At 40.5% G+C, this 72,089-nt stretch overlaps 3 protein-coding genes across 3 annotated transcripts; 1 reads left to right on the plus strand and 2 right to left on the minus strand.

Annotated features, from left to right (window-relative positions):
• The first annotated feature begins 1,447 nt into the window (after positions 1-1,447).
• On the plus strand, positions 1,448-17,742 carry dbh (dopamine beta-hydroxylase (dopamine beta-monooxygenase)). The gene is made up of 12 exons (XM_029445033.1): positions 1,448-1,816; positions 5,600-5,746; positions 7,260-7,517; positions 7,923-8,099; positions 11,244-11,346; positions 11,901-12,067; positions 12,252-12,395; positions 13,644-13,682; positions 14,151-14,210; positions 14,400-14,527; positions 14,908-15,067; positions 17,214-17,742. The coding sequence occupies exons 1-12, from the start codon at positions 1,448-1,450 to the stop codon at positions 17,325-17,327; spliced, it is 1,866 nt and encodes a 621-aa protein (XP_029300893.1). The 3' UTR covers positions 17,328-17,742.
• A 105-nt stretch (positions 17,743-17,847) lies between these two features.
• Positions 17,848-59,950, minus strand: sardh (sarcosine dehydrogenase). Its single transcript, XM_029444469.1, has 22 exons — positions 59,795-59,950; positions 57,681-57,870; positions 56,644-56,780; positions 56,271-56,449; positions 55,042-55,221; positions 53,716-53,839; positions 53,319-53,419; positions 51,558-51,662; positions 47,113-47,242; positions 45,476-45,562; positions 41,207-41,297; positions 40,446-40,587; positions 36,605-36,688; positions 36,230-36,343; positions 34,058-34,196; positions 31,915-32,028; positions 30,636-30,783; positions 26,930-27,023; positions 24,192-24,354; positions 23,900-24,068; positions 22,939-23,074; positions 17,848-20,265 (listed from the first exon to the last, which is right to left on the minus strand). Exons 2-22 carry the CDS (start codon positions 57,863-57,865, stop codon positions 20,137-20,139), a joined length of 2,751 nt encoding a protein of 916 aa, XP_029300329.1. The 5' UTR covers positions 57,866-57,870; positions 59,795-59,950; the 3' UTR covers positions 17,848-20,136.
• Positions 59,951-61,349: 1,399 nt separating this feature from the next.
• cercam (cerebral endothelial cell adhesion molecule) lies at positions 61,350-71,268 on the minus strand. Its single transcript, XM_029444470.1, has 12 exons — positions 70,969-71,268; positions 69,757-69,867; positions 68,950-69,067; positions 68,627-68,761; positions 68,315-68,519; positions 68,084-68,203; positions 67,796-67,872; positions 66,768-66,874; positions 66,298-66,430; positions 65,834-65,961; positions 65,081-65,284; positions 61,350-63,432 (listed from the first exon to the last, which is right to left on the minus strand). Exons 1-12 carry the CDS (start codon positions 71,169-71,171, stop codon positions 63,204-63,206), a joined length of 1,770 nt encoding a protein of 589 aa, XP_029300330.1. The 5' UTR covers positions 71,172-71,268; the 3' UTR covers positions 61,350-63,203.
• Between the last annotated feature and the right edge of the window lie 821 nt (positions 71,269-72,089).

The raw sequence follows: 72,089 nt of genomic DNA on the forward strand, positions 1-72,089 counted from the left end.
CCTGTGCTAGCGGTGTAAACACCAACACTCCCCTAGTGCTCCGAGCTCCCAGTCCTTGAAACACAGCTAAGCTAACTAGCTATCTACAGTCTGACAGCAGCTACAGTTATTTAGCAACAAGTGAAGCTTTCTGTCCACCAGTAAACTCCGTAAATCACAGAGAGCCGAGGCAGAGCAGCCGGAGGACATCAGAGGGTTAACCAGGGAACATTTTCTCCATCATTTATGATCCAGTTTCACCAACAAATAAATTGGTGATTGTACGAACCGCTCACAGAAGCTACCAGAACAGGTGTTTGGGCTGCAGAGTGGCAATGGCAGAGACACCATACTCCCTATTACAAGTAAGCTGTTATTTTAAGGTAACGTGGTTACACAATGTTGCATTAAAGAGGAACACAAATCAATGCTGCATTGATTCTCAAATGTGTGTGGAAGGCGGGGACAGGCCAAAGAGCACACACGCACACACTTTTCTACAGGGGCTTTACTAACCTTTTAAACCAACCCTGAATGTGTCCATCTTCCATTTGAAACCCATAATTGACAGTTTGATTAGGTCTTCTGCCGCCCTAGGCAGTGGCTTTGGGAAAGCGCCTAATGCATCGATGCCTTGTTTACGCCTCCACAAGTGCTTTCTGCCCCCTAAATCCTCTTTGAATCAAATACCCAACAAACCAGGTGAGAGCTATAGTGTTCGGAATACTTTTTGTCAGGAAATGTACAAGATAATGTATGATTCATGATCACCAAAGCAAAAAAACAAAACAGAGATAGATTGAGCAATAAAGTTTATTTAGTCTAAGCAGACTGTCGTTGATAATGTCCATGGTTGAATTTGGATCAATTAGGGTCTGCCAGGGTCTGGCAGATGTGCAGAATCATGGTTGACCCCAGGGCTTAAAGGATAAAATCCAATTTCCCCCAACAAATGTAATTCCATTAGCGTGGATAAAAACAGACAACTCAACAAGGGAGGAGTCTCTTAAAAACCAAGGAGGGGGACATGAGACAGAGGGAGACAGAGCAGTTGCTCAGAGGAAAGAGACAATACCCACAAGGGCTGAGAATCAGAGGAATCTAAAGACTGTAAAGTTTGGTAAAACTCAAAAGAAAGTTTTCAGAAAATGAGGGCCTGAGAGGATAGGAAACATGGGAAGAAAAGACTAAACAACCTCAGCTGACTACCGCCGAGGAGATACTGAGTCTAATGTGGCCAGAAAGGAGAGCAGCCCTGACAAGGCAAACAAAACCAGCGAGTGTTTGAGTTTGGAAAAAAGGTAAAGCTCTTACAGAACTATAACATCGTAACTGGAGAAAAAACGTTCTGGATTGAACTCCACATCAACTCTGGCTGTAAAGACCGAGGAAGATAACAAGACAAAACAAGAGGTGAAGAGAAAAAGAAGAAGAAAATTTGCTGGAAAATAGAGCCATCATTTAGGCTATGAGAGTCTGCAATAAGAACCTTCGCCTTCAAGACATCACCATCATGTACTTTACTGCCCTGGCTGCTCTCATGGTCATCTTGGTGGCTTCATATCAGGGGCCCACCGACGCTATTGAAGTGTCCAGACTTAAATTAAACCCCTCCAGCCCTCTGCCACCTCTCCCCATGCCCTTCCATGTGCCCCTTGACCCACACGGTTATCTCCAGCTGGCCTGGAACATCAGCTACGCCAACCAGGAGGTTTACATGGAGCTGAGGGTCGCAGATATAAAACACGGCGTGGTCCTGGGGATGTCTGACCGCGGGGAGCTGACCAATGCTGACTTGGTGGTCCTGTGGGACTCTGGAGCTAATAGCTACTTTGGGGTAAGCAGGAATTTGTGTTATCTGTGTCATCCAAATGATTTAATTGAAAAAGAATTTGGAGTGTCAAATCTATAAAAAGTCAGTCTGACACAATGGTTTAAGAGGTAAGGATATCAAGCAGGTTTCTGAACACTAAGTGTAAAGTCAAATCATTTTACTGTCTTTCCCACTCTCTCTTTTCCTTTTTCTCTCTATGTAAAATTCATAAATGCATGTGGATTACAGGACGTTCCCCTCATCTGTCTGTGGTCCCCGGGGCGTGAGATTGGTGTTTTTGCACGAGGAGCCGGCGGACGGCTTGCTTCATGATCACATAGTCACAAAGGATGCTATCGGCCCCTGCTAATTGGAAATCACTCAAACTGCACTAATAGCTGAAGTTCACTGGGGAATCATTAGCAGATATTAGCATATCAAAATTGAATCCTGTGCTGATTAAGATGTGTAAAATGCCTCATTTTCATTTCGCCACACACAAGCCTCTTTAATGAACAAATCTAAGATTTATTTTCTAAAAATTACAAATTTACAGAAATACAATTTATCTTGCTATAAAATTGACCTTCCTTTTTATTAGCAAAAATAAAATAATAATATATAAAAATTGGAAAAAATAAGAAGTAAGCAGTAATCAGGGTGAATACTAATTGCGCTAAAATGATCCAGCATCAGTTCTTATTCTTCTTCCATTCCATTTTTAATTGACTTTATCTGTGTCACATTATTATCATAAGAGGTGAGACCAACATCTGATTGGTTGGTGAATGTACCTGTTTGTACAGAACCAGCTCCTGGTTTTCTCAAAGTACTTACAATATAATAATAATAATAATAATAATAATAATAATAATAATAATAATAATAATAATATTAATAATAATAATAATAATAATAATAATAATAAATTTTATTTAGAGGCGCCTTTCAGGACACCCAAGGTCGCCTTACAGTGCATTTAAAAGTTAAAACAGTTAAAACAAAGACGGAAAACAGGCAAGACAGAGTGTGGAGTGACGGAGTGAGAGGAGGATCTGTGATAACAAGTTGGTTGTGTTAGAGTGAGTAGGCCAGTTTAAACAGGTGGGTTTTGAGGTGGGATTTGAAAGTCGTAATGGAGTCAGACTGTTTGATGTGTGGAGGCAGAGAATTCCAGAGCCTGGGCACGGTGCAGCTAAAAGCCCTGGCTCCCATGGTGCTGAGGCGGGAGGTGGGGACAGGCAGCAGTCCGGCTGAGGATGAGCGCAGGGAGCGGGAGGGGGTGTATTCCTGGAGGAGGTTTGAGAGATAGGTGGGGGCGAGGTTGTTGAGGGCTTTGTATGTGAGCAGAAGGTTTTTGTAATCAATCTGGTGCTGAACAGGGAGCCAGTGAAGTTGGATGAGGATGGGGGTGATGTAGTCAGACGATTTGGTGCGGGTAATGTTCCGGGCAGCCGAGTTTTGAATGATTTGGAGTCTGTTGAGTAGTTTTGTGGGTAGGCTAGAGAGGATAGTAGTCAATCCGGGATGTGACAAATGCATTAACCAGCTGTATTGTTACAGGGATGGGCGGGGTGGTGAGCAAATAAGGAATTAAGCTGTTTGCTTTGTAGGGTTTTGGTTTTACCACAAAGAACAGACTCAGTGCAGAATGAAAGGCATTGTTCTTTTCAGTTCATAAGTTAAGTAAAGTGCAACTTGTTCTTCTTTACCGCTAAAATATTACACATCACTTACATGTTTTCCCTTAGGCATATCACTCCGCCACGCAGAACAATCACTCACAGCTACAGGCATTGTGCACAGTGTTAAATAGTTCCTCTCATCAATGCCTAGAAATAAGGACATTTCTACCAGTTCAATGTATGAAATTAACATTCTTTCAAATATTTCCCTGATTACAGTAAATATCAGTAAAGGACAATAATCTACAAAATAAATCTCATTTCACATTAACTGCAATATTAACTGAGAAATTATCAACAAAAAGAAAAGAAAATGTATTGGGTTAAAAAATGAAAAAGGAGTAACATCAAGTCCCAGTGTTGGAGCCGACAGATTTCTTCTTCTTCTACTATTATACTTTATTTGAACAAATTCCCCCTTTTTACATGTTTACCAATATTGATTACTAACCATGGGATATAAATAAGTTTCGTTTTTTTAAATGGAGATGGGGCACTCAACTCCCTTTTAGTGACTTATTCAGCAGAGATGAAATACAAAAAAAGCATCTCTGCTATGAATCTGTATTGAGATTAGATCTGAGGCCAGAGGGAGCATGCAGGACTCCACAGGCTGCTCTCTATTGGGTGGTGCACAGTTTCAGGAAGAATGGCAGTGACACATACTTTTGTCTCACAAATCCATGAGCAGTCTGTTATGGCAGCACGTTTGTTCCATATCTTGCTATTTCTAGAATAGTGATTAATGCAGACCTCCAGTAAAATTAGAGCGACTGAGTGTGACTGTGTGTACAGTAAGTGCCAAAAAACTGCAGTTGATCGAATTGCCACTTAAGGCTGGCTCCAAATTGGAGTCAATCTCCTTAGAAACCTGACAACTGCACAGGGGTTGAATTATTTATATAGTTATGCATTATTATGGGCGTGTCCGCTTTGAGTAAGGTGGGTGCCGTCTCAGGTCGCTGTCTGCTCTGCTGCAGATCCGCCCACTTGCTCCATGACGTCACAGAGACTACGTCCATTTTATTTTAGTCTATTATTTTAGAGTGACCAAAAACTGTTTCAGTTTACAAATGAGAGAATCCCAATTTACATTTAGGCAGACATGAAGGTCCATCAGAGATGCCTAAACTACACAAAAGCAGACCTAACTGCCCTCTCTAAACTTAACCTAAACATTACTATAACCAAAACATAAACCTTATACATACACTTAACCATTTCAAGGCTTAGGACATCAGAATTTAAAAAATAAATAGTCAAGATGTTACTTTCTCTCAGGCAGAGGTCCTGGCTAGTGCATTCTGTACACAGACATGTAACACACATAACATACTGTATACCGCCCACTTTCTTTCTTTTTGATTTATATATACTGCATTTATTTTCAAAATCTTTTGCCGTTTGTGAAGAACAGTTACATAAGAGGGACAGATAGGGAGACAGAAATACCGAGATCTTAGGTGTTATTCTGGACAGATATGAATGTGAGAAACATAACAGGAGCAGATAGACGGAGCTGTTGCAAAGCCTCCTGGCAGAGCGGTGGATTCTTGAACACCGGGTTGGGAAGGTTTCACAACACGAACCGCAGCAGAAAAAAAAATCGTGTAGGTTTGTGTCAATCTTAAAATGAACAAACAACAGCAGCATTATTATTTTCCCTCTAGTTGAGGACATTTGTTTGACAAGTGACATCTTAGCACAAAGCTTTCTATTGTGTCTCAATAAACGTTCCCCTTCAAGAAATGTACAGCAACATGTAACCACGGGTTACTTTTAACTGCAGGATCATTTGAAACATTTATATTTTGCTTTATCTTGCACCTGGTTTGCGTGGATACACAGCTCCCCTGAAATTTCTTCGGTAATCGGTGAATAATGAGTTTCAAATGGCGAAACTAGCTCTGCTACGTCCAACTACGCCCTCCCTTCCTCTTTAAAAATGAGATGTTGACTTTACTTGTTATTCAAAACCTCAGATCAAAAAAGGCCATCCATAGTCGACTATATGTGATTTGCTCATGACACTGTGCTCTTGAATATGTTGTTGTTTCTATTTGGTGTTTATTACCATTAATAGGTTTCTCTTCAAAGTGACAGTGTGTGTTTTCTCCCCCAGGATGCGTGGAGTGACAGCGAGGGTCACGTTTCATTGGACAGCCAGCAAGACTACGAGTTGATGGAAGCCAAACACAAAGCTGACGGATTCTACCTGCTCTTCAAAAGACCGTTCAGTACCTGTGATCCCAGAGACTACCTCATCGAGGTGTGTTAAGACTTTCTTTCTACAGTGTGTGTGTGTGTGTGTGTGTGTGTGTGTGTGTGTGTGTGTGTGTGTGTGTGTGTGTCTGTGCACACGTTAAGGAAGCTGTGGTTCTAGTGTGCACTTATAAGAAACATTTAATTTGGACTCTCCTATATATATATATATATATATATATATATATATATATATATTCTTGTAGAATCTTGAGTTTGCAGAAATGTTAAAAATATTCTCCAGGAATGAATAGCAACAAGTTATTGTACTAAAAGAGGGTTCACATAGCATTGAGTTGCTCTGCAGTCCTCATGTTTGTTCACTTTCTATGAGCAAACACAGCATTGCATCTGTTATACCAAATACTAATCCTCATAAAGAATCCTGTGTATTAATGATGCTGTGCTGGACATCCTGGTGAAAGGAATGAACTCTTGTTTTTTAACCCTTACTGGCTTTCTTGCAGAGGTTGGACGAAGTACTCAGATATTTTACTTAAGTAAAAGGAGTAATACTACAGTGTATAAATACTCTGTTACAAGTTAAAGTCATGCATTCTAATTGTACTTCAAGTAACATATATAAAGTAAAAGTACTCATTCTGCACAAGGGCCCATTTCAGAATAATGTGTATTATATTATTGAAGCATTAATGTGTTCATCACTTTAATGTTAAGTCAAACGCGTGGACAGGCTGGTTAAATGGTAACAGCAGAACTGTCAGGAAAACCCTCCACAGAGGTAAACACTTTTAACTATATGTAGCTTACATATTTGATCTATATAGTGACTCTATATAGCTATATATAGCTTATAACAGTACTACTGCAGCGCTGTGCTGTCCGCAGTCTCCCATTGTTCCGCTGTCTTATTTGTCACCTGTTAAGATCTTTGACCTGCACTAACCTGTGTGAAAAGTGCTTTATAAATATTTAACTGATTTACAGGATTTTCTCCTCAACATTTATGTCACCCCTTCATCCTATCCGAGTGCATGTAAAGGGCGAGCACACACGTTGCTTTATATGTCGCATATGGCCTTGAGCCAAAACAAAGTCTGTCAATCCTGAACTGAGTGAATTTGACAGTTAGCAGGTGGCGAGAAGAGAACTTGTACGGATGACTGGAAAGATGGCGTTTGGGAGCACACGTGTGTAAAATAACAACACGGAGTACTAGCACTGTACGTGTTAGTTTATGAATGTGTACGTGTGTGTGTGTGTGTGTGTGTGTGTGTGTGTGTGTGTGTGTGTGGGAGGGTGTGTGTCTGCGTCTTTCTGATATTTTCAATGCTGTGTTTTTTCCACTGAAAAATGTATGAGGATGATTATGGTTACCATGGTGCAGCATCAGACCTCTAAGTTACATACACAAAACCAATGGTCATCACCATGACAACATAATGAAAAGTTTGCCTTAGTGTGGCATTTCAGCCAAATACTATACATAGACTATTCATTTAACTGCTGTTGGTTTTCTGCTTTGTGGCAAACAAAGATGCTTTCTTGTGACTGTGCAGGAGGGAACCGTGCACATCATCTATGGATTTTTGGATGAACCACTTGTCTCTCTGGAGCAGCTGAACCTGTCCCGGATCCACACGGGGCTACAGAGAGTGCTGATGCTGCGCCCCGACACGCCGTCTCCCACCCTGCCTCCAGATGTGCGGACGCTGGATGTCGTGTCGCCAAATGTCATCATCCCAAGTCAGGAGACCACCTACTGGTGCTTCATACAGAAGCTGCCTGAAAACATTCCCAAGAACCACATTGTTATGGTATAAATGCCTCTAAAAATGGAAACACTTAACATAGAGTTTGTCTCACAGTAGAGTGGGTGTTTTAGATGGCAGCCATTATTATTGCTCCTTGTTTACCAGCTGGGCCTTACAAAAAAAGGCCTTGTCATGTCATGAAAGAATAAACCAAGAAAAGGTGTTAACACAACAAACACATCACTTGTATTTCTCTCATCAATCTCTTTCATCAATTATAAAACATAGAGTATTATAAGATTTGGAAGCTATTGCACAATATGTTGCATATAATTATTTCAGAGGTGTTTTTATTGACATACCTGTCTGAGCTAGTGGTATGGAAAAAGCTTTTAGCAGTAGAAACACATAAAACAACAAGCTTTTTCACTTGTTTCTTTTCTCCACCTCTCTCTCTGTTCCCGTCAGTATGAGTCAGTGATAACTCCAGGTAACGAGGCCATCGTGCATCACATGGAAGTGTTCGAATGTTCTCCGGATGTACGCGACGTTCCAGAGTACAGCGGCTCCTGTGATGACAAGATGAAGCCGGGCAAGCTCAACTTCTGCCGCCATGTGCTCGCTGCATGGGCGATGGGTGCTGAGGTATGATGGGAAACAGACACCCTCTTACTTCTGTCCTTATGGGCACCTTACACTACAGCTTATACCTTATACCTTATACTTTACACTATATTCACTCCCTTTTCCCTAAAAAAACTTACTCAATGCTTACCTGAATATAACTTTTATGATGCAAATATACCCAAGTCCTGACCCTTGAAGATGTAACAATCAGCCCACGCAACAGCGACAGATAAAGCAGAATACACATTGACAATTTTTGTTAAACGTTACAGTATGTCTAATTAAAAAAAGGTTGGAATAAAGCTTGATTTTGGTCCTCTCCTCGTACCTATAATGAGAGAAACAAAAACTCCTACGCAAGTAATATCCAAGCCTAGCACTGCGAGCAGAAAACCTTGCTAAGATGATCCCACACGCAGCACAAGTCTATTAGGAGCTCGGAGTCTGTATGTGGGAAGCACACACATGCAAATATTCAAAAACTTGTTCACATGGAGACTCAACACAAACTCAGATTAAATATGTATGTACATTGGTAGCTTAGAAAGAGGCAGACATTTTTTTTTAAATAGCTAATTTTGAGGGAAAATTGCATTCAACAATTTCAGAAATTCCCATGGTGAGTCTACAGGCAGATTTCTGTAATCTTAGACTCAGAAATAAATATAAAAAGTTGTATCTCTTAATATATTTGTATAAACAATGGATACAATGACTACATGCAATGTGGAAAGGGTTATTCATAGTGTCTAAACCCACTTTTTGCCTCTTGGTTTATTGTTTTTAATTTTCCAGCCCACAACAAGTGGAGACCAAACTCAAGCAAACGACGAGTATTTCTAACATCCTGGTTACGGCCCTGACAATCAGATGCCAACTAGTCAGGTGGGGAAAAAAAGCTGAAAGAAAACTTGAATTCTATGTTTCACTATTGGAAACAACTGCAACCACTGGAGTTCAACTTTCTTCCTTCATTGTTTGGGGGGTAAACCAACACATTGCATTTCTTTTTTGATTCAGAGCTCCCAACTGAAATAGTCAGGAACAGAAACACACCTGTGTCCTCAGCTGGCTAGACGGTCATCTATCAGGCATTAAATCACACCACTTAGGTACCACGACTTCCAACCAGCCGGCTGACCAAGCAAGCAGCCTGCTGGTCACATAAAGCAAAGAGGACAGGGAACGGTGAGCATGTCACCATATTTCTCTGCTCCGCTCCCCCTGTATCACAGCCAGCCTGGCCTCTTTCTGATTGGATTATCTGCCCGCCAAACAGAAACAAGCAGGATGCCTTCTGTGAGCTGTGAGCTGTGAAGACAAGATTAGGTGGGAAATATTCAGGTCTCCTTCATCACCTCCTAATAGTGTTGTTTCATTCTCCCCGGCACCGCATCAGAAGGGAAACGTGGCCTTGCAAAAGTAAAACGAGAGAGAAAGCGTAAAAGAGAGTTTGAAAGTGGAGAGAAACAATAATGTACGACAGCAGCAGAGAAGAGATGTGTGTGTGTGTGTAGTGGAGAGAGCAAGTCTCTAAAGATGTTACTGTTACGACATTAAACAAGATTAAATAAAACAATTCTCTCTTCCATTACAAACTGTGTGTATCAGCAGAAAGAGGCTTAAGGTGGTCTGAAATAGGTGAAGAAATGGATTATGATTAATCAAGATTTAATCAAGTTTCCCTGATAAAAGCATGGAGGTATGATGCCCATGGGGCCAGAAGTGACTCAAAAATAATTTTTTGCAACGATAAGCAGAGCAGTTCAGAATCCAAGGAGAGAAAAAAAGAGGAAAAATATACCTCACAAGTTCAACCAGCATCTCAGAGGGAGCATCCATATACAATACAACCTTTCTCTGTGTAGAAATAATCAATACACATAGTTTAGATAGATCCCCAAAAGACCTGGAAGACATTTGAAGGTTTTCAACAAGGAACATAATTGATACAAAGACTGATTAAATGTGTTAATGATTATTATTTTCTTTATCATAATCCGTTTAAAATCACTTTTCCTGTCTTACAATCTGTTCCTGTTACAATTTTAGATTCAGTGGGTGGTTGGGAGTTTGTGAGTAGGCGTGCCTTATTTTTAGAGGCCATCAACAAACATCGTAGAGAACCATACTAGTCGAGCCAGAGAGGTAATCTATTATCTCTGCAGTGTGGGCAAGAAGATGAACAAGACTGATATAATTGGGATTCCTTAAACGGGATAACATTTTAAAGGAATACTTCAGCCCCAAAATGATAATTTGTATATCAATCACTCACCCTCACACCTTGAATTCCTTAAAGCAACTGGATAAATGAGACTCGGATTATATACTGCACAAGAGTTTGTAAACCCTGTTTACTTCAATTCATCAAGAGGTTTTCTTCAAGAATTCAAGGTACAACGAGGTGAGTAATTGATATACAAATGATCATTTTATGGGTGAAATATTCCTTGAAGAGGACTGGTTTGAGGTGGATTGGGGAAGCCTGTAATTACATTTAAAGACAACCTACGCTGGGTGACATGGAAGCTTCTCATTTGGTAGTTTGAGAAGCACATGTCGAGACTCCAGAGAGGCCAGATATACGGGTTTTGACACTTAATCGGCACGTGTTTGCACAGGAATATACATCTGGGGGATTTTCTTCTGTCATCCTCTAACATTGTCTGCCTTGAACAGAATGAGCAAAATTAATACATTTTTTAGATGGTAAAGTTGTTTTTCAGCTCCATCCTGAAAACAATGAGACATTTAAACGTGTTTTTCCATTGGGGACATGAGCACATTAAAGCCCCAGCATGTGGTAATAGTTTGGTTCCTTTCACTTAAACACTTTCAGTGTCTTCCTCCAACCTTCTCAAATACAACACAATAATAACAATACACAAGATATTGTGAAGATATGAAATGTACAATATTTGTAAAATACAGGTATAAAAATATTCTCTGGTATTTTTGACTTTTGCGCATAAAGAACACAAATCTTTTTACTCAACAGCTTTAAATCATCTGCACTCTACGTGAAGAAGATTCTTTGCTATGGCTTCAAAGCAACTGTGCATAAAAGAGATAACAAAATGTGTGTGTGTGTGTGTGTGTGTGTGTGTGTGTGTGTGTGTGTGTGTGTGTGTGTGTGTGTGTGTGTGTGTGTGTGTGTAGGCTTTTTACTATCCTCCTGATGCAGGGATGCCTATGGGTGGATCGAGTTCCTCAAGGTTCCTTCGTCTGGAGGTCCATTACCACAACCCTCTCCTTATATCCGGTACATGCAGTAATAATGTAAACACACACACTTGATCCCCACCACATGCTGTAACACATGCAATCTGTCTTTTTCTATCTCTCTTACACACACTCACACACAGCAGGACATTTCTCCCGATGAGTGCTGGGCTTATCTTCAACAGAGCGATTTATTAAACATTTTCCAGATATACCTTTTGATCTTTTCTGTGCGAGCTGCCACAGACTCTGCCTTCCTCATCCTGATCTGACCTCACAATACGCACATATCCTACAAAACTATCTTCTAATTCTCTCTTTCTTGCTTTAGAGTTGTTTTCCATTTCGACTGTGTGCATCATCGTGTCTCTTCCTTCAAGCTTTCCTGCAGTTCAACAGAGATAGAGCAAAGGCTTTGCATCAACCTGACAGTAATAATCAAGCCAGAATAATAGCAACACTGGTGTGATCTTGATTTGAATTCTTTGTATGCATTTAGTATTGTATGCCTTTATTAGAGGGCCGAATAGAATAATGATCTACGAGTTAACTGACTGTTACATATTTTAATATTGCACGATGTTCTTCACGCAGGCCGCCGTGACTCCTCAGGGATACGGCTGCATTACACCCCGAGTCTGAGGCGGTACGATGCAGGGATCATGGAGCTGGGTCTCGTTTACACTCCCATCATGGCTATCCCACCCAAACAACACACCTTCTACCTCAATGGATATTGCACCTCCAAGTGTACCCAGACTGTATGTATACATTTCCTCCCACATACTCAATGCATTATTTATAGATCAAATGCTCAAACATAAAAATTCCACATTTCAGCTGGCGCGCCACATACTTCAAGTTTCAGTCCCAGAAGCACAAAAATCTCAGTTGGAGCTTGACCTTGAACAGTCTGTTTCTCCGTCTGTCTGTTTGTCTATCTAGGCTTTGCCTTCAGGAGGAATGTATATATTTGCGTCCCAGCTGCACACCCACCTGGCGGGGCGTGGGGTGAGGACAGTTTTGGTAAGGGGAGGCAAAGAGATGAAGGTGGTACAGGAGGACAAGCACTTCAGTACACACTACCAGGTGAGCAACAGCCGGGCTCAGTTCACCCAGAGGAACTCAGTGCGGAGAGCTGCCTTTGTGCCGTGTATCTTATATTGTATTAGATTTGAATAAAATAGTTTTACTTCATATCACACTGAGCCGTGCGCTACATGGGACGGAGATTATCCTCTGCTTCTACTGCACCTTTTGAAATAAAGCGCTGCCACCTTATTACAATAAAGACTCTAATGTTGCAGTTGGTGATCCATACATAGATTTCAGTTACAGTAATTAGCTGAAAATTATAAGTGCTTAATGGTCCATTGTGTTCTTAAAATCCTTCCGTTTTAGGGAATTACTTAGCCTATTATATTATAGTAGAAGTTTTTAGTAGTTATTTAAAAAGGAGTAAATAGACACAACTGACCAATTAATGATGACTTGAGCTTTTATATGAGCTCTATGAGCAATTTTCTGACCTGCCCGTAATCTACAGAAAGTTATAACCCCTTCTATGATCAGTCACAATTATATCAGTCATGACTTGGATTTAGCCTCATAAGGCATAGCACACTATAATCTCCACCCACAGGACAGCAGAGTGAAAGACCTTTCTGAACGTCAACTCAACATCAAAACTGACAAACAACAATATTAACATTGTCGAGACACAGCAGACGACATCTGTTTTTTTTTTTTAAATGCGCAATATCCTGGGGCAGGTACACACACACACACACACACACACACACACACACACACACACACACACACACACACACACACACACACACACACACACACACACACACAGGGCAGAGAAAGACATCTGCTAGACTGTCTGATAAAATCTCCGGCTGCTGTTGATGTCAGACTAATCTGAGTTTACCTGTGTGGCGGTGTTGTTTCAAACCCTGCAGCCTAATTATAGGCATATGAAGACTTTATTAAATCATTCTCAGCAAAGCTAATAGAGCATGTCACACACACACACACACACACACTTGCAATAACTATGAAAGCTGCCTCCAAGGAAATCATCAAAAGCAAAGTTGTTTTTTTTTGCCCTGTTTGAAATAAAACGTAAGACTTAACTTAAGATGCTAGAGAAAATAAAAGTCCAGCGGTAACAAGTTATTATATTATGATTTTTGAGAAACAAAGCACTATTCAATTCACTTAGATGTGAAAACCTATTTCCAGGTTTAGTTTTTTACACTACATTTTTGGGTGAATTGTCCCTTTAATGTGCTGTGGTTGTGGTTGTTTTTGTCTTCTTTCTTATAGACCATTCGAGTTCTAAGGAAAATGCTGAACGTTTTACCCGTAAGTATAAAGGTTGATCACTAAGTCTGCAGCTGACAAAAGCAGTGCCTATTATATGTTTTAGTTTTCCACTGTGCAGATTTGACATCCAGACAAGAATGGGAATTTGTACTATTCTGCGAGCACAGCAACTTTCTTCTGAATGGTAGTGCCCCAGATGTATTTTTTTCTCCAATTCCATTTATAGTATTGAATTAGGGTACCTCGCTGCTGTGTAAGGTGCTGCTTAAATGGACTGAAAACACTGTAGGGACAGGCTGTGAAATCGGTGCTGTGTTTCTCTGGAGACAAAAAAGACACAACCGCAGCAGCTGAGCTCCACAAAACTAAAAAAACTAAAAAAAACAAATGGCCACTGGCTCTCTTAAATAACTACATTTATGTCATTAACCTTAAACTATCTGCAGTGCTCTTTGTCAAACATTAGAATATGGTGAACTGCTGGTGTGTTTTTGCTTGATCCTGCAGGGTGACGTCCTCATAACAAAGTGTACTTTTAACACAGAAGATAGGAGCAAGCCTACACTGGTGAGCAGCACACTATTTTTATATTGCTGAAGTTCACCATGAGCATCTTCAACAGCATCTCCAATTTCCTTCTACACACTTCCTTCATTCTCGTAACCCTTCCATCTCTCCCCTCCCCCAACACCTACATCTGCTGTTTGTATATCTACACGTTCCTCTGTATCCATCAAAACCTTTTTTTCTCCTCAGGGAGGTTTTGGCATCATGGATGAAATGTGTGTTAACTACATTCACTACTACCCTCGAACTCAGCTGGAGCTGTGCAAGAGCCACGTTGACCCAGGATACCTGCAGAAATACTTTAACTTCATTAACAGGTAGGACACGCATAAACTCATCTCTCTCTCTCTCTCTCTCTCCCTGAAATGCCTTGCTTGTTCCTCTTGTCCTTCACTCTCTCTTTTTCATTTTGCATCTTCCTCTCCATCTCCTGTGTGACTAAGCAGTTTTAGGCGTCAGCATTCGCTCCTTCCCCCCCTTATGTCCTTCGCTCCTGGGAACCAGAGTTGTGATTACTTCTTTTAATCTTGAAAAACCAGATGCTTTGTCGTTTAAAGTGAAACTGTGTTCTCCTGACGCCATTTCTATCTGCTTTTTTTTCAATCTCCTCCTCCTTTCTCAATCTCACTTTGCCTCCCTCTTTTATCGACTTTCTTTCAACCTCTCTCTCCTGCCTTCATCCTGCCCTCTCCTCCAGGTTCCACGGAAATGACCAGTGTGTGTGCGGTGAGGTCAGTGTGACGGAGCAGTATTCTCAACTACAGTGGGACGCGTTCAGTGGAGAAGTGCTCGACTCCCTTTATAATACAGCCCCCATCTCCATGCACTGCAACCAATCGAGTGCACGCCTCTTTCCTGTAAGTCCACAATCTCTCACACACACACACACACATACATACACGCACACACACATACATACACACACTACAGCCGACTGCCAAGCCACCAATTAAACCTGTTCAAAAGGCAGACATCAGTTGGACAGAACAGTCAGATCAGCTGAAAGGACGGCTTGTTAACTTGTAATATAAACACACACACACACACACACACACACACACACACACACACACACACACACACACACACACACACACACACACAGAGTATGTTTGGATCAGAGTGAATAAATCAATCAGAGTTAAAAAATGTGTAGAGGCCTTGATCAAGGTTTTTTTTTGTCAGAAAAAGAAAGCTTCCTCCTTGATGTGCAACATCAGTTGTGCAAGTGCAAAGCAGGACAGATTCCAGTGTTTGGGTGAAAACGTTGGGAGCACAACGTAAAGGGGTGCTCGGTATCACAAGCTGATCTAGGTTTGGGAAACTAGCACGTCATTTAAAAGGATCAGGATTAGGCTCATGAAAGGAAGCATACAGCTTGATCTCTTCATTATGCTGTCAAGAGTATTTAATTTCATTATTTATTTATTTACCACAAAACTGGCATGTGTTGCATTAATGGTGCCACCACTGCGAGGCAGTTGATATACTTTGATTACAACTGCTACCCAGATACTTTGGATGAGGTCAAAGTAATTCAGCAGACCCGGTTATAGGTCAGGCTCTCACAGTGTTTTAGTCTTTGTGGTGTCGATACTCGAAACTTAGGAAGGAATGATGCACCAACTGGAGGCAGGAGCTCTTGCAACAAAAGTTTTCATTAAACTTGTGAGATTAAACAAAGACAACTGAAATCCACAATTTCAAGCCACATCCTGACACTTTCCTACTGCTGCCGACAAGTAACCGGCATTTTACTCTCTCAATCGCTCCGCACTGCAACTCTGTGGCGGTACTTTCCCTCCAGATTTCAGCTGATCGCGAAGAAGCCTGAGAACGAGTTCCCAATTACATTAAAATATTAAATATTTACTTGGAGAAACAAATCTCACAAGTGCCTTCACAATGAAATAATGCCTCCTTATGATAATGAAAAATGTATTAAATTATAATAAACAAATGCCTGTGGGAGTTAGGTTATTGTTAGGCAGGCATAAACTCTTGCACGGAGAGCACTAAAATCTGCCATGATGCATATTGGAAAGATGTTCTTTAATATTCACTCAAAATCACCCTCAATCAGAATATTTAAGACTGCAAAGAAGTCTCAAAATTCAGACAATTGTACACATTTCTGCACAATACTACCACTTAAAGCTGCACAGCTCTTCCACTTTTAATTCAAATATACTGTATATTTATATTTTTTCACAGTAATTTGTTATATTTTCATTGTATTTTCTGTATTTTTGTATATTTATGTTTCTTGTACACATTTTTTCTTTTTCTTTTGTAATAATTATTTTCTTTTGTTGCAATATTTGCTCTTATTTTTCCATCTTAATTTCTCTGTACTGTTTTTAAGTGTGCACCACTATCCACCAAACACTTTCCTAATATGTGAAAACCTACTTGGCAATAAACCGAATTCTGATTCTGAAGACCAGCGTTTCTGGCTGTCAATATCTGCTGAAGTGACATTTGCATTAAGTCGATGAAGGATCAGAATGCACCCAGCTGATGTCAATTCTTAATCAGGATCCAGTCCCCACACTGTGCGCAACAGGTGATCTGAATAACCCTCCAATCTACTCAGGGAAATTGTGACATTCAGCTAAAATGAATTCCACCATTGCTTAGAGAACCTAATGATAATGATGCACAGCTGTTTTCACTTTCACTGAATGATGGGATGATCAGCAACGACGTCGCAAGCAGAAAGAAATTGACAAGTAGCAAAATGCTGAACTGATGTGAATAATTGAACACAAACACACTGCTTATGAACTGGACCTTGTGAAAAGAGTGGGAAGCAGCCTTTTCAGTCTTAAAGCTACGTGCCATAACAAAAAAAATAGCCTAGAGTGTATTTTTTGACAGGTTCGATTAATTGTACAGTAAAAACTGTGCAGTTACCTAATAAAACCTGCAGTCTAAATATAAAGGATACGACCCGTTTATTTGCCATCAAATGTCACCAACATCATAAATCTGTTTCTCCAGGGAGAGTGGGACAAACAGCCTGTACCGGTGGTTACCTCCATCCTTGAAAAGCCTCGCTACCCCTGTGAGGGAGGAGCACACCCCACCAGCAAACCCCTTACACCCCCAGTCTGAGCGAGGAGGGGCATCACGGCATGCTTCAGCCCAACGAGGGCGCACCTAACCCGGGGAGAGTTAAAGAAGCTCCTGTGACTTTGCAGAATCTATGATTTTATCTCTGTGTTTCGGAATAGATGACCCCTTCTACTGGGTTTTCTGACACCCGCTGTATTACATGCTTAAATCCACCGTCTGTGTCATTATTAGTACACACACAAATGATTGATAATCCTGTTCATATGTCATGTTTCAAAGCACTGGACATGATAATTGGCATGTAACAAAAAGAAGTTTGACTAACGAATTGGTGCCGAGGACGAAAGTTGTGAACTGCTGTTGCGGAATTTAAAAGTAAAAAGAAATATGATTTTACTAATCCAAATGACTATAATTTTCATGAATGAGTTATATTTTTCACTCTTTTGCTACATGCCCCTGTGTGTCCTTGCTTTATTTTTGTGTGTTCAAAAATAAATGTCACAAAAATGTTGGCGGATAAAAAGGAATTTATTAATACACAAATTGTTTTGGACAGATTTAATAAGTCTGGTTTAACATCACGTTTACAATTATGCTGGTCATTTTTGTTTTTATTTTAACTGGTCAAGACTTTTCGCATTTAGTTATAAACTTCACCCGCTTTCTATCATCAATACTAATATTTACATCACACTATGTAAGGAAGAGAATTTCTACAAACTGAATTAGCAAGAATTGAGATGTGGACGTTGTGTTCGAGGACCAGTAGTGATAGTTTTTTGTCTGGTTTACATTTCACATATAAATCTAGTTATTAACCTACTGAGAACAACCATTTCAATGATTAATGGCCTTCTGGGCTGAATCAATGAATCATTCCACATTAGTAAACATTTTGTGCTGAACACTGAACACACATCAGAGAGGCTTGTTGTAGCCATACATACAAATGCCTTCTTCTCACAGTGTGTGTGTGTGTGAGGAACTTTGGGTTTAGTTTGACTTGAACTGTTGGTGTAAGTGGATGTAAACACAGGCAGAGAATATGATTAATACTCAAATTCTATGTTAAGTGTCAAAAAGAAAAATTACACAAAAGACACAATTCTTACCACACGTTATTACCATTTTTAATTGCTGCACATACCTGCATTTAAGACATAAATCAGCTATTAAGGTGCTAAACTGGTGATTTCTCTTTTTCTGTCAGTTTTTCCTTAAAGACATTTTCATTCCAGCAAGCGAAACTTGGAAACGAAGAAACCAGGGGCTACCTAGCTAGCAAACTTGTTTGCTGTTTAGGTTTTTATGTATACACAGACACACAAACCCACAGACCCCCCCCCCCACACACACACACACACAACATGTAAAAGCACCATAAATTCTCAATATGTAGACTGTGTAGTGAGTTGATAGCATAATTGACATTTTAATTACACAAATATTCCAATACAGTCCGGTTAAACTCACAACTCGCCTGTACGAAGTTCATATTTTGTATTAAAAGGCCAAGCAGTTGTTTAATGTGCTGTTGCTCAACACTTCCTGCAGATGCGAACATTGTTGAGTTTGATTTAACAGCAAAACAACACAAAATGAGGCTTGATTAGTGGACAAGTCTTGTTAAATAACAATGCATTTGTTAAGAAACAAAACTAAGAGAATTGAGTTTGCAAACAGCAGCGACGGCAGTTTGGCGCCGCAGAGAACAGCAAAAGGGAAGGGGGGGGGGGGGGGTCAGAAAACAAGGGGGCTCTATCTGTAACGGCTGCTTTCTGATAACTCTTGGCTTTTCCCTTCATTCTTCTCCAGCAGTGTTTTGTCCCCGACTGGTGCTCTTGTGCCTCGGGGTGGTTTTTTTCCCCCCCTCCCTTTCTCTCCAACTCTGATAAACACTCTGTCGGCCTAAGATTTAGATACCGCACAAGAAAGTGAAACTCTGTTTTTAGTCATTATTATCAGTACAAACATCAGTCACTGCAATCTGCCTCAGACTGCCAGAAGGGCATGTGTGTCGTTTGAGAATACTTTCATTCCCCAATATGGTACTTTTCAGCCTCATAGGATGAATTAGAAATTAAATGCAGCACTACATCATAATGTATTATAGTGCACTATAAGGACAACATTAGAATGAACTTACAGCTTGACTCTAATATCCGCCTGAAGTAGTTTACTCTTTAGTGTAACTACACAAAGCCACCGGTCACTCACTGAGAATTTACGGTATTACTTCACACGCACATGCATCCGGGTTTTATAGGCGTAAAAAGATTCCCTGAGTTATCTAGTGTTAAGACTTAGACATACTGTTGATTGTTCTGTTTAGTTTCTATATCTAAAAACTAAAGATGGATTATGTGCTGTTATTGGAGCCCTTAAGATCACGAGTGGGTCTTTTTCTTATTTCATTTATTAAACTTTAAGTCATTATTGGAGGTAAAATAGGTTTACCTCTTGAATTTGTCTTCATAAGTAATACTGATTACATGAGAGCGTTCACAAGAGAACAAAGTGTTACTCTCAAACCCAGAGCGAGCGTAACATGTGGATCTTAACAACCTAAATTTCCCCCGGGATTAATAAAGTACCATTCATACCAGATTCAAATCAGCAGCTCTTTTGTATCTTGATACATATTTTAGATCATCTAGAAAAGTTCCTCTAGTTTCATCAAATTACAGATATAATCTTTTATAACATATATTTAGATGCATAGTATTTGACAGAGAGGTTAAGAGTAAAACAGCTGCAGCTGCATGTAAAACAAAATTACACTTGCTCTCAGCCTCATTCTCCAACCAGGGTGAGTTTTCTTCGGCGTTCACATGTGTGGTCCTTCTCAAGCATAGATGCCCTTGACGCGTTTATTCTCAGGGTCAAATGGAGATTTGAGGTGGGCTTTGGCCTTGTACGTCACTCCCATCCTCTCCAAGGTAAAGTCTCCGCTCTTTATGAAATCGGCACTCACCTGATAAGGAAAAGAAGAGAGGGATCAGAGCATGGAAAGGAGAGAGAGGGGAAGGAATTTACATTTGTTGGAGATGAGCAGGACGACGGAGATTAAAACAGGGAGTGAAAATGAGACGACCAATTAATCCACACTTTTTGTGAACATGGTGCTTCCCCAGCTGCCTGAGCGCTCCGGAGCGGACAATTTCACGGCGGTCGTATCTGACAGAAGAGAACGGCGCAGTAGTTATAAAACGCTGAAAGCAATCCATTCACTCATGAGTCAATGTCAGCTCCCTCGTAACCCAGAGAGCTAATTTTCACCGACTGACTCCCTTTTCCCTCCCTGCAGCTCTCCCACTGATCTGTCACTCTTTCTCACACACACACACACACACACACACACACACACACACACACACACACACACACAGCTCTCTCTCATCATCACTTAGGTTTTACTACTTCCATGTTGTACTGTGATCAAAGGCCAACCAACAACCTTATTCAGGGACAAAGCTGGCTTAAAACATCTATAGCCGTATGACATTACAGCAAAGGTGCAGCAGGAATGACACTGATGCCCTTGTCTCAGTTTGAATGGACATGTCTTACACAAACACACACACACACACACACACACACACACACACACACACACACACACACACACACACACACACACACACACACACACTTGCCAGTTACAACATCAGCCAATAAAAGGATTCACAATTTACCTGAACTTGGCTGTATTCAGTTTCCTAGAAACCCTCTCAGGCTCTCTGATTCTTAAAAGAAACCCTGCAGCACGTTTCCACTATCACTGTATTCTATTAAGATAGAAAATGCCAACGGGTTTCTAAAGTATTTCCACAGTTTATCTAAATCCCAAGCTTTAGTCAGGTGTTCTTATTACAACACAATGAAATGTCAGCGCGCTAGTTCCAATTCATTAGCAGCCCCTACTGCAGACATTCATGTCAAATGTGCTTTCCTGCAGGGAAACGTCTCATGATTTGCAAAGCACAGTCCAACTTGTTAAGGATAATGCAATTCCACTTAGCACTAGCATCTTCCTATGAGGTCAGATCAGTGTCATGATGAGTGAATGCACACAGATGGATTCTCAAATATATTTCAGGATTTATATATTAATGACAACAACTTTCAGTGCACACAAAAATAGTTGAATAAAAAAGAAAGAATATGGAGGCTAGTGACAAGCCACACCCACATTTGAGGGAGCCAATCAAATACAGGGAACCTGATTTTAATCTCTCTTGTAGTTATACCCTGCACACACTCGGAAACATGTCATATTAACAGAAGTTAAAGATGCTAGAACTGCTGTTTCGCTGTAACTTGAATGAATTTACTTAATTTATAATCTTGCCCAACAGTATTTTGCTGCACACAAGCTTACCAGTATAACCACTTATTTTTTAGTCAGTACATTCACTTGTCAAACCACTGATGCGTGTACAGTACTCGGCCTGACAGCCAGTGAAATTGGGGGAAACATTTTAAGGGTGTACCCACTTACTTGAAATTGCGGTGAAATGGTGAATAGAAAAGGAAGGAAAAGAAAGAAACTGAGAGTGATCAAGCATACCGAGCAGCGAAGAAACTTCTACTGCTCTCTATACGTCGGTCTGTTTAAGGGAAGAGACACTTACAAAACGTACTTCTGTTGAAGCCAGTGATGTGATTGTAGGCGATGTGCTCTGTAATACTGAGTGACAGGAAACTAGATCCCTCAGACCTGTCTGGGCTGTGTGTGTGTGTGTGTGTGTGTGTGTGTGTGTGTGTGTGTGTGTGTGTGTGTGTGTGTGTGTGTGTGTGGTCTTGCTGGTCACGACTCCGGCTGGATAATAAACAAATGAGCACACACAAACACAAGGGCACGCATGCGATCACACACACGTGCACGCAGTGTGTGCGTCTACCGACAAACTCGTAGATACGGATCTCAATACTCTGACAAAACACAGAAGGATTGTTGTTTTTCTGAATGTATAAAAAAGCTCTCTGCCTTTCAGCACAACACGTCAACCAATAACTTTTTGTTTCTGTCTTGCTGCTTAAATCTTTCCTTTTGATGTTCCATCTGTTATTCTGTGTGCGTCTGTATTATCACCGAGAGAGAAACACACAAAAAACCTGTATGCTGGCCAATAAAGCTTATTATTCAGTGTAAAGTGAGTGGTGGGACGTGACTGACAGCCTGAGGCTATGATTGAAAATACCTATAAAAAAATATGATGCGCCTACCGGCTCGCATTCCTGTATACAAATACCCAACCACACAAATACAGTACTTTGTTTTTCTGGTGTATGTATTCATTCTTATCATCAGCAAATCAGCAAATCTAATACAATATGCAACTCGTCTATTATTGGGTCCCCAAATCATAAAGAAATAAGATATTCAAGATTTGTTCTTAATGCTAGTGCAGTAGTCAGTCTCGTTGTCAAGATTTTGGTGCACATTTTTACTCAATACTCGGAAATGTGTTATTTAAATGGGATTATCTCTCAAAACGCGTTCTTAATTTAAGAATGATGCGCAGAATAGAGACAGAGTTAGACAGCCCAGAAAACAAAAATGAACGTCGGAAAAAGAATCCAGAACACCTAAAGAGTGTTATACAGTTTGTAAGTATATGTGTTGCGTGTTGAAGGCCTTTACCACTCCTCCATCAGGGTTGCGGATGTATCCATATCCAATAGTTTTGTCGATAAAGAAGCCATATTCAGAACGACGTAGGTGGCCGACAGGTGTGCCGTTACGGAAAACGGCCTCCAGACCGAACATCGGTATTTTCCTTGTAGAGAGAGAGAGAGAGAAAGAGAAAGAGAGTGTTTAACAAACACCACACATGCCCTGTTTCTTTCACACACACTGACAAAACCATCTAATTTAATTCAAGTTGGATTTTTTTTCTTTAATACCCAGAGCATATTTAATGAAATCTGTTCATGTGCACAGTAACATAAACTCATTAGACTTCGACTCCAACACAGCAGACCGACTCCCTCCTGCACACACAAGATTCCCTGGTATATATACGGACGCATACACAACTACTGTACACACTAATCGTAACTGTCAGGACCAAAGAGAATATGCCCACTTTGATAACATCTCTTTCTCTCAAAGAAAGCAACGCTCTCATCATAGCACATTGCTGTTGCATCTCCAGCATGTAAACTCCTCAAGGTCAGAAGACCATCGTGCATTTGTAAGGTTTTTAGACTTTGCAGAAATCATTGGAGAATGTAATCCTCCAGCTGAAGATTAAACATTAATAATAACTGAACCACGAGTTGGAGTAATTGCATCTTAGAAAATTGAAACATTTTCAATGTTTTATATGTTTTCAGACAAAGATCTAATATAAAAAGACATCAATGTTTTCTCAGTTGCTTATCTATCCCGTTACAAAATATATCTGTGGCTACACAGATAAATCAGTATTACATTTACTCACTTTACTATTAAGGTTTCTGTTCTTTAAGTAAAGCCGTTCTCTAAATAATTGTAGGTTATGCTTTGTGGAAGAACGCTAAGTGGCTGCAATACAGGAAGCATGTTTTTTATGTCTTCTAAAATGTACTACAATGTTCATATAATGTCAGGCTTTACTGACTCATCAATGGTGAAGCAGACGATGCGCCTCCTCAATCCCTCCGCCTTCTGTTTCTCCAGCCTATCACGGCCCTGGAACGGGATCGAGCTCTTCAGTTTGCATGTGAAGCCTAGACCCGACTCCAAGGGTGTGTCATCTGGGCGAAGGTCAGCGTGCCAATGTCTGTACCCTGATAAACAGGGGAAGAGAAAGACATGAGCGATGAGAGGCAACAAAAAAAAACTCTACCAGAGCTGGATTTGTATTTTAGGGTTATTATTTATCACACACACACACACACACACACACACACCTTTCTCTATGCTGAGTGAGTCGATGGCCCTGTAGCCTGAGTTGATGATGCCGTGCTTTGCACCAGCAGCCATGACAGCATGGTAGACTGGAAGGCAAGAGTCTTTGGGAATGTGCAGCTCCCAGCCGAGCTCTCCGACAAATGACAGACGCATAGCTCGCACCTGGACCAGAGAGGGGAGGCTTAGAGAGATGGAGAGAGGCTTGTAGAGGACCAAGCTGTCATGCCTCTGCTTGTGCTCAGTCACACGCACAAACACACACACACACACACACACACACACACACACACACACACACACACACACACACACACACACACTTCGCCTTTAAGAACCGGATCTACTTGTCATGAATTGTAATACTAACAGCAGCCCCCGTGTGCTGCTGCTACAGAGAGAAAAGCAAGAAAACAGCATAACATAATTGGAATAGTTTAGAATAGATTCAAGGATAAGATAAGGTGCACAAAGAGGTAAACTAATCTCCCTTTAGAAATACATGTCCAAAATACTTTTGAAACACAATGATTGATGGGGGTAAAGAGGTGGAACTGATGGAGGAGAGTATGAAGGGAGTGAGATGATAGAGAAACAGTGCGGGCAAGTTGGTAGAGACAGGCCGTCAGAGGCGGAAAGAGGTGAAAGATACAAGATGACGAACAAGAACATTGCGGCATACTGAAGGTAGGAAAAGAGACACTATGAATCAAAAGGGAGAAAGAGAAAGTATTTGTCAACCTCTGTGTTATTCCCATAATTTTTTCTATTCGGAAAAACATTTTACTCAACACTTCCATGGTAGAGATTTGGGAAAATGCAGAAAGAATGGTGTTAAATCTTTAAAAACTCAATTTAATAGAAACTTCCCTTCAAACTGCAAGTAAACAGACAATATGGAAATCGCTGCAGCTGCTGCACTGAACTTATAAGTGGTAATTGAATAAAAACAACTGCAGTGAGTATCTTGTCATTTTGTTTTTGCAATTCTGAAACTTTGCTGACACAAACTACCTCCCAGTGTTTTCTCCTACATCTCTAGGATACGCATACGTAGAATCAAAAGCAGGCTACAGCTTCACTTCATGAGACTACTTGCTATTTTAAATATATTTATTTTCTAGTATATGTCAGGCCATTACAGTCACAATAGGAACACTAAATAACACCCAGGTTGACATACACCAGAATGGTAAGGATCCAAAATGATCTATGTGCAAGAAGAGGGAAAGCTAAAGAAAGAAAGCAAAGGAAGCGAGTGAGAAAATTTGGAAGGGGGTGAAAAAAAGAGGAGTGAAAACTCTCCAACAGTTTCCCCAGTGGGTGCTTTGACAGCCAGGCCATCTGGCCAGCCAGGGATCACCCTGGGCTCCATATGTACGCCATGAAACTCTTGGGAGGACAGTACATGTAGGCCCACGCTTATTCACAACAAACACTCCACCAGATACGCAGGCAATAAACTTAAACCCATACATACCCTATGCACATATATTTACCAGGCAAACATCAAACATGGACACGCAGAGCACAGATGCAAGTGAAAAATAGCGTACAAAGATGAATTCATCATCTCACACGCATGCCAGCACACTCGCTTCAACTGGCGAGTTGGGAAGAGAGAGAGTGAGAGAGTCTAATGAGCTATGAGGGGAGCAGAGGGCAGAGACAGAGAGCTCTGTTCTCGCAGCAGTGCAGCCCTTAAAATGTCACCCAGACGAGGCCAGCCACCAGCTGGATCACAGCACAAGCAACGCACACACACACACAAACACTTCTGCCGAGCTGTGAGAAGATGCTGACTGCAATTACCGGAGCGTTGCGTAATTTATGTAAAAGCAACTAAGACAGAGGGACAATGTGTGGACATATGTGTCGCTGCATGGGCCGGTACAACATGCTCTCTTTGATCCGAGTCCAGGAACAATGTGGAGGTCAAACCGAGAGGCTGAGGCTGAGCTACCTTACAGCATTCGGGCACGGTCACACATGCGCTAATGCAGGAGAGTGACCATCGCGTGCCGAGGCATTATTGCTCGGGTTTGGCTCGACTGTATTCAACATGCCGGTTGGGTTACACACTTTCTCATTTTACAGCTAAATAGTAGATTACAATGTGGGTCAACAACACACATCTTAGCTATAGGTTGAGGCTGCGACTTCGCCGGTCAAAGTTCACCGCTTCGAAGATGCAAATTTGCTTCTTCACAGGATGCAAATGTTTTATTCGCCCCTCCGCTGGCATAGAACGAATGAATGAAAAATACAGCATAAATATATGATTTATGATTTCCCCAGAGCTTGAAAACAACAGTGTTTAACTTTACTTTGAGTTTTGACTTGTTATACCTCAGGGGAAGAAGTAGAAAGATATAGTAGGCGGTAAGAGGTAGAGGAGAAACAATAGGTGAGGACAGACTTGATATCCAAAGAAGACACAAGGATGCCTTAAGACATGCCATCTGTCACACACACACACACACACACACACACACACACACACACACACTCTCAGTTGACTAAACATTTGAAATAATAAACCAGTTTCACTCAACAGCATGTGATTTACATAGAAGTATTATTCAATGTACTGTAATTTGCATATAACTAGCACTGACAGGGTTATTTTGAAGCTGACAAATGTACCTCGTTGGATTATGGAGAAATTAGTTGAGGCACCTAGCATGTGTGTGGGGTGTGTGGGGTGTGTGTGTGTGTGTGTGCGTGTGCGTGTTCTCACCTGATGCCCTGCTGCGCTGACAACTTTGTGGGTAGAGAAGGGGAAAGCTTCGTTGCTCAGGTCTGCGTCCAACACCTCCTGAAGCACCTCTCGACTGCACATGAAAGAGAAAACAGAAACAGTGAAAGTCGGTCAATATATTTAGTGTTTGCACCCGCACCTGTACCGCAACTGGTTTGGTGAAAGATACGTAATCTGTATGCTTTTCAATACTCAAATTATCAGATTTTCTTTTACTAAAATCTTAAATATTCCAAGAAAACATTCCTAGAAAACGACAGGAAGCGAACCATCTCTCCTTCTCCCACAAACACACACACGCTAAGAATCAATATTACATAAAGATGAGTCAACAGAAAAAAAAGCACTAAGTTTAGCTTACTTTGCTGCTTGTGTGTTTGTGAGTGGGCAGGTCGAGGCCTTTTCTGGGTGATATTTTTGCAACAGTGTGGCATGAAGCCAGGGTTGAAGATATTTAGGGAAGGAGTTCAGGTTACGTTTGTGTGTGATGTACATGTTTGTGCATCTGTGTGGGCGTCCCTTTTTTCTGAAAAGCAATCGATGTGGTCATAGTTGGATGTAGAAACGGGTATGGTTGTATGTGATTCAAACATTTCTTGCATATATGCATGAGTGTGCAAGTACTGTATGATGCACAGGCTAATATTCTCTTCGGGCTGTCCTCCCTTAAGCAACACACTGAACTCCCAAGACCAAGAGCAAGGCCAATTAGCTATATATAATCAGTGACTGGCTCTGTGTGTGTGTGTGTGTGTGTGTGTGTGTGTGTGTGTGTGTGTGTGTGTGTGTGTGTGTGTGTGGAGGGAGTCTCGCAACCACCAATTTGTTTCTTTGTTTTTCCATTTAACTGTGACTCTCAGCTGTGGATCAGAGGATGTAAACACAGACAGATCTCTCTTGCAAGATATAACATAATTTCATATATTTACAAAGCAAACAATGCATCACCAGTTTCACCCGGCTGCCAAGCTGTGTGAGCAAAAAGCTTCAAGTCTAGAGACTTCCCCCCCCCCTCCTCTACAAAGAATTGGAATTCCATTGCATTTCCATTAAACGCTGTAATTTCCCATCTCCTCAAACTTTAAAGAGATCAATTTGCTTCGTGAGGAAACAAACCCCCAACATTGGAGGGTCGATTTTCCACAATTCCTCATTTGTGGCAGGAACAATAAGGAGCTGATCATCATTACGTTACTGTGCAGAGAGAGAGAGGCAATACAGATGCTAATATTGTTTGTGTTATTGATACGCTCACAAGGAAAACATCCACTGATGTTAATACACTCACAAGCTGAGCTCGAGTGTGCTCAGGAAAACTCAATGAGCTCCATAATAAACATATTTTTGTTGTGTGTGTGTATTGTATAATGAAGGACATACATACATATTACATATACATACATACATATTACATATACATATACATATATACTGTATATATATGTATATATACAGTATACATATATACTGTATATATACAGTATATATATATATGTATATATACAGTATATATATACATATTGTATATATATATATATACATATTTTATATATATATATATATATATATATATATATATATATATATATACATATACATATTGAATATATATACATATACATATATATATATATACATATATACATATATATATATATATATATATATATATTGTATATATTGGGCTACTGCTGCTAGTGACGCACTGATTTCTTGTTTGACGTAAGCAATAAAAGCGAGAGGGCCATAAAAATGTGTCAAAGGAAGAGGACACTGAAAATAGGCGATTGAGCAAAAAGGGAATAGAGATTGAGAAAGAGCCGGATAAGATCTACAGAGACATGAGGACTCAGACTAAAGAAACGAGAATATGAGAAAAGAAGATGAGAAAAAGCCTCAAGGAGAAGAAATCGACACAGCCCACACAGAAAACAGTGTGGCCTAACCCTGCTGCCGGGAAGAGGGAAGAACAAAGATGCAGGGCGGTATGGAGGGGAGGGGAGGAGGTGAGAGGGGAAGAAAAGACAGATGAGGAGTTCAGAGAATGAGATTGGGTAGAGGTAAAAGGTGGCCCGGCTTGCTCTTTGAGTGAAGAACAAAGGGAAAACTGCAGAAAGCAAGAAGAAAGTGACAAGCTTGGACTACATCCCATGTCCTATTGTGCAGTACCATTTCCCCCGTAAAGAACAAGAGTTCTCATCCTGAGATGAAGAAATCAATGGATGGTGGGTAAAAAAAGGAATACTGTGACATGTTCTCTTTCGGTTTTAGTTAAAAGGGAGAACAACTTAATCCCCGGTCGTCCTCCTTCAGGGATCTAAAATCTTTCATGAGGCCTAATATAAATCCTGTACAGAGCTTTCGACATTTATACTTTGAAGGTTATCAGTGCAGTGTTGAGGAGGCCTCATGGCATTCTATAGGATTACCTATTATTACTAATATCATGTTGAGTTCACAGCTGAGAGGCCTCAAATATATCACCAGTCTCTACTAAGAGGTTTCAGTGTTGCCATGGCAAGCTTGTATTAATCCTATGGTAATTAGGAGAAGAAAAACAAATTATAACAGAAATGTTAAAATACTAAGTACAGCTGAACTGGATGGGAAGTTCATTGGTTTTATAGGTAACAATCCAAAGTATTAGACAAACAAATGGGATGTTAAGCAATCAAGTTGTCACATTTCATCCTCTGGGGACCATGGATATCTTTACAAAACGTCATGGCAATCCATCCCATAGTTGCTATGATATTTAAAGCAATTTCTACTGTGTGTGTTAGTGAAAGAGTACTCAAGTTGATTCCAAAGTTAAAGGAATTAAATATTACGGCCATTCCTATACATTTCTCCTACCATGTATTTTGTATGTATATGTAGCTACATGCTACTGACATTATACTTGGCATTAAACTAAAACTAAAGCTAGCAAACGCACTCTGAAAACTAAACTAAAACTAAACTACAATGAAATTAAAAGTCAAAACTAAAATAAAATAAAAACTAATTGAACAATAAAAACTATTATAACCTTGCTCTGTACCAAGTGGACCGACCGACAGAGCCACCCCGCTAGCATGGCTAAAAAAGGAACAAACACAAAACCATAGGTTCATTTGGAAATATGTAGCATTCAGGTTCACCTAGTTGCTTTTGCCTCCATGAGGCTTCATGTGTTGACAGGCCCTTCCATGATTCAGGTGAGATAGTGACAGGTCCCGCCCATGGACCTCTAACCCAAGGTGTAAACTGTTGTTGACACAGAGAGCCCAACTGCTCTGAGTAATCTTCATCACTATCACTCACTCAAATAGATTTTAATTTACTTTTCAGGGTTCACAGCATCATGAAACAGCCAATGGCTATATTAAACTGCAGAATTACCCTCTAACCTCAATGCTTCTGTCTCCTGTTTTCAATCAACCTCTGTGCCTGCGCTCTCTCACCTCTCACGCCTATGGCTAAGTCTTGAGAATAGGCACTTAACCTGCTCTCCTCTTATCGATCGAACGGTTTGTCCTTTCAGTTCCCCCACCTCTTGTGTTAAGGATGTGAATCATCTCTCCTCTCCACCGCTCTTTGCTCTCACTCACTTCTTTTGTCCATTTTCTCACCTGGGTTTATAAATCATGACAATGTCTCCGTTCATTGGTTGCCCTCTTCCCTCCCTCTTTTCTTTCCCCACCTCTTGGGTCCCTGGATGCTGATCATCCCCATGTCCTCAGACAGGTCAGTCAGCTGGCAGTGGAAGCCTTGGTCCTGAAGAACTGTTCTGATGTGGTTCCAGTTGTGTTCCGCCACGCCGCCTCCAATGGCCAGGTAGTATACATCACCTGGAGCAAAGCCGGGAAAGGACAGAAATAAACAGTGATTGTTTGACAGATGACAGATGAAACATACAGCTGAAGAAAACTTCCCCTCCAGAGACGTTTTTAAAGTATCCAACAACACATCTACACTTTCTTCCTCGTTGGGAGATTCTGGATCTGGCCTCGCGCCCGTCCACCACTGCTTTCGCTAGGTTGACCCGATGGCAACACAGAGCTCCGCCACCGGCTCCCAATAGTTTTAGCGTCTGTTTCTCCGTAAGAGGACAAATCGGAGAGATTCGGCCATACATGCATACATAGACATACATAGATGAGAAGTCAGTTGTGTACCAAAATCGGTGACTAGCAGACTTATAAGAATGGCGAGTGTAGTAAACATCTTTTATTTGTTCATTGTGTTTGTTAGCTCGTTAGCTTGTAACTGGCAGTGGCTGAGCGTTAATGGTTGTTCAACATACAATAGTATCTAGTGGGAGATTTTGGTAGATAGAGGAAGGAAGTTGAAGTGTGAGGTTTACATCAAAAAACTGCACACTCTACAATGTTTGCTGTCAAAACATCGTCCACAGGCCACTCTGCGCTGGAGGTTTCAAGTTTCTTTGCCGGTGTTGTGTTGAAGACGGATTCCCTGTCGATATATGTCAGCGTTTGCGCAAATTTATGACGTACCAAATCTAGCTTGTACGTTTGAATCTCAGATTTTAGGGAAGTGCACGGACATCTCCCTCATCAGTAAAGGAATGTGAAAACACCTCTCAAGTGACAAACTTTGCATGGATACAAGGCAGTCATTTTTGAGAGGGGAGGGAGGGGGGGTCTTAAGGTAGAATGACAAATAAGACGTCACATAAATTGATAGCCACACCAAAATACAATAAAAAATATATTATAGATAGGTAGAAGAGTATAATGATGAAGACAGCAGATACACAGTATTGAAAGATAAGGGGAGACAGAACAACAAATAGAGCAGAGCAAAAGAACAATACATCCAGAATGAGATACAACACAATGACAGATATATCCAGCAACAGATCAAATACAACGTAAATGTAGAAACACAACAGTGGTGTGATGATAAACAGAAACATTTAATAACTGAGAGAGCACACACACACACACACACTTTCTCACCATTGGACTGTGGTGCCAGGGGCAGGTTGGCAGCACCAGGCTCCAGTCGGCTCACAGTCAGGTCAGCCTCCGTCCCTCCTCCCTTATTCAGCATGCAGGTATACACAGTGGAGCCTGAAACACACACATAAACAACTTATTCCCGTGGCAGACTTAGCAGGCCGATTTAAAGTGTGCAGTCTCTTAGAACACCACTCAGAATCTCAGAATAAAATATGAATTTTAATTTTACACCGGTTGAGTGGTCGTCCACCAGTCACAGAGTCGGTGGTTCAACCCCCGGCTCCGGCGGTCAACATGTCGAAGAGTCCTTGGGATACTGAACCCTAAATTGCTCCCAATGGCCAACGGTGTGTGAGTTTGTCTCTCCCGATGAGCAGGTGGCACATTGTATGGTAGCCTACGCCTCTGTATGAATGTGTGTGAATGGGTGAATGCTGTTGTAAAGCGCAAAGATTGGAAAAGTGTACTTACACTTCTTTCACAACTTGCTTTCAAAGGGCAATGATTACAAATGTCGGCCTCCCTTAAAGATATGACACGTGAACCTCGTCTTTTTGTAGAAATAGTTACCAAGGCAACAACTGAAATATGAGAACATCACTTAACAAACGTATGCATAATGAGAACATCATCAAAAATAATGTCCTAATGATTGAAGTCTGTATTTCAGAGACAAAATAATAACATTCCTGTCAAAACACTGGCCAAAGGAGCTTCAGTGACATGTTAATCTGTGACTGTCCCTCAGTCATCTCTCATCTGAATGAATGATTGATGTTACAAGTTTCAAGAGACGGCTGTGTAAATTTGTTAGTGCAAAACAAAAGTTGACCTGCTGAGACATTAAATATTCTCGGAGCAAGTGTGTCCACTATAATTGCTGTGAATGAGAACTGGGATCAAGAAAGAGAGCGTGATAGACAAAGAGACTGAGTAAGCAAGGTCAGATGATGGCTCATCTAAAATATCGAAAAAGCTTTTAAAAAACTACCTTCGTAGGTGGGGTGAGATCTGCTTGTCATAATGACTGGAGGATAATAAAGTGGCAGTAGATGTTAGCATAACAAATCAATCAAACAGGCTGCAGAAAATACATTATTTTTCTATATATATATATATACTGTAGAAATATCTATATGTATACTGTATATATGTATCTATATATACTGTGTATATATATACACCCACACAGTATATATATAGATCTATATCTATCTATCTATCTATCTATCTATCTATCTATCTATCTATCTATCTATCTATCTATCTATCTATCTATCTATCTATCTATATATCTATCTATCTATCTATATATACATAACTATATATATAGATATATATATATATATATATATATATATATATATATATATAAGATATACAGTATATATATATATATATATATAGATATATATATAAGATATACAGTATATATATATATATATATATATAGATATATATATAAGATATACAGTATATATATATATCTCTATATATATATATATCTATATATCTATATATAGATATATACTGTATATATATATAGCTTTTTACAAGCTAAGTGTTCCCCATGAGCAGTGAAGTGAGCTTCATGTGGAGTTTTCCTTTAAGTTGTGGTACCACTGGGAGTTGCCAAAGTCAGACATTTTCCAAACCCAGACAAAGATGCTTAAAACCTAATAGATACATCTGTCCCGACCTTATTTTTGAACTTGATCTGAGTTTCTGACATCGCTGTCAGCACAGAGGCGATCTATGCCATTTAGCAGTGAAGACAGACGGTGGATGAAGTGTGAAATAATAGGAAAAAGCTAAGAATAAAATAATATTTTCACATCTGTACACACCTGTCACTGCAGAAAGCAGGCACAGGTCTGAATTTGAAAAGTTACGCAAAAGAAATACAGAGAGAGACATTAAACTGGCATTTAGCATTAGTGGTATTTGAGATTTCGTAGAAGAGTGGACTGTTTTGCTCACATTTTGGCATCTTCTTTAGTCCCTCTATCCAGTTATCTGCCCTCTTCATTCTGTCAATCTTTTCTCCCATCTGTCTGTGCATTTGTGTGTGTGTGTGTGTGTGTGTGTGTGTGTGTGTGTGTGTGTGTGTATGTGTGTGTTCTCACTGCAGCACACTGACCTGACTTCTTGTTGACATCAGCAGTGAACAGCCAATCAGCTGCCTTCTTGGCATCTGGTCCAGTGAGATAGAACTTTCCAAAGTAGGACATGTCAAACACTGCCACGCCGTGTCTACACGTGAGGCACTCACTCTTAATCTGTGATAAAAAAAAACACTTCCAATTAACACAGTCCATGGCATTTCTAAGATGTCTGTACATATTGTGGAGTCAGATCCTTGAGGGAAACCGTCATCCCAACTGTGATATTAAAGGGAAAACTACTTGAGAGGCTTTGACGGCAAGGTTGGTAATTCTCCCTTTGTGGTGTGGAGTTAGTTCGGTATGCACCATAAACCTAACTGACTGTTCTCTCATTACTGTCAGTTGTCTATGATTATTTCCCATGAGGACACATGTTCCCTTTCCTCACGGGAGCCTTGAGAGAGTTTTCACACTCATCTGGCGACCCTGAATATATTTGGCCCATAGGCATTTGACAAAACAGGAATTGCATGTAATTAAATAACATTGCTCTAGTGCAGTGGTTCTCAACCTTTTTTGGGCCAGCGCCCCCCTATCCATTATCCAGGTGCCAAAATAATAATAAATATTATATTATTAAACAAATGTTTTGTTGTTTTTACCTTCAATTGCCCTGATACACCATGTACCCAGGGAGCAAACAAAGACATTTTATTAAGGAGTGTTAAATAAATGCAACGGTAAGAAGATTCAAACTTTAATCTGTGTCATAGACTGCAGCCAATCAGGGTCAGACATTCAAACTGTAACCAGTGTTAAACACAGCAGCCTCAGAAATGTGAAACAATTTGCACTCTTAAGTGATCCAACAATAAACGAGCACAAAGCAACAAGTCTGAGGCTCTGCCCCCCCCCCCCAATGGAACCCTGTGTTTTATTTTATATAAATATATAGCGCATTAATTAGCGCTTTTATTAAATAAACCAAACGCGTGTTTCCGTGTTTACGGCGTTGCTTTGCGCATTCATCACATTATCTCCGTTTCGCGAACAAACAAGAGGAAAGGAGAAATCCAACACCTTAATTATAAATGGAGCGACGTCGACTCCAACATTCAGAAACTCAGGCGAAAATATCGGCTTTTTTAACAACCCAGCCTGAATCAGCAGCAGTGATGCAGATGTTAGCTCTGCTGGTGTTAGCTCTGCTGGTGTTAGCTCTGCTGTTTGCTCTGCTAGTGTTAGCTCTGCTGATGTTAGCTCTGCCGGTGTTAGCTCTGCTGGTGTTAGCTCTGCTGTTTGCTCTGCTAGTGTTAGCTCTGCTGATTGTTAGCTCTGCTGATGTTAGCTCCGCAGGTGTTAGCTCTGCTGCTACGAGCAGCCAGAGTGCAGCTCGTCTGCTGCTGGTCCAAGTCCCGACCAAAGCGTTAGTGTTTTAACATTAATTCAGATTAGTTTTATTCATGGTGTATCTTTGGAATAACATTAATGCTTTCGAGCAGTGGTGGCTGAGGGGGACGGCGCTTGTTTTTGTTTTTCAAGCAGCACTTTATCGCTCAGCAAAATACAAATAAAAGTCTAAAAACACACAATGTTAACTTTATTCAAATGCACTCGTCCTTTCAGCTCGTGCAGTTTGGCATGTTTCGTGCTGTAATGCAGCTCGAGAGCCTTTTTCATGACCGCAAGCGTGTCCACAAAGAAATAATCGTTCGTCCATTTCTCCTGGAACATTCCGCATCCACCTTTCTCTTTGTCACACTCGCCACGCTGCATTCGCTGATGTCAATGACCCTCTCGTTTAATATTGAAGTTTTTGACATGACGTGACCACGTGATGATACGTTCCGCTCGTGTCGTGTTCAAGGACCCTGACCTTGTCCAGGAAAAACAGTCAGTCGCCGGTTATATTCTATATCAGACTAGATTTGGATTATTTTTTGGAGTAGATTTTTTGCGTGTGTTTATGAATTACCTCGCAAAGACATGTGAACACCCCCTTTCTAAAATATTGCTTCCAGCGCCCCCCGACGTCCTCTGAACGCCCCCTGAGGGGCGCTGCCGCCCCAGTTGAGAACCCCTGCTCTAGTGAATAACACACATGTTCACACACACACACACACACACACACACACACACACACACACACACACACACACACACACACACACACACACACACACACACACTTACGATTGGTATCTTACCACGTCATGATGTGGAGGAAAGTCAAAGGTGTACTCCTTGCCCAGCAAATCCTTGTATTTGTAGTTCACATTCTTCTTCGTGTCATAAGCCCCGTAGTAATCATAGTTTTTAACCTTTGCATAATACAGACAAAAAAATGGTAAGAGGCTCATTAATCATCACCGTTGTCATGTGCAGAGAAGGACAAAGCATTGGGCCAGATACTGTGTCGTCCGTTATTGGCCGTCAATCCCTATCTCGCAAGCCTTGTGGGACAATTTGCATCTTAATTGTTAATGTCTTTTCAAGTGCCTTTTGTTGATATGTGGATATAAATAAATCATTAGCGTGCTTGTGTACAATATTTGTGTGTAGTAGAAGTGTGCGTATCTCACAGGAGCGGCCCCATCCTTGTTGAACCAGCCAGGTCGTTCCCAGCCATGTCTCTCCTGGAACACACAGCCCTGCTCCGTCAGTACCTAAGACAAACAACAGCACACACACACACAGAGAGGTTATAACAGTACACAAAGGCTGTGAATGTTTACCTAATAAAGAGTTTACTTTGGAATCATTACACAACAAAACAGTAATGTCATCACTCAAAACATTTAGCTGAAAGACACTAAAGCGCTCCATAGAACTAAGAGGAACTCTAAAGGATGGTGATAATAATAATAATTTTGAACTTTCAACACTACAAGCAAACCCCTTTCACATTACAAAGGTTATTTGATCACTGATGATGATGCAGTGCAGCTTCAAAACCAGAACAATACAAAATAATAGACAACAACATTACCTGGCCTACATATTAAATATCATGGGAGGAATTAAGAAGTGATGGTCAAACATTCTTTTAGCACAAATATAGTTTTCTTGTTTATCCTTGATTTCTTAACCAGTGTTGAAATAAGATATTTCAGCGCTCGCCATCGTCCTTGTTAAAATTGACAGTCGCCCACAGTTAGTAGGTATGTTCGGCGATGCTCTCCTCCTAGCAAGCAACTAGCTGTCTCTTGCCAAACCTTCCCACACCGAGCTATATTTACCATCCATGCTACCGAGCTGGAGAAAACGTGCAAGCAGCAGTGTCAAAGATGGCCTGTTTGTGCTAAAATATTCTCCTATTGTGACAGGATCTGTTGGGAATCAAACCCAGGTCTCCCATGTGGTAGGTAGACTCTCTACCACTGTGCTACCCAGGGGTGATAGGCTCAGATGCAGAGACAGACACAGGCTTGTGTTTGGAGACATATTGTCTCCAAAAAAGCAGACAGTCTTAATATTTGCACTTTGGCAGATCAAACTCCTTAAGTATCTGTTAGCCATTAAGAGCAATTAAGTGATTAAGAGCAAGAGCCAGTATCGTGAACAAGAGCTCATTTGAAAATAATAATAATTAGACTTTTTCTGTGATTTTTCTGTCTCTCCGCATTGTCTCTTTACATTTATTTGAGGCTCTCCAACAGCAGGAAGGCTAGTTGCTAGGTGATGGCCCTCGACGAGTGATTAGCAGGGGTCTAATGGGCTTGCAGCCGAGGGTTGGACCAACCCACTCTCACAGGGACTGTGCTCTCCTTCGAGCGACAGCCTTTCTACCTGAGAGCAGTTATTTGTGTCCTTTCAGAGCTCCATACTCTAGCTGGCTAGCATAAAATCTGGTGCCATAATTATACTGAACATAACATGATAATAAATGTTGAAATAAAAACTTGTTATGGAAATGAAAGTCTTTTGTGCTGTAAAAGTAAGGAATTAAGTCTTAAATAGTAAAGTGTTGTACAACAAGGATACTAGCTCTGCCTAAAAATAACACAATCTATTGAGCCTTTGAAGTGTCAATCAGCTTTTATGTTTTACATTAGATGAAGGATTTCATTTGTAAGTGCTATCGGTAATGACACTGACTCAGTGAAAATCAAAGGCTATTTGAATATTTAAGGATAAAGTCCCAAATTATGAGCGGTCTATAAATATTTGTGAGAATGAAGTTTTGCACTGGAACACAGAAGCAAAATCTGGCCATGGTGCTTCATGTTCTGTCGTACGTATGTATCAATTGCTGCCTTTAGCACATGCCTCATCAAACAGTACAGTAGTGTGTGGTCTTTAGATAAAGATGTGCAGGTGTTTTGCCGCGTATCATATGTTACTGGTGCTCGTTAGGCAGATGGAATTCTCTTTATGAAATGTAGGAGCAATACATTTAACGTGACAGTGATAATTGGATTATGCTATAAGTAAGTATTTTACTCACCAAAGAAAATAGCCGCATTAAAAAATTGGTGATCAGTTTGAACTGATTTTTACACAAATTTTCCGTGAGCTGTTGGTTATCTACATTAAGTCCCTTCAAGTGTTGCAGGTGGAGTAAAGAACATTTTCCACTTTTTTGTGATCAAAATAATAAATCAGATAGTAATGAATCCAAAAACACAAGTACATTTTTCATTATGAGAACACAAGCTACGAACTGAAAAACATTGAAACAGAAATGACCATCCCTTCATGTCTTTGCTCATCCTGTACAACATCTTTAAAAAAAAATGAAACCTTCGGGAAATCTGGTTAATTATGCATGACAAGTGTCAGAGAAGCTAAATAAAACAAGCTGTAAGAAAGCAGTAGGCATGATCTACAAAATACATTGACAGCATTGCTAATGCAATTTGTTTGACAGTAATCTGTTCTGAAAGAATGCCTGCATGCGTAAGCGGGGGTAGAAATTGCAACAGTTAAAAAGGTAAATGAAGTCTGGAACAGGAAAGCAAGGGTAAGTGGGTCATTAATGCATAAAATATGGTGGCGAGGCCCATTAAGAGTTTGTGTTGGGCTAAGGAGAGAAAGGGAAGCTGAAAGACATCCGAGGCCCGGCTACCAAAACTAAGTGTATCATTTATAATCATGTTGGCAAGGGTCACATTAATAAATGTAGCTGCAGGGGATAAGTTACACTGCTAACTGCCGTCTGCATGAGTCTGAATCAGCTTTTCGCCTCCAGACTTGAGCAGAGACGGCATGAGAAGAGAGAGAGAGAAAGATTAACATACTGAGAGTAATGAGAGAGACGGGGTCAGAGTTTGACTAACGATATCTTTTCAAACACTTGTCTCACCAGTACTTTAAGACTAGCTCTGCAAAATATTCAACGACAGATACATGAACGCACATAGGCAGTTTGTTCTACATTTCTGTTTGCACTTTAAATTTTAACATCAGCCACTGAAGTGAACTCAACCTGGGGTTCAGTAGCATTGCTTATATATTGATTTTGTCACATTACTGTCTCAATTATCCAATCAGATGCAGCCTTGAAAGCGGTCAATAGAGGGGAAAAAACATGGGACAAAGACAGTGGCGATCACAGGAGGAGGCAGAGAAACAGACATTAAGTATGAATAGTAGGATGAATAGAAGAGGAAATTGTGTTGGGGAGGACATCAAGAAGAGAGAACACGATGAGAGACATACGAGTGAAGGCTGTGGGTAGACGTATGGGGGAAAATAACCGAAAAGGAAGCAGAATGAATGGCTTAAGGAGACAAACGAGAAAAGAGGTGAGTCATACAACATCTAATAATATAGGAAGTGGCAGAGATGATCCTGCGACTTCTATAATCTATGTTAGGAAACCTCGTCAATACGGGGTCAGAAAGTCTCCCCCTATGTTCAAGCCAAACGGTGTCTGTCTGTCTAAATCCTGAGAGATACACGGCACTGCCTACACTTTTTTGTAGAAAGTAAAAGCCCTGCTTACCTAACTGAAAGTGTTTGAATAGAGCCAAGGTTATAGTTAATGTTCACCAGATGGAGGGAAAATAAATATGAATATGGTTTTGTAACATCTCAGGGGAGGCGCCAGAATCGGAGACTAATGATACTTTACTTGTTCAATAATAACACAGACTGTATCCTGTGTTTATGTGTGTATTCAGTTTATAAAAAAATACAGCAACAGCCCTTATTAAATATAACGGTGACGGATAAAATATCAAGAAAATAGCCTTTGTGGAGCGATTGAGTAAACAGTATGCTCTGTTAGTATAACATTTATAGAGTAATAGTTAGAAAGAGGAGAGAACAAAAATAAAAAAAGATGTATTTGCTTTTAAATCTGTAGTGACTCATCAAACCACAGTTGAAAGCTGTGTGACTAACTCACACAGCAGAGATGCACATTGGGGTTGTTTTCTTGAACTCCTCAAGAAACACACAGATAAACTGCTCATCTACCTGATGAAAAGGGTCCTTCCTCATGTTCCTGCTGGCCAGCGGCTCATCAAAGGGGAACGCCACAGAGTAGTTTTTAGCATACGACTCGTGGCTCCTCTCTCTGATCCAGCTTGCGTTGTCTGTCAGCGAGTTGTGAAAACGCCTGAGACGGGAGGGAGAGGAATTCAAAAGATTAACGCTCATTAAAAGTCACACGCATTTAGACTTCCTTAAAACTTCATTATTCTGGCTCCTGCTGCCCTTAGATTAAAATGCTAAACGAAAATTTAAAACCGTGTTCTGCTTTGTAGAGTGGCGCCATCCTTATGAAACTTCCTGTGATCACTGTCACTGCTCAAATACTTTCACCGCTGAGTGTTTTTATACAGTCTTAGTGTGCATTGATTGTTAGAAAAATGAACTAAATGCATCCTTATTAACCTGCCATTCCATCATCCATAAAGGTGCATGGGTTTTGTTTCTATGACAATAATAGATAGATACTTTATTGATCCCGAGGGAAATTCAGGATAGCTGTTGTATGATAGACTAGTATCGCCCCTTTGCTTTGTATTATCCATTTGGGCTGCTATCTATGTGTATCAACCGGAGGATTGCCTGAAAAGGAGCGACAGTGACGACACCAGCGCCTTTCTGAAAAGTTCAGAGATTTAGAAGAGCTTGGAGCGCCCGCGGGGAAATAAAAGTGAGCACTCCAAAGTAAAGTCACTGGGCTCTAGGCAGCCTCTGTTAGAAATGATTATATTGTCTGCTGGATGTACCTGATGTCATAACCATACATATCCTTCTCAGGGCGGCCATGTATGATCCAGTGAGCCAGCTCTCGACCACAACCACCTCCCAGCATCATGCCTGACGGAATACACACATACAACACACACAGAGAACAAAAGGAGAAGTTGTTATGAACAGCATCTCATAATCACATCTATCAACAGGTTGTTTAAACGCTCTGAGTAATACAATACAACAATCTTCTTTATAGTGTCCATGTTGTTTTCATGTTAAGCTCATGAACACAAAGTCGGAAGAAAGACTCCCCTTCTCAGAAGATGGGACCATCAGATAAGCACATGAATGCACCATTGGCCTTGGCGGAGGTCTGCGTTCTCCGAGTGCCATTCTAGTTATTCATATATCTGTATTTGAGTAATGGTTGAGAAAAAGAAACTGACAAATGAACTTCTAATGAAAATGATTGTTAGTTGCAGAATCAATACCCAATTTGCATCCAATTGTCACAGATTACTGGTTGGGAAATGAGTGGAACATCTGAATAAAAAAAAGGGACCTCTGTCTGGAGGGCTGTGAATATGTCTCGTTAATTTGGAGAAGAGAGTTTCTCCTCTGCAACAGCCTCTATATGTCATACGACCTACAGAGGATCGTTTTGACCTTTGTATCATCATTTGACCCTTGCTCACAGCTGCCTCTAAGCAATCTGACCTCATCAGCTGCAGCATTCTGTTTTGTTTCAACCCGACCCACAAACAAAAACTGGCAATTCAATATTTTTCAACCATCCGCTCGCAAAATTGCTGGGTTAATGAGCGGATCCCTTTTAGCTACCCCCTTCTCGTGTTGTGTAGCTGGTAATTTGCATACATTTTGTGTGTGTTTGTGTGTGTGTGTGTGTGTTGTGTACACACACACAACATCAATATGCAGCAGCACGAACAGTGTGTCCTTGCATCCCTCCTTCACCCCCCCCCCCCCCCTCCATCTCTCACAGCGTGCCCTCTCCCTTTATCTACCATCGCTTCACTCATCTGCGGACACTGTCACTCTGGGCCAAGCCTGGCTGGATGTTTGAATGGCGGGAAGGGTGGATGGATGGGAGCAGGGGTGGAGAGATAGAGGGAGGAGGAGGGCGGTAGGGGGATGATGGAGTTCTCCTAAGACAATGTGGAGACAACCAACAAGACGAGGTGGCACTGATAAATGTCACCCGAGATAACTCCGCTGATGTGTGAGCGAGTATCTGCGTGTGAACCCTTATGCTCGTGCTTCCACTCATCTTATCATCCCTCCTCTCTGCCTTTGTACTTCCCCTCTCCTTCCCCGCTAACGGTATCTCGCTCTATTATTGTTCGTTTATGCCTTGCAAACATTTGTTCCTCTCCATGTCATTATCCATCACCCCCTCTCCTCTCTTCTGTACTGCTCTCAGATTCTTTTTCGAAAGTTTCTCTCTCCCTTTCTTCTGACATTTACAGTGACGCCCCTAGTGATTAAAGAAAAAAGCTTTTAAAGAGGAAGAAAACATGCATAATTGTATTTATGCTTCTCTACCATAGTAGACTATTAAGCATATTGATTTGCAGGTAAAAGGACATTTACACATCTAGGTCAAAGCTGTGATCAAGTTGAGCTTTCTAGAATTCCAGGTTACATTTAAAGAAAAAATTCCAACATTTTGGACCATTTGCTCACCAATCTGATGCCTAACTGAGCTGGAGTCAGGATGTGTTAGCATAAAGATTAGTGGCAGGGGGAAATAGCCAGCCTGGTGCTGACAAAAGTTTAAAATTTTCTCGCTGCTATTTGCGTCTCTGACTCTATCCTTGCAAAAAGCATCCTACCACTAAACCCAATAGTTTACTCAGCCTTCCTCGTGTACTGCCTTAAATACATATTACATAATGTACATACATACTTATAATGTGATTTTAAAAAAACTCTGCAAGCCATAATGCCTACGAAGGTGCTCAGTATTGTGATTATGAGACACATGGTGATACAGTTAAGAGGTGCAGCAGTTAAAAGCAAATAAAAAAACATAATTAGAATAAACAAATGCACTCAGCATGATTGTTTTGACACTCAAATTAAGTAGCTTAAAAAAGGTTGCCAGGTAACAAATACAACTTTTAATAAGTAGAGTAACTGGTTGCTTGAAATCCAAAGTGAACCCCAGCACTGGAGGCTTGAAAAGTTACCAAGCACTCAGTGATGTGAAACTTTAAAAACAAAATCACTGTGAATCTGTCTACTGTGGTTTTTGAATTACCCCCACTTGTCTTTCACTGCCTTGAGCCATATAAGCTGTGCGAGTTCATGTGTGTACATGTGTTTTGTGTGATGGAGTGAAATGGACAGAGGACAAAGGGACGCAGACGCAGGGGAGGAGAGAGCGACAGATGTAAAGAGAGAAGGGCGAAATAAGACAACAATGATGAAATGTGGACATTATCAAGCTCCTGCTTTGATAAGACGAGGATGTTTTGTTTGCGTGTTTGCATGCTGAGTGCAGATCTGTGTGTGTCAGGGAAGGGAAATGCATTTGGAATATCCTTGCTGTGCATGGCAGCATGGAAATTCCTTATTATTAATAAGTCACTGTCACCGGGTGGTGTGATAAAGTGGTGATGCTGGGCCCATTTCAATTAGCTTGATCCCAGCATGACACATCAAAACTAGAGGACGAGGGGAATATTTCATCCACCTGCATTCAGATAGAAATGTTACAGTTTTATTTGCAGAAAGTAGAAGAAAGAAATATGTACAATGTGGGATGAAAAAAGGACTGAAGGGAGTGCCTTGGCAGCGGAGTGGTTACTACGCATGCCATATAACTGTAACGTCCGAGGTTTGTGTCCGACCATGGGACCTTTTTTGTCATACCTTTCTCTTTCCCCCATTTCTACACTGTCGGCGAAAAACATATAATAAAAGAGAAAAAAGTATTAATTTCATTATTTATTTGTCCTTTTTTATTATTTATAATTTAGTCTATAACTGACTGAAAATAGTGAAATATTTCCATTACAGTTTCCAAAAGCCCAACTTGTTTCTTATTACCAGTCAAACTCAAAGATATTCAAATCACAATGATTTATAACAGAGCCAGTTAACCTTCACATTTGAGACACTGGATTTTTTTGCCTTTATTTGTCTTTTTTAATCAAAAATAAATAAATAAATTACTTAAACCATTACCAATTACCAAAATTGTCGCCGATTCATTTTCTATTAAAAGATTAATTGCTTAATCAAATTTTCAGCACAAGGTAAAACCATAAGCAATACAGGTCTAATTAATAAAATATGTATGAGATATAAAATGAATCAACAGCTCAGGGAACGCAGTGGGTGAGCCCTTGTTAACCTGACAATGGATAACAAGATGGTGAGGGTCTCATGGATAAGTAGTCGGGGAAAAAGAAAGCAAGCGAGGAGGTGTTCAACAGCAGCAATGATCAATCAGCAGTTTGCATCCAATGTACAAAAACTACACTTCTGAAGCAAAAAATAACAATCTCTGTGTTATGCGCGAGTGTTGAAACCACTGTATGCTCGCTCATTAGAGCTCCACCTCTCTGCAGCTTCCAACCTCTTGTCATAACAACTTCGGAGCTCGACCCTGTGATCTTTTGCTCTTAAGCTTTCTCTCAACCGTCTGTTAGCGCTGATGGCGATTACTTTACCCTTTACACCCCCTCTCTCTCTGTTTTTCAGATTGCTGAGATACTCACATTCCTCCCCGTCTTATGTCAAAGGTATGCTCATCTATGAGTAAAGTAATGGAATGACGCGCGTGTGTGTGTGTGTGTGTGTGTGTGTGTGTGTGTGTGTGTGTGTGTGTGTGTGTGTGTGTGTGTGTGTGGAGGGTGCTCTCCATGGACTCGATGAGAAATGAAAACCCCTACATTATTAATTTGTGCATTGAGAGTGTCCACAGAGATTGTCGAAGGCTGGGTCAAAGTATGGTTAAAAACACTCTTTGGACATTCCTCCTTGCTTTTCTTCCTGTTTATATTGCCAAGTACTATGGATTGCTTTGACCTTTCGAGCTCTATCATTTCATGGTCCCCTCTAGGGAAAGCTCTACACAACAAAGTATTTGAAAGCATACAACTGTGAGTGACACAGTAGCCTATGCATCATTTGTTTACAACATTGACGCTCTTAACGGAGATGTCTTTACACTCTTTGTCATCCTCGTTTATCTCCCTTCATTTTATTTTTCTGTTCAAAGGTCTTCCCCCGTTCTTTCTTTGATCTTTCCGTCCCGGCAGTAGCCTACTTACCGGCACTGTTGAAGCCACAGCCCAAGAAGAAACCTCTGACCTCGGGGGCTTCTCCCATCAGCGGCTTATGGTCGGCTGTGAATGATTCTGAAAACAGACATCGAGAGAAACTTTGTAGATGAAACAAACTTACACAAACTTACTACAGAGGTGACATGTTTTCCTCAATAATACTTTTACTTTGTGTAAAAGAGGAGTGACATTGATAACGTTGTATCCATGTCTCTCCAGTCTTTACTGTGGTTGTTAGCTATTTGTTGATAGTTACTTTATGTTGCCTTTTTGGCCAGCTCTCTCGCTCATAAAATAAATTATTAACTTCAGTTTACTGGTTGAATAACAAAATAATGATAAAATAATCAATGTATTAAACTATGAGTTTAATGGAGCGTTGATGTCAATATAGTTTCTGAGCTTTAGTGGACCAACTTGTCTGGGACGTGTTAGTTTGGCGCAGGAGCTAGGTCAGGCAGTTAGCCGCTAGCAAAAGATGCTTTTGAAAGCTTCGAGTTATGTTACTTACATGCTGTGTGTTCTCAGCTGGCTTGCTGTTGTTAGTCACCGGTCAGACAACATTCAGGAATAAACTCATTGTGTTTAGAATTGCTAAGCTAGCTGTTAATGGTTAGTCCCAACCATAACATTAGGCTAACTGTAATTCCAACCATAAGAAGTGCATTTCTAAAGTAGGTACCGGTACATGATATGAAGACACAGGTAGCCTACTCATGGAACTCATAACACTCGCAGCATGATTGAGATTTCTGCTCTATTCGTCCTGCTCTCTCAAAAAAGGTGTTGAGGACAAAGTAAGCTCACTATGAAAATTCAACAGTCACAGTGGTGTACTTATCATGTAAACACAACACTAGAAATAAAACAAAAGCCAGCTTTAAAGCGAGGCCCACTGCTGAGGAGATGCTCTTCCACAACTCTGATGAAATCCTAATTTTTATCTCAGTTTCATCTGAGCTTTCTCTCCCTCTGAGCTCCGTCTTTCTTTACTTCTGTCCTTCGTTAATTTATTTATTTATTTCCGTCAAAGCTTGTTTCCATTTCTTATTTTGTTTGTCTTGCCATTTGCTACATTTCATCTCTCCCTTGTTACATCTCTACTTATGTTGTTTCTTTCTGTTCTCTATATCTCTATTAACATGTCCAATTCTACTTTTCTCCATTCATGCTTTGTTGTTTGTCTTCCTCTGGTCATTCAACCCTACATGTGTGTGTATTTGTGTCTCTTAAAACAGCTGCATCACAATATGATGATGAAAAAACCCAATGTGATACTGTAACTCTTCAGGTAAACAACTGACCGGCTCAATTAACCACTTTGGGAACGTGATATTGCCTTGACGGAAAGTCAGGCTTGAGCTTATCGAACTATCTCCTCTACAAACATGACACATAGCCTGTTAGTTTAGGTATTCATGAGCAAATACAGTATTGGAGCGGTGCATAAGATACTTCACAGACAGATACGCTTTCACTTTTAAATTAGAATGTGTCCAATTTAAGAAGTGTCATGAAAGTTGCTTGTTCCCTGCTGTAATGCTCAATGGTATAACAAATGTTCATGCAGGATTTCCCCAAAAAATGTATGACTCTTTGGAACTGGTGTGTGTGTGTGTGAGTACCTGGTCCACAGACAGTGGATTTGATGCCAGTCTGCTCCAGAACAGGAACTCTGTTCATTGCACCTTCAATATGTTGCATGAATACATCCCAGTCCAGGTCAAACAGGCTGAAGGCAAACTTATCAGACACCTGGGAAATAAAACAAACAGCAGAAATGTATGGGAGGACGTGGTTTTCTAATAAAGGCAAAACACAAGTGTGTCATTTTTTAAAGCGACTGTCCATGTTGGGATGTTTTTAAGGATAAGCTTTTTCACATTAAGTTTTATGTTCAAAGTAAATGACATATTCTAGCTGTAGGAACACAATGATCTTCATAAACAGGTGCTCTTACAAGGGGCACATCTTCCATTGAATAGAAATTAAAAGAAACATTGTGGGGAAATGTAAATGAACAACTAATTGTGCACAAAACTCCCAAAGTAAGTAACATAATGTTGGAATAAAGAGTGCAAGTGTAGAACATTGTGTATTGTTTTTTCTCAGATTTTACTCAAAAAGAACACAGATGAATTCCAGGATTATTTTTTAAAAACCTGCATTAACTGACGTTACTTGGTCACTTGGGGGCAGCAGAAACAGGTTGTGAACACAACATTGACGGATCATCACATTTTAAGTTGATATGACGAACTTGCCGCTTATTTTTTTCGTGTTTTGTTCGTATTTCCCGCAAAGTGCATCTACTGTACTGCAGTGGATTGTTGGATTTTCGATGTTGGTGCTCCCCCTAGAAGCCAATGTCATCAGGACTGATGTGCTCTTTCCTTTTTCTTCCTCATCACAGTTGACAAGAACACTGACTTCAGTCCAAGTCACCTGTGACTGTAGACCGCCAACTGTGTAAGTAACTCAGCACAGTCCTGAAACATCTGTTGAATTGACTCTCTCACCAGGGAATTAACATCTGTCAAATCCCTCAGTTTCCTGTCCAAGCTTTAATTTGCTCCCATCTGGACCTCTGCATCTCCCTCCTTGTCAGCCGGGCCAGCCTTTAGCTCATACAACTCATGCCGAGCATTGCTGACCGCCTCGCCTTAAATGTCTCACCTCCTACATTAATCTGACTGAAGTCTGACTAGCGTAGGTGTCTGACTAGCGTAGGTGTCTGACTAGCGTAGGTGTCTGACTAGCGTAGGTGTCTGACTAGCGTAGGTGTCTGACTAGTTAGACTCAGGGTGCTCAAATTGAAACATCCAGCACAGCAGCTTGTGCTCTTTGCAGTGATGTTATCAGTCATGCATGTATCCCTATATCCTGGCACTGATCCGGTCATTCCACCACTCAAATTTCTCCATCTTGGCTCGTCCATGAGTAAATGCATTTCAGTCTTTTAGCTCTTACTTTAAGAAGGTGACTGCTTTTCTGAGTCATTGCTGACATATCACACTGGATAACAGCCTCAACTTAGAACTTAAAATGTTAAATATAAGTGATTCTTAAAATTGAAAGTCTGCAGTTAGACAGAAGTGCTGAGAGAGAAGACTTCCTATGGCTTTACAATTAGCGTCAGTGTTGACACTTTCAGTTTTGATTAAGACTTGAATGTCACAGGGACGTGCGAGCTGGCAGTAGCCGCTTTCATGTGAACAAAGAGTTTCTGCATTATTTCCGAGCACTGACACTCAACCGGAGTATCTGAAGAGCAGTGTTCTTTGTCCTAGACACCACACTTCTCTCAATCCCTCCAAAGCCATCAATCCTGCTCATCTTCACTCAGTAGGCATCCTCTATTCTCTCCGTCTCCCTGCTAATTCTCCTTTCTGTATCTGCTCTTTCTTCCTCCATTCGCCTCAAGACATCAAAGCAACGCTCAGCTGCAGAACGAGAACAAAAGGAGCTGCTTCTGCACAAAGAAATCCTTTAAAATGTGGGGAAAAAAACACTGAGGAGTCTGTGGACAGGCAGGCAGCCAGGCGGAAAGACAGAAAGTCATAAAGTCAGTGTTATTAGTGTCCTCCAAAAACCTTGCCTTTCAAAAAAACTAAGACTAAATATTTTAAATATATGTTTATATTTACCTCCGCCAAGGAGGTTCAGTTTACTTGTTTGTTGGTTTGTTTGTCTGTTTGTCAGCAGGATTATGTAAAAACTACTGGCCCGATTTTTTATGAAACTTGGTGCAGGGGCAGATACACACATTTGTCATATATGGAAAGGGCCTTGGCGGAGGTCTGCGCTCTCCTAATGCCTTTCACTTTTTGGGCGTATAACTTTTATAAAGACTGAGAGGTATCTATTGTTTGGTTGTTTCTACAAGTTTTACCACTTAAATGTATTTCATCAGTTACCGACATGGCTCCTTGTTAAACATGAACAGGTTAAATAGATGGTAATCTTTACTTGTGAATGGTACAGTATGGTCCACAATTACATTGCATTGTAACAGCACAGATTAAAAAGGAAAAAATCAAGTGCTGAACACCAGGAAAGGAAAAAGAGCAGAGATGCATACCACCAAAGCTGCCAGCCTAGTTAACAAACTGCTCTAGAAATCTGTCCTTGAGCAAAAATACACATCCATTAGGACCAAGACCACCTGTCGATGTAAAGGCTTTTATAAAGATCATCCTCCAAAGTCAACCACCCCTTTAAAACAGTCTGTCTCTGCAAGAAAGAACTGCCTGTACCTTTTAGGGTTGCCAAAGAGTTGTTTGAATAATCTTCCCTGATCTTCACAGCCTTATGTCATTTCAGACTTTTACATAAATGCTTTGGTTTTTATGTTCCAATAAAAAGCAGTTTCACCGGTAGTGGAGCTAAGAATATAAGGTTTGTGGGTGGTGCTAAAAGAACATCTATGGGGTCATTAAAATCAATGGGTTTACCTCCTTTGGAGGACGTGTTATACTCATCATTCTGCCTATTAGAAATTAGATATCTGGTGTGCAGGCACCCACAGTTTCATTATTGACAACAATACTTAATAGCTTACCTTGCCGAGTATGTTTTTCTAAAAAAAACTTTTATATAAACATTTTTAAATTGCAAATTTGATACCAAACCCTTCCCACAGTACAAAAGCACTGAATCCATTAGGCTGTCAATAGTGTGGAAAAAACTCATGAATTTATTTATTGCCTCTCTTTCTATTCAGTATAACAACCTTGCCTCAATGCACAACCAGGTGCAGTGTACAGTGCACATTTTCTGCACAATGATTCATTTTGATACCAAAATAAAAGTTTGACATTTGGGGAAATACGCTTATTCGCTTTCTTGTCGCAAGTTGGATGGGAAGATTGTTATAACTCTTGTGTCAGCACACAATTTCCCCTCTAAACCACTAATTGTTATTGTTACATATCTCTTCATGTAAGAGTTAACCAAATGAGATACATTGTGTAAATAAATCAGCTTTAATTGTTCAATGGGTTCAATTCCGAACCACCTGCTCCAAAGTACTAGGGGCATTATTTCACCTCTAAACTGGGTCCATACAAGTTATTGTACTAGTTTGGCATATTTATTGTATTATAATGTATTCTTTATATTGTGTATTGTATTTACTCCTGTGTAATACCCGTCAGTCAGTCAGTGGGAAAGAATACCAAAATTCGACCAAACTGCTAACTGAAGCTACGCTGTTTCCCAGGGCTAGCCTTTTCCCTGCCTCTAAGCTTATAACACATCCTGAGTCCGGCTCCATACTTTAAAGAAATTATTTAAAATTTGGGGAAGTATGCTTATTTGCTTTTTTGCCAAGAGTTAGACGAGAGGATTAATAAAACTCTCATGTTTGTATTGTAAATATGAAGCTAGAACCAGAAGCTTATCTTAGCTTAGAGCAAAGACTGGAAACACAGAAAAACAGCTAGCAAGGCTATATACAAAGGTAACCCCCAGTAAAAAAAAACACAACTTGACAGTTTTATACTTCAGTTTTTACACCTACATAAAAGTGTTATAAAAGCATTGGTGAGCTTTCTAGGTGAATTTAAAAGAGAGCAAGGCTATCTTCCCCATGTCCAGTCTTTGTACTAAGCTAGGCTAGCTGCCTCCTGGCTACAGACATGTGAGCGGTATCAATGTTCTCATCCAACTCTTGGCAAGAAAACAAATAAGCATATTTCCAAAAATTTCAAAAAAAATTCTTTAATTTGTTTTTACCTAAACTACGTTTTGAATGCAGGACTTTTACTTGTACCAGAGTAATTCTACATTATGATACTTATGATACTTTTACTTGAGTAAAAGGAGCTAAATATCTCCTTTTACCACTAGGAGATGAGAGAACAAGAATTGAGGTCAAACTGACAGAGAGAATGATAAGTATATAAAAAGGATTACACTTCATTCAGATTCGTATTTAAGTATTTGATTTGTCAAACAAAACAGATGTGCGTCATCAATCTCACTCACACACATAGACAGTCAATACGAATACGAATCTCAAAGCTATGAGAATGAGGCTGTTAACCATTTAGATAATATTCAAGCTTACCTCATCCCAGAAGATGGGATTCTGTTCATAACCACCCACAGAAAGGGCGTCACCTTGGAGGCGCAGGTACACTGATGCATCATGGTCCCTGACATTTGGCATGTTCTGTAAAGAGCAAGGATTAAAAGTGGAAACATTCAAAACAGGAATTAGTCAAAACACAGTGTGTGGTAGTGATAAAATGATGGGCAGATTCATATTCATGAACAAGATGAGGATGGATTATAAAAGCCTCAATCTTCATCTAAGAAATTAATTGCTTTGTTTGATTGGCAGCTAGAATCTTCATTCATAATGACAAGACACAAAGAAAAGCAAGTTGTTGGTAACATAATTGAAGCACCAGCACATTTTACCAGATAATGGAATAGAATTATAATAAAACTCAAAATCAAAAGTTATCACAATTCTTGGTGGATTTTATGTCAATCAACGAACTGATGGGTTACTAATTTGGGCATAACTTTGCTTATCGCAAGGTAACCAAAACAAAGACAAATAATTGGGGAAATGTTCTGAAACAAAGACAAATTACCATGCCGTTTACCTCGTAATAAAAAGCTATTTTTCCCTTTACTCCACCCAGAATCTCCCAGTTAGTGGCATATATAGGGAAAAGCGTATACAGTACGGGACATAACACCCATACAAATCTTTACAGCAGTAGTGGCATATACCATGACATGCATTAACAAACCATAGAGTTTCTTTATGTATGTTATGGCAGCTACTGACACACCATGAAATCTTCTTTCAAAAACAGAGCAGAGGGAAGCATTCATCCCCTTGAGTCAGAGTAAATATTCTTGTATAAGTGTGTAATGAATAGTTACACTTTAAGTATGTTGTGTCATTTGTATTCATTCTGTCACAAGTGCTTTTCAGTCCAAAGTCAATTGGCTCTCTGGGTACAAAACTAAAATACCAGTGAACAAGCTGACATTTGGAAACAGCGCACCACATATAATAACAGCCAAACTATTCCTTTCCTCTCTCTTCTGCGAGTACACTCAGGCAGCTTGTTGTGATCAACAACATAGACTTCCATACACTCTGTCCCTCACACAGAGAAAAAAAAAACATACACCAGTTACAATCAGCGAGCTTATTAGATTTAAACCCAGCACAACCTCTGAGGACAAAAGCACATCTATTCACGCACAGACATGTGGTCAGCATGAGATGTTTTGACCTGACAAGTTGCACACCCCGGTGGGAACAGATTTCCTGATGGCATCCGAGTGTGTGAGTGTGTCATTTTGTGTGTGGGTGGATGTCTGTGTGTACATGATGTAGCAGTAATGCTGGTTAAGCTGCTCTTAAACTACATAACAGAGAAGCTCTGACAGCCCCCCTAAAACCACCAGCCTCTAGAGGATGAGCACAGTTATGTATGTGTATACTAACTAAAACTAACACGCACAAGCTCCACAATCAGAGGTAGAGTGGCACATGTACACACACCATGTCCGACGTGTTCAATCTGCATACAGAGGCCTCCACAATGCACACATTATCAGCATTAAAGGATATAAACAAAACAATCTCCTTTTTTCTGTAACACAAACAACGCACACGTATATCATTCCAGCACTCACTAGTAGCGTTCTGGACCATGACAGGTGGAAATCTATAATGTCACAGTGCCCCCTGCTGGTCATACAGACTTAATACAGACAAATGAGGGAATTTGCCGGCACAGAACAGTGTGCCAATGGTTGATTGTATTCTTAGTATAATATATTATGAACCACTACCTACCTGTATGCCTTCAATTCTCTCTGTCACCACATAGGCATGATGCATCGCAACAAGAGGCACCTTGACTCCAGCCATTTCTCCCAGCTTGGTGGCCCACACACCTTCATGTAACACACAGAGACAAGCAAAAAAAGTCATAAAAATGCCACCTTTAAATCTAGATAAATGCAATTTGATTAAATCCCCTGTAAACAGTGCACCAAATTGCTTCTTTTGAATAAAGTAAAAAAACCTCTTTGCAATCTCTGTGGATTCTCCTGATAACTCTCTCATCAAAAAAGCCTCACATTGTGTCACAAAACGTTATTTACATGTCAAATAAAACCAAAAAGCTTTTAATCTGTGTTTTTTTTTTGTCTTTTGGATGATTAGTTAGTTGATCTTGTCTGGATCTCACCTGCACAGTTCACCACACAAGACGTCTCAATGGTCCCATGAGGGGTCTCCACTGCCTTCACCCTCTTCAAACCGAAGTCGTCGGTCCGCACTTGGATACCAGTCACAGGGCAGTTCTCGATCACCTGATTTAAAGATGTACATTACACTAAATCAATCTAATAATATTATAGTCCTTTTAATATCTGCTCACTGACGCTGTGAAAATATTTTCTATTCACAAGTGTGGCCTAAATGTTCTCCAATGCTGCTGCGACGGCAGTACATCAGTCTACTCAAGCAATAACTCTCCTTTGACCCATACTGCCATACTTTATAATCTTCTTCATATTGTCACAATTTCTCAAAGATTACTACTACTACTACTACTACTACTACTACTACTACTACTACTACTACTACTACTACTACTACTACTACTACTACTACTACTACTACAGTATTGCAGATTAATGTAAAATGCTTTAAACACATAAAGTAGTTATCTGAAAGTTCATGTTAGTGGAGGTTCTCTGGACAGTATTTTTGGAGATACAGCAGGCTTGGCCACCTTCATGAGGCCAAAAAGTAAGACTAAAGCCTAAAGCTATCATTTATTACTAAAACATTGCCTCGAAATTTGTTTACATATAAAACCTACATTTTGTCTATACATCTTTTACCCTACGTTTGTTTAAAATTCTCTATGAAAGCACTGACCATCATAAATATACAGGTATTAGATCACAGCCATTCAAAACGTCATTTGTTCAAAACAGCAATTAATGTTTAGCTGTACATACAGTTGTGACATGGCTATCTGCACTGCCTCCTCTTGTTCAGATAAGGGTGCTATTTCTACACAGTACAGTGTTGTGTGCACACACACACACACACACACACACACACACACACACACACACACACACACACACACACACACACACAGAATCTCACTAAATTAGAGTGGCAGGTAGAAAGGCAGAACATTATGCAAAGAGTTTTTTAACACACACACAAGGTAAAAGGTAAATGAAGGTTTTTGAACTACCAATATGATCCAAACAGAACATTGAAACCTAATCTACTTATTATTCCTAGCATTTCTTTTGAAGCTATATGCAGTGTTGAAATGGGTGGGTGACATGATTAAAAAATTTCACATGCAGACGATTGTACACACACATAACCCATCTGCTGTCAAAAGAAGCTACAATTTTAAAAGAATACTCATTTGTATTTGATTGGCTACACTCCAATTACAGATATGTACATCCACTGTAATATATGATGAATAAAACAATAATTGTGTATACGGCTGGTCCAACAGCAGATCAGCGCACATTACCGTGGCTCCCCTGGCGCTGGCAGCTCTGGACAGGGTGGTGCAGGTGCCTGCTGGGTCCATGGTGCCATCTTTTGGTACATACAGGGTTCCATACAGATCATCAACGTTCATCAGAGGATACAAGTCCTTGGTCTCCGCAGGTGACAGGACATAGGACTCGATACCATAAACTTTACCCAGCTAGAAATGAAGTGACATGGCATGTTTTATTGGTTATGTTTTAGCCTGAGAGGAATTATCGAATGAAAAAACTTTGCACGACACTTCCTGAAGCATATGCAGGAGGAGTTGCATTACAGTCACTAGTAGCATGTCATTAATTATGTTTTAACTGAGGATTGTCTAAACATTGTTGCTGCTTTTTCCTGGCTGGATCAGTTTCCCACCATGCATTGGTTAGGTGAAGTTTTAAGTGAACTTCGAACCTCAAACATACACAATCAAGATAAACAAAGTATTTTCCCTGGTCGTGTGTGTGTTGTGCATGCAGCAGGCCAGTAATCATATTAGCTCCAACATATAAACTTATTGTACAACCATGGCTTTCTTTTGCGGAGCATTACGCAGATTTACAGATAGCCCACTTACAAAACGGGCTAAGAGAACAAACAGCTTTTTCTTGTGGCATTAATGTGTATCATTTTTATAAAAAAATATAAAAACATATTTGCTTAGCTGATTTATTTCAATGTCTAGAACTAGACATTGAAATCTAGAATTTCCAATACTTCCTGTCTGAAGTCTTTTGATGTTCTTAGTTTGCAGCCACCTGCTTTGTAGTGGACTCAGTGACACAACTGTTCCTATGGAAACTAATTAAAGCTATAATGACAGCTCCTTATGCCAGTTAATAACATATGTAAATAACCTTGGCCCAGTTTGATTTCTTCTTCTTCCATGTACACATTTCTTCTACAGACTATTTCATCATAATTACATTGCTAAGAAACACAAGTTTACTAGACATTAGTTAACACTGCAACAGCAAATTAATTTAAATTGATCAAATAAATGAATTTGAAGAACATTAATTTCTATGATAATATATATTTTGTTCCCAAAGCAACACTACATGGAGGGCAAGTTCTGATAAGGTTGTTCAAATGTAGTTTTCACATGTAAACCAGTTATAACCCCCCCCCCCCAACCCTAACCCTTAATACCTTAATGAATCAATGAAACGATATTTTCCTCACAGTGGCCAAAAATCAAGCAATCTCGATACTTACCGACATGAGGCGCTTGTACTCGTCAAGCCTCTGCTTGTTGGAGGCAATGAAGAGTCCTCCGTTCTGGATCCAGCCCGTGTGGAGGCCCGTCTCCTCCTCGAGGTCTTTGCTGATCACATTCCTGGTGTGGGCCAAGAGCTCTACCTCAACATCACTGGGACGGAGCTGCCACAGCAGGCCTAGTGACCATACACACAAACATGTATGTGTACGGTTGAACATACAAAACACACAACAATAAGCACTTTATCTGCAGAGACCTTATCAAGACTTGAAGTACAGGAGAAACGAGATACTGTAGGTAGAGTATAGAGTGAGAGCATATGATTTAAACAGTAACAGTGAACTTATCAGTCCTCCTACGGTTTGTTACCTGCAGTGTGCCAAGTGGTGCCAGCAGTCAGTCTGTCTCTCTCCAGAAGAACTATATTGGTCATCCCCATTTTAGCCAGGTGGTAGATGGTCTGACAGCCCAGACTGCCTCCTCCAATCACCACCGCTTCCGCTGACCTGAGGCAGGCGGCAGAACACTATAGGTGAGCTGAGAACATGACTTTCAAAGTGGGACGATGTCAGCGACACCATTCACTGAGTCGAACCAAGTCGAAGACAAAAAGGTTGTTTTAGTTACCTTAAAGTAAATTAGGTGACATGATGAACACCACACTCTCGTCCTTCCACGAAATAAGAAGCTACACCCCGCAGTTGATTAGCTTAGCTTAGCACAAAGACTGGGAAACAAGGGAAAACAGTTAGCCTGTAGGTAACAAAGTCTGCCTACAAGCACCTCTAAAGCTCACTGATCAACAATTATCTCGTTCTGTTTAAAAGTGTAAAATGTTTTTTTATGGGGGATTATGTCAGGCTAGCTGTCCCTCTCCTCTTCCAGTCTCTATACTAAGCTAAGTGGCTAATGGCTGTAGCTTTAAACTTAACGGACAGAGAGTGGTATTGATCTTCTCATCAAATTGACAAGAAAGCAAGTAAACCCATTTCACAAATTATCGACCAATTGCTTTGAAGCATTAGTTTTTTTTCGCCTGGAGTTGAGAAGAAAAGTGTTTACCGTATTCTATTATTGAGTAGATTATTTTTCATAACTGACAATCAAATGTCTTAATTTTTAGACCTTTTCCAGACCTGAGTGATCCATAGAGCACCTACGATCTGTTCAGGCCTTGCAGAAGTCACCATGAACATTATTCTTCCATCAACTGGTCCATATTCACAACTATGTATTGATACATTGCACGAAGCCTCAATTTACCCAGTTGTGTGCGTATTTTCAATGTCAAATCATCCCATCATGTTGTAAGAATTGAAACAGAAACTGGACTAAAATTGCAAAAGCTTTTACAGTTTTACAGCACATAATACAGTTAACACAATCCATCCATACACTAAGCTTACTTGGGTAAAGGTTTAGTGGGTCCAGAGGAGGTTCCAACTTCTTGTTTAAGTGTCTTCTCGTAGGGAACACTTTTTTCCGTGGTGGGCTCTGAGCTGTAGGAACGCCTGGTTGTCCGGCACAAGGGAGAGAGAGGAGGCCGAACTGCCGACACCACCCGCCGAACCGCGCTCCCAAGGAAGGCCATGGCCCCTGTGGTCAGTCAGAGGACACAAAAGGACAGAATTGCACAATCATTTCTGGATTGTGTTGTCCAGAATATTTAAGGTAAAGTAACGTATAATGCAAACCGTTTCAATGTTATTTACAGAAAAACATTTCTGAACTCCAAGGCAACATGGCAGATAGGGGTCTAATGGGCCATCGATCTGGATCGATTCAATGATCAATGATCCAATATGTCACAGTCTGCTCCAGTACTTCCTACCTCAGCCCGGTACTTTTCCACACCCCGCCTCCTTCTCACCTCACCAGCCAGCCACTCCCACCTCATCGCCTCACCTTGGGCTCAGGCTGCTGCCAATTAATCAAGCCTTATTTAAGCCTCTCCCAGTCACTTACTCAGTGCCAGATTGTTCTCTACTCATGTCAGACTTTCCGGCGATTACCCCCGGACTGATTTCCTGTTACCGACCCTGCCTGTCTCCGAACTACCCGCCTCGTCAAATCCCCGGAATACCCACCAGCCTTCTGTCCCCGACCTCGAGCTCGGTTTCCTCATCTCTGAACCTGGGTTACTTATGTCTGAGTAAGACCCTCTGCTGTGTGAAATTATCATTTTGCATTAGGTCTCTGCATGTGTCCTGGGATTTCCTGTACCTGCCTGTTCCGGTAAATAAACCTGTGTATCTACAATTCCTGGTGTTGCATTTGGGTCCTTACACCCCCTGTGACAGTACAATCTGGCCACTCATGGACCCAGCACACACAGCGCCACCTCTGAACCGGATGGAGCAGGTGGAGAATGCCATCCAGCATCATGAGGCGAGGTTCACCTCGATGACAAACGAGCTACGGCAGTCGGCCGTTAACCAGGAGCAAGTGATGGCTACGTTAGTTGCCTAGGTTCAGCAGCTAACGCTAGCTATGAGATCTGCAACTAGTCCTGGGCCTCCTCCAGCTCCGCTGCCGCCAGTTTCAGCTCCAGGACCAGCACCGGATTCTCAGATGGGGACCCCGGAGCGCTATGCCGGTGATACTGAGGGCTGCAACCCGTTCATTACAAACTGTTCTCTCCTGTTCGCCTTGAAGCCAAACACCTTCAATTCAGAGGGGCGTAAGGTGGCTTTCGTCATCACCCACCTGACTGGGAGAACTTTTTTCGGCCAAGCTACGCAAGGTCTTCAGCGGAGTTTCCATGGGTCCAGACGCTAGCGGAGGTCTGATGAGTCTAAAGCAGGGAGACCGGACTGTTAGATGGATTAATCGAACAAACGTCCAGACTGGATCGTTGGATCCAGGTGAGGAGGAAAGAGAGACACGACAGCGGCCACTAGGCCACTTCACATCCGGCCGGCATCGAGGACCTGCGGCGCCCACCAGTTTCGATGCTGAGCCATTGCCAGGCGGACCTGAGCCCATGCAGGTGAGGCGCACCAGCCTCGCCTCAGAGGAACGTGAGCACCGTAGACGAAGGAACCTCTGTCTATACTGCAGCCAGGGTGGCCATTTTGTTTCCAGATGCCCAGCAAAAGACAGGGCTCAGTAAAGTAAAGTGTGTGTGTGTGTGTGTGTGTGTGTGTGTGTGTGTGTGTGTGTGTGTGTGTGTGTGTGTGTGTGTGTGTGTACACGATTACACCAACTTGAATTGTGCATTATTTGATTTACCATATGGTGGAATGGTTCAAGAAAAGTCAAGTAAAACAGGTGGTTAACTCCAGTTTCAGTCAGCAAACGCTGAAAACAAAATTTCTAAATACAGTTTAATAGCGTGTTAACAAATTGAGAATAAACAGTAATACATTATCACCTAAGCGTGAATAACAGACGTGGCATTAACGCTGCATGTGATCTCTCACACCAACAAGCATTGAATACAAAACAGCGTTACTAAAGATGCAAGTTATAAAGTAACTTTGTTGCACGAGAGCAGTTCGGTTGCCGCATGCACACTTACACTAGGTTCCGCCTGTTACAGACTGTCCCGGAAAATACACTCGATGCGAACAGATGGGAGACGGGATTGCTGTCGCGACAAATGGCCGGGTATGTCAGAGACAGTCAGCGTTTTAAAGTATGGTAGAGGAGCTGCAGCTCAGTAGCAGGAGTGGGACTGCAGTTGTACTTCCTATCTGGACTCCTCCTCTCCTTAGAGCATGCTGCACACTCATACACACATTACGTGTGTGTTGGGGGGGGGGGATATCAGGGTATCAGCTGTTGTTGAGAGTCCTTAAGGTCCAGAGACCAAACCAAGCAGAAGTGGAACATTATATCTATATAGGAAGTCATGTATGTAGAGTTTGTGTGTGAGGCATTGGATACATAGTCGAGGTAATATTGCGGCGGGGCAATAAAGCAATAAAGGGTGAGAAGAGAATATATGTGAAGAGAGGAGATAACTTTGTAAAACCTGAAACATTCCTGCCTAAGTAATTCAACATTATGAAATCTTAGGCTCTGTACCCTGAGCCACACGGTATGCTCCACATGGCAAATTGACTGACATGAATCGCCACCTCCAAGCCAGCAGCCAATAAGGCGCTGAGTTTAGGTTCCCTCCAGCAAGAGGAGGTTCTCTCCAGTTCATACAGCTTTGAGCAGGAGAGGAGCTTAATCTCAGAGCTGCACTCAATCCCTGTTATTTTATCTATGTGTGCATGTTCGCCCATACCTGAGGAAAAAGGCTCTACACTAACCTTTGAACTTGGTTGGCTACTCGAAAGCCCTTTCATGTAGTTGAATAACCAAGTTTCTGAACATGTAATTTAGTGCAGCATGGCATGTACACACCATGTGTGTGTACATGTGCAAGTGTGTGAGCTATGCTTATCCTAACAGCAAGTTTATAGGTTGAGTGTTGTGACCTATCTTTAGCTACGTTTCATTCATTTTGATTTATGATATTATTGACACCGTTTGGTGTTCCAAAGATAAGTCTAAAGGTTAGTTAACTGAATGTGCAGACAGTTTACATACAGCCTGTGCCAAGTAATCTGTGCGTGAAACCAAACTTTTTCAAATGACTTGAAAATGTGTGTCAAATTCTGTTCTGACACAAGTATTATTGGTGCATAAGAAGAGTTATGAAAATGTTATACCATCATCTGTGAATATAAGTCTCGAATATATGCTCTTGCCATAGCACTTCACCTTCACATAACAAAAAAGCTGAATACAGATGATGGTTTGACTTGTCACACCTTGGCAATGATAAAATAACAGACAGACATGCAACGTATTTAGAAAAATTAATTGACAGAAATTGAGACAATATTTGAAGTGAGATTAAAGTGAAATAAGAAACAATACTATGTAAAAGTAGTCACCCTTTGTTTTGTTTCATTCTAGATACATTTGAAAATTAAAAACTAAACCCTCTTGTGGTGGATCTTTGTCAGTGCAACATTTGGTCGTACTATTTCAAATGACCATATACTTAGACACTTCTGTCAGAAAGGTTGGTTTATTAACTCGTAAAAAAAAGTACAACCACAATCAGACAATGAAAGAACATTATCAAAACTTTTTTCATTAAGGTTTAAAAAATTGGCTATACGGTTGTTCTAACATCCTGTTTCATAACATCTAAATACAGCTGTATTGCTCAAAGACACACATAGATAGGCTTTCATCAGAAAAGCCATTGCACTTTGATTGCTTGCTTTACATCTTGTCGTGTGACTCATCCATCAACCACATCAAGAAAGACTCAACAAATAAATTAAGACATATGAAGCAACACTCATAAACACAGACAGAAAATGAAGTCATGAGATTAGACCACCGTAAATGCTCATAAAGACAGATGACTATAATGACTTTAGTGTAACTTGATCATCGAAATTTGAATCCACCCATTTAAATGACAATATTCTACAGTTACTTGCATTGCAACCCCGTGAAGACAAATGTCAAAACATTCCTAGATTTAAGGATCCCAGTGATGCTACAAAAAGGGTATTAAAGGCTGTTTTGATATGGCTTTTACAGACTTCTGCTACACGTGTGGGGACTTTTTTTTTTTTTTTTCAAGATGCAGCTCAGGAAAGTAGATGTTTCTCCTCCAAAAAGAAGAAGTGGACGAAAGCTGAACACCAGGTGTATCAAAGTTAGACTTACCTACACTGACAAATAACTGTACAGTATCATAGTGCTGGGAATATACTGTACCTTTAATGTGAATCGCCTGAAACCACATAAAGGCATTTTGTTTCTGATACTGTTGAATTCAATTGAAATGATACAAAAACCTTTTAAGGTTTTGATAATGTTAACTGTTTTTCAATGTACTTTAGAGTCATTTCTGATATGTCTTAGTTAGAGTATACATATTTTGTGGGTTGTGTATGTGAAGAACAACGTATTTTGTTTTATAATATAAGTCGGTTCAATACTTAAAAACATACAATTAAAAAGTCAAAGATGTAAAAGATGACCTGGTGGTGATAGAATTGGGAGTGCTTGATAAATATTACACAAACTCTGACCTTGAAATCCAATTTGTTTTGCTAAATATGAAATATGAACAATAATTTAAACAAAATCAATATTAAAAAGTCAATGCTATTTTAGGTAATCTAATAATGACTTAAAATAAAAACAAAACAAAAACATTTTAAATTGTCAAATGCAAACATTCAGTCTTATATTGTCCATAAAAACCATGAGGTACATCAGCTTTAAAACTGAAGCTAGTGGAAATATTAATTAGGGTCAGTCGAGCTTTGTGTTAAATATAACTCTTAACAGTCCTGATGGAAGACATGCACAAATGGAGAAATATATACCACCAAGGGAAAAAAAGAAATAATAGCAAAAACAATATCACACTTGTGTCCAGACTTGCCAGGAGTGTTGAACAGTGCAGCTACTGGAGCCTCAGCTCAACAGATTAACAAATAAAGGTTTTTTTAAAAGCCACCTCTTCGGTTTCCTCCTAAAAGCTTTGTAATTAGCATTATAAACATGCAATCACCACAAGCACGCAAAGCATCACAAGCATACATTCATACACAAATGTTGTTGACATCAGCCATAATAACTTTAGAAACTCCTATAATATTAAAAATGTCTAAAAAAAAGGGGAGAAGGTTTGATTGACATTTGTACAAGTATTAAAACACCCGAAGTTTCAGCCTCACTTAACACTGTCCCTTGTATTGTTTACATCCCAAAATGTAAACAATACATACACTTGCTGACATGCTTTGAAAAGTCCAGTTCAAATGGCACTGAGCATGTCAGTGGCGTGAGACAGAATGCACTGAAGTAAAGTCTGGGAACACTTTCTCTCCTCAGCATCTGTCTCTCTGACCTCGTGGCCTTTTGACCCGCAAGTTCGCCGCAGCTACGTCTGCTCCGCACTAAAGTTCATCCTTGTAGGCAGCAGACAGGGGTGGCGCTGCAGCCCCTTTCAGAGTCTTGTGGGAACCCCTCCAATCGGTGCGCACAGCGTCGTCGTCCCACAGAGTCGACGTCTCCGTGTCGCTCACCCACTGGGGATCACCGGCGTAGTGGCACGGCTGGACCAGAAGGGGGCGTGTGCTGAAGGCGTGTAAATTTCTGTTGGGGAAATGGGACTTGTAGTCCTCACTGCAGAGAGAGAACAGTGGTAGAGATTAGATTAATTTGAGACTTTAACACATATTAAACTCCTAATAAGAGTAAACTGCATCACAGACAATCACAATTCACTAATGAGTAATCAGTAATATTTTACTGATTTATATGGAATACACTGATTTGACAAGAGATGGAGACAGAGGCTGCTTTTCAATGTTGCTCTTAGCATAAGGGGGACAGCAGGGCCGATGTGTGGTGTGCGGTCCTTGTGCATTCTTAGCGGACTAGTCAAGCATATCGAATTAGAATCACAGAGGTGAGAGAGAGAATAGAGAAAGTGGGTTGGCTATAAGCCAGTTTTCCACACATGATGGAGCACACAAACACTGCCAAGCCTTCTGGTTTGCAGGCCTTTCAGCCCCAAGGTGCATTCCATCTCTTACAGTGAGTGCCCCATATGCTGAAGTTACTCTGCTAGATCATGACTGTGGGATGATGAGAAAAGTCAATTGGTTAGGGCTAATGTCAGGGAGATTAGGGTAAGAAATTGGGTCATGGTTGCATGGAGATGCAGCCGATACATTTGAAGAACAGTCGGGGTGTAGTATATATATTATAAAGCTGAAGTTTCAAAGATGAAACAATAGATGCACGTCACAATATCTTTATATTAAACCACAAACAACAACTACAAATTACATCAATAACCGTCTTGTGTGAGCTAAGGGGGTTATGGGACAGAGGAGGAGTTAGTGTGGGAACAGACAGAAGAGCAGAGGACATTTTTGGACAGCTGGGAGGACCTAAATGTTGCTGTTTCGAGACAACCTTGGTTGGACCACTTATGAAGCCAATATGAATAAAAGAACGTACAAACTAGTGTCTGCCGCTCTGTGAAGCTATAGTTGAGCACAGCGGTGCTTTGAGAAAAATGCTAATATTGGCATGCTAACATGTCACAAAGACAATGCTAACATGCTTACATTTAGCACGTATAATATCTACCAAGTTCGCGGTCTTAGTTGAACGTGCTAGCATGCTAACATTTGCTAAAACAGGCGGACATTTCCACCAGAAGCCATGACAATAGCGTGGCTAAAATGGTTAAAAATAAAAGAGCTCAGCACAAGACTGCCACAAACACATCTGAATCCCCTCAAGTTTATCTGGCTACCACATTGTGCCTAAAAAAAGAGTGGCAATCCACATTGCTCAAAATCTAGACAATCATTCCCAGAACATGCACCTCATAAAGAAAACCATTTTCTGAACGTTATAAGACCAACTTCACTTTAAGCCCTACATATTAAACTGACACGCATAGAGATTATTCCTAAATCTGAACCTGACCAGACTTCACTATCGTTCTTTAATCTATTTACTCCACAAAAACTAGGCTAAATATATAGAGTGTATGCTAGTTTAGGAAACTATAGGGAAGAATGTTTTAAAGCAATTATGAGGTCAGTTTAAGAGTTATGGGTCTGGCAGCAGAGAGAGGCTGTAGAGTGCATAAAAGAGTTTTATCTTAGAAGTCGGTGAATGTGAAAAGGATTGATACAAAACAACTATACCGTTTCCCCCAAATGTAGGTCAAGATCAAAGATGACAACAAGAAAAGTATGAGGTAAGTACAACACATTTCTGCCTGTGGATTCAGTGCTGTCGTCATACATACTTGGGATGTTTGTCATACATGATGGGGAGGAATTCATCGACAGGAAGCATCTTGGACAGCGGCTCAGCGTTGAGCAGTTTTTGGGCTCCCTGCAGGGAGATGGCGTAGGACAGAGTCCAGTACGAATAGTCGGCCATTATCAAGTTGTGAACGTCCTCCACCGGCTCTTCCTTTCCAGGATTCACCTGCTTCCTGCCGAAGTATCTGTAGCAATGTTAAGCCACAGTGAGAAACATAAAAGAGGATGAATAATAACTAACACCTGTGGTGAAGAAGTAATGACGCAATTTCCAAAACATCTGAGTCCTGATATCTGCTGCTGTTCTTTGTTGCCACATTTGTTGGAAATCATGTTTGAAGTTTTGGCTTTTTTGCAGCATTTGTTCTGCATGTGTGTCTAAACATTTTCTGAACATCATAGCAACCATAATACAAACACAAACAATAAGCATGTCCCATCTTCCTGCTATTAGATACTTTCAAAATGATTTCAACGTGCGTCTGGAGTTTTGTCTTATTGCGGTTTGATTCCAATTAAAAACATGTGTTTCAATGTCCTGTGGAGACCTGAATCACAGAAACACAAATGTGCACTGCATTCCTGGACGTGAAGTTTTTTCTCTGACCCCATTCCTCTACACACACACACACACACACACACAACATACTTTTGAGGATACTATATTGACTTAGCCTAACTTTGGCCATCACTGCCTGAACGAGAACTGCGTGAATAAAACGTGTCCATCTTACATGATGTCCCAGTCGAGCTCCACCTTCTTCACCTCCTCCATCAGTCTGAGGGATCGTTGCTTGAAGTTGGCCTGGAAACGAACATCATCTTCAAACACCAGTGCCTTGTCCGTCTGCAAGTCCACCATCTGAGGAGAAGATGGGAAAACATCGGACCAACAGATGGTTAAGGAATACAGAGACTGTGTTATTAACATCTAAATTGATGGAGAAACAAATGATGGGATAAGGGGTGAAGAGCTAACTTTATTTTTGATTTAATTATAGTAAAACAAAAATAGCAAACAATGCAAAAAGATTTGGGAGGTTTTGTATTTGATACAGATTTGAAATTAGGTCCAAGAAAAAATATGTTTTATCAAACCCCAACCATAGAGCAGAGTGCCATCATGAGTCCTCTTGTTCATATTACTTTGTCGCTCATACCAATAAAGACTTTTCATGACTGTATGAGGTCGTCTCACCTCCTTCCAGATGAAGTAGTGGCTGAGGAAGCAGCCCACCTCTCCTTTGGTCAGGGTGCGTCCAGAGAACGGGTCATAGTAGCCTGGCAGGAGGTCAACACCCAGGATCTTAATGTCACTGCTGTTCAGAGCACTGCACACACACACACACACACACACACACACACACACACACACACAGTTATATTATTATACCATATTTCCACAGACAACTTCAATGCACATTTCTTTCAGTCATTTATTAATTAAACCAAACCACAAGCTGATGCGTCAGTGCATTTCTCTAAGGAATGTTTCTGTCAGTATCTCCTATTTCCATATTGATTTTTCTTTCTTTCTTTCTCACACACACACACACACACACACACACACACACACACACACACACACACACACACACACACACACTTTCTATCGAAGCCAGTTGAGTGATCTCGCTTTATACAGTCTTTCCCTGAGAGTGTACTCACTTTCCATCCACAGCATCCACCACCTTGACGTCGATCTCCAGCTCGTTCAGAGAGAACAACATCCGGTCCCTACGGTCGGCACGCCGTCGCAGATTAATCAGATATATCTGAGGAGAGGAGGACAAATGTTTTTTTAACTGCATGTCATAACTGAAGTTTATATCATTAACTCCCAGCTTTAACTTCTGTAAACAAGTCTATACTTTCTTTACCCCCCGAATAAATGAAGTGGTCACTGCTAGCTGCTGTTACTTCCATTTAACTGTAACAAACACAACTAAATATTACATTTTAAATGCACTGTATTATGTAATGTATATAGATGTATTAGTATATTTTGTCCTATCTAGTGTTGCTGTTGCGATCTGATGTTGTTGTCCTATTATGTGTTTGATGCTGCTATTTGACCCGGTCTTGTCTCTTGGTTTTAATCTCAATGTGACTTTCTCTTTAAAATACAGGTTAAATAATTAAAAGCAGATATATGGAAATATGGAGTAAATATGTAATAATTTACCCTAATAATTTGAAGCGTTATAATAGTTTTAGACTTAAGAGTTGAGAAGTTAGGGTACAATGTTTTTTCCCAGATGCTCAAACTACCATGTTGGTTGAATGTATATATACAATTTAAAATGTATATTATTATATAAGAAATAATGTGCCTAAAACATAGCTACTAACTATCTTCCCAAGCCCTTTTTGGCTTCTAACCTCTCCTCCTTCTTATTCTATATCCAGATTCTTATTGTCTTATTATATAAATGTATAAGTGCAAGTAAACTCAACTCATCTACATTACAGGTCTTTTAGCAGACGCTCTTATCCAGAGCGACTTACAGTGAACTACAGGGACAGTCTCCCTGGAGCAACTCAGGGTTAAGTATCTTGCTCAGGGGCACAATGTTGGCAGCCCTGGTATTGAACTCATGACCATCTGGTGTTTTATTTGGAAGCCGTACCACTAGGCCATCGCCCCCCCCCGATCTAAAATAAAAAAATAAAAAAATAAAAGAGGTGTCTCTTACCTCGTCAAAGCCCATGAGGTCTCTCTGTTTGGGAAACATATGGACGTACTTTGAGGGCTTCATTGGAGGACCATAAACTGTTTGACAAAGAGTTAGAAGAGAATTTAATCAACACAACATGATGAACTCACACAGACTGACATGGATCATGCAGTGAGACAAGGATTGATAAATAAAAAGAAAAAAAATGTCGGTGTATGGTTTATTATTGTATTCTTTATTCTACTGTTATTAGTCAGTATTTCACAATATCTGTCTTAATATAAAAAATAGTGAATACAGTCTTACTCATGGACTCAAGTTGGACGTGGACAAAGTTGAGGCGATCATCTTCCAAGGTGTGGTGAGGTTTGGCCGGGATGTTCACGTACCCGTAGCGCTCCTTGTTACTCAGGTACATCTGCACCTCTGAGTAGCGTCAAAGGTATGCATGAGACATTCATTGTGTATTCCCTCTAAAAGACATTATTCTACATGACGTGAGTACAATAACAGAACCACAAACAAACGCTCACGAACCTGCGGCCCGGCAGGAGAAGGCGAACACGATGATGTCGTCGTAGGGCCAGGAGTAGTCCTCGTGAGGAGGGTAGAAGGCCAGTTTCGTCATGCCTTCCTTCCTTAAATCCAGCAGCATGGTGGAGTGGATCATGGGCACAGGGAAGCAGCCTATTCTCTGACGATGACGCGTGGGGAAATACTCTGCTGTTCGGCGATAATATCCCTGGGAGAGAGAGATGTGTCCAACTCTAAAGCCATGGCTGACATTTCCTCCACACAGATTATTCTCATGTGTTCCCTTCCATTGATCACTATCAAGTTCACACTCACCTGCGGAGTGATACCGCACCAGTAGTTGGAGTACGCTCCCTGAGAGTCGAGCATGGGAGCGACGGCTGACTTGTTCTCGGCTACCATCAGGTTGAGGGTTTCCGGATTGGTGAGGATATTGTCTGTGTCAGCGTACTGAAACACAGACAGGAAGTCAGAGATAAAAAATAGAAGAGTGTCATGTCTCTGGAACAATTGTTGCCAGAACTTTTTTTCTTGGATGAAATAACAAAGAGGGAAAAAAATCTCATGAGATAAATCAAGGGAAGGAGTCGATATGAATCTGTCAGTGCTGTCACAAGAAAGATTATTTTATTATGTACCAGGATGTAATCGGCCCAGCGTTTCCTGGCGAAGTTGAGTGCTGCCTGCTTCAGCTTCATCACATACTCATATCTGGTGTTGGGCCAATGCTTAGGACCCAACTCTCCTGTATAGGACCTAAGACAGAGACAAATAATAATGACATTATAGTGTATTGTTGTGCTTGTTGGCCATATACTCATCACAGCTACAAAGATTAGCCAATCCACAGAAAAAGTGCCAACTATTTTGATTAATTCATTAATTTTCTTGCAAAAATGGCAGAAAATGCTGGTTTTTTTTAGCCTCTCAAATATGAAGATTTCCTAATGTTCTGTTTTATATCACATTAAACCAAATATCTTTGTGTTTTTGGGACAGACAAAAACATTTTAAAATACCACCTTGGACTCTCAGAAACTGTGATGGGCAGTTTTTACTCATTTCAAACGATTATTGGAATAATCGAGAAAATAATCGGCAGATTAATGGACGTACAAAATAAATCGTTAGTTGCAGCCTTATTTCTCATGTCTCATGATTTACAATTATATTAGGCTGAACGGTTTCTATATATAATTAACACTTTACATGTCTATACACAGTTTAAAATACAGCTGGAGTGACACTTTATAGAGTGAACTACAGACTTAGAGGCTAGAAAGGGTGTGTTAATAAACTTTCACGGGGCATCGGATGAAAAGGACAAGTGTGCTGCGTAAGATTTGCTTGGATCTACACATGACCTAAAGGGTCAGGACAGGATGTTTCATCAACCAGACCACTACCGTAAATAGGGTTCAATACATTCATTTATTTGGACTTACGTGGGCTGGTCCATTGGTCTCCACTCAACGTAATGGTAGAATTTCTGCATGACAGTAAGCCACTCTTTCAGTATGGCTGTGGTGTTATCTGCATTGTGATCCGTGGCTGCCCTGAGGAGCACAGAGAAAGCAGGTTGTCAGACGAGTGCACGTCGCTAAAGGAAGAACTGATGTGTTTCAACTGCCGGTGGTTTAATGGAGGAAAAAATGAATTCCAACAAATCTTTAAGACGTACAAATAATTGCTAGTCTATAGATTGTTGTCTAGTTATTTCATTCATTAACAACTTCTTAATTGAAATTTAGAAATGTACTCTGTCCTGATATTGATAAAGAATTACTAATTTTCTATGTGGAAAGGAGTACTTATACTTCAATATCGTGCACACACACTGCTGTGAACACACCACTTACAACACCATTATACAAAATACAAAATACATAACACAAATTTAATGTTACACGTTTATTTTAATGTGTCTGGTTACGAAGCAGTCTCTTTTAAGTGTCTCATTTAAAATGTGAATTCCCTACACTACATTTTTCCTTTTAATGCGTTTTCTTTATTCTGTCTGTAACTTTGAGTTTTTTTATTTGTGCTGCTGCATGTCGTGGACAGATCTAGCTTTCAAAACATATTCTTAATCTCAATGGGACTCTCCTGGTTAAATAAAAGTAACACAATAAAAAAAAATACTATATCATTATTTACCATAGCTCATGTCATATGATTATCACAGCTCTATTTTTGTACCAACCCGGCAGCTGTTAATCTTTCTTCTTAGGTCCAGGTTTATCAAATCAAACTTTAAATGAAGAAGCAGAATGGATTTTAAATGAGATCAGGGTCTTTTTATGACACACAAACTACACTTTAAGTACCCCACAGAGGCACATAGTGCTAAAACGTTTGTTGGTTTTAATCATTCGTGCTAGTCACTATTTTTTTATTGAAATGATTGCTCAGAAAACACATCATTATAAACAAACAGAAAAATAAAATGTCATGCAGTCCACAGTAGGAAATGAATGCGAACGGAGTGATAGGCAGCCAGGACTGTGAAAGGCACAGAGGGAGTAGGGGAGGGGTAAGACGCTGCTGCTTTCACAAACTAATTTAAATGCCATTGACCTTTTGAACGGATGCTACAGTCGGATAAAAAGGGAGATCCCTTGACAAATAGCCTGGCAGTGCATGCAGGAAAAACCCACCACACGGAGATGCGATCTCTGGGGTAGTTGAGTCTCTCCAGAGCCCCGAGGTAGTACGGCAGGGAGTGAGCAGTGTTTCGGGCTATGATAGCGATAACCACCGTAGGAGGCTGCATCTTCGATTCCTCCGGATACAGTTCCTCCGAAAAGTAGCATTCAGCCTGGAAAACAAAGGCCCCTAAAACTAGAAAGTGGAGTAACATGGTGGAAGCTGTGCCACGGTGCTCCAGCTGCACAGCCGGTGGACGCGTCAGCAGTCCAAGAGGAGGAAAAAAAGAGTATGTTCTCAAATGTTCAACCCCCCCACGTATTGTACAAGCTGGCTCGGTTTTTTTTCCCAAGAACAAATCTAAACGGAGCAACATTACAACTTCCGCTTTAGGCTTGCTGTGGCAAAGAAAAGTCTGACATCCTTATCCAAATATGAAGAAGGCGTGATTTGGCCAGATTGTAGTTCTTCGCAAATCTCTGTAGACAATAGTGACATATAAAGTATAAAGTTTAGCAGTTAACATCCAGTCAGACACACCTCTAAACTAATACATCAGTTTAGTTATTGCAGGCTCAGTCACTTGTAACTGTGTTAACCATATAAATAAAAAGCATTAATAGTAACAATTTCAGGACATAATACATTGTTACTTAGTGGCAACATTAGTGCTGCAGCTCTGTTCTTCATGGTTTAAAAGAGAAAACTAAAGCTGTAGTCTGAAATGTAAATCAGTAAATGGTTGTTTGTTGTGTTTATTGTGGACGCAGTGTCAGAGATTCACCAGCAGAGGGAGCTCCATTACTCAGACTGAGAGTCTTTTCTTTGGTTAATGGTGGGATGTAAGGTTTTGCTTTAAGTGCTACACATATCTGGAATTACTCATACTACTTTTACAGTTATTTGGCAACACTAATTACTATTACAGTGTATTTATCACTTACAAAATATATAATCAATTTAAAATGTGATGCATTGTTGCAGTACATACAGTATGAAGCAGTTCCAATGGGTTAAAACATTGTAATAATAGACCACATTTTAATTGGGGGAATTCTGTGTAATGACTATGTTTTCCTGATGATCCTTCTGTTAGTATTTTTAAAGTGTGGTCTTGCTACTTTCACTTAAG

This window comes from Cottoperca gobio, chromosome 12 (assembly GCF_900634415.1).
Source record: "Cottoperca gobio chromosome 12, fCotGob3.1, whole genome shotgun sequence".
In the NCBI taxonomy this organism is placed as follows: domain Eukaryota; kingdom Metazoa; phylum Chordata; class Actinopteri; order Perciformes; family Bovichtidae; genus Cottoperca; species Cottoperca gobio.

Bases quoted from the DNA above. Each gene is read 5' to 3' on its own strand.
- sardh (XM_029444469.1), bottom strand. From the start codon at position 57,865: ATGGCCTTCCTTGGGAGCGCGGTTCGGCGGGTGGTGTCGGCAGTTCGG. The intron at 56,450-56,643 runs GTAACAAACCGT...TATGGTCACTAG, and splicing joins CACCACTTGGCACACTGCAG to GCCTGCTGTGGCAGCTCCGT. The intron at 51,663-53,318 runs GTAGGTAGTGGT...TGCTCTTTACAG, and splicing joins AGAGAATTGAAGGCATACAG to AACATGCCAAATGTCAGGGA.
- cercam (XM_029444470.1), bottom strand. From the start codon at position 71,171: ATGTTACTCCACTTTCTAGTTTTAGGGGCCTTTGTTTTCCAGGCTGAA. The intron at 68,520-68,626 runs GTGAGTGTGAAC...TCTCTCTCCCAG, and splicing joins GGTGCGGTATCACTCCGCAG to GGATATTATCGCCGAACAGC. The intron at 66,431-66,767 runs GTGAGTACACTC...GTGTGTGTGCAG, and splicing joins GTGGATGCTGTGGATGGAAA to TGCTCTGAACAGCAGTGACA.
- dbh (XM_029445033.1), top strand. From the start codon at position 1,448: ATGAGAGTCTGCAATAAGAACCTTCGCCTTCAAGACATCACCATCATG. The intron at 7,518-7,922 runs GTATAAATGCCT...TGTTCCCGTCAG, and splicing joins CCAAGAACCACATTGTTATG to TATGAGTCAGTGATAACTCC. The intron at 11,347-11,900 runs GTACATGCAGTA...TTCTTCACGCAG, and splicing joins CAACCCTCTCCTTATATCCG to GCCGCCGTGACTCCTCAGGG.